Genomic DNA, 61,414 nt, shown 5'->3' with positions numbered 1-61,414 from the left:
AAATAAGTGTTAATGTTATAACTAGTACAAACTTCAACACTGTTATCCGTTAACCAAAAACATCAATTTTTTCAATGATAAGGCATAATGAAAATTCATAATAAAGTGCTTCACCATGTTTAACATCTCCGTTACGCTCCCCATTTCAATTTTCTTTATCCTGCTAAAGGGCATAACAATCTTGCAATTCTTGCATATGATATGGGTTTGATCCGAACCCAACCAGTTCTTCACCTGTGTAAATATAAATAGGTTAGGCTACAACCCATTTTTTAGTCAACTCGTATTTAACCCGCCCAAATTTTACCAAATTCACCTATTTGCCGCCACTACTTAAGATATGTATTGATATTTTGTTAGGGGATTAAATAGGGACATGACATGGTGATCAATTTTACTGTGTCAACTTTATTTGATCTTTTACATAAATTAATAGCTCCACTCTAGTTGTTAAAATTATTGGAAGAATCAAAATAAAACTGTTTCCCTTCTAAGCATAAACTACTTGTCCCTCTTTAATGTTGTGTCGATCATATATTATTTCTTCTTGTACTTGAAAAATCTTCAAATATATTTTAGGTACAATTATGAATCTGAAAAAGAACAGAAGAAGATTGATCTTGTCCCCCTCTCCTGCCACAATTATAATTAAATCATTCAGCTTCATTAGTTACTGAATATCCTCCCTCACAAGGAGTCATATCCTCCCTCCACAAGGAGTCAAGCCCTTTCTCGTTCCCCTTTACCCATGTCAATTCACATTGTTTCATGCTTGTAGCTCATCAAAATATGACTTCATCAAACACACTTTGGAAAATAAAATCTTACAGGAAAATGCTAATCTATAATTGCTACACTTTATGCAATCAATGATTGCAACAGAGAATTTATCCATAAAACGCGATGCTTTCTGAAACTGTCAGTTGACCTTTACACAAACACAGATGAACCTGATTCAAGGATACTAGCATTCATGCCCACTATTTCCAACATGCCAAGGCACATTGTAGTTGAAACTTTTCTGTTGGATCACATTCCATTTCCAGCTTTGGTAGAAACTGGGAATTTGCAACATTACTACAAGATGCATGTACAGTTAACTACAAATTCTATAACCTTGCGTCAGGTTGTCAAACCATGCATCTAAATATGTTACATGCATGAAATTGAGCTGGACGGGAATCAGGAATTCATAATATTATTCTATTAATCATGGGGAGCAACATTTCAGACTGAATGATGCAGGATTGATTACTGATAGAGCTTCTTCTTTTCCAATACTCAAAATGCTCTCAGATTTCCGTCAATCATGCTATCAGGGTCAAGTGCTCCACTCCTACCTGAAGCTCGGCTGCACGCATGGAAACAATATCTCATACACAAAAAGGAATACATATAGAAAGCTTGACAAAAGGAATACTACTGTAACCATGTCAGAGAAATGCCTTCATAATTTAACATCTTTAAACTTCATGCAATCTTTCACCATTAACAGTTTCAGCAAGCCTCTAACACTATCATGTCTTAACAATCATTTGATCTCTTTGATTTTCCCAATTCCTATCCAGGAAAAGAAAAGGTGACAATGTACGGTGATAAAACCAATATGGGATAACCAATGTCTGTAATGGCCAGACTTACAATGACGTAGGAGCACAAGAGCACTTTCTTACACAACCATTTTTCAATTTTCTTCAAGGTCCAACGGACTGCCTGCTGCTTCATCTGAGAAACTTCTAACCTTTGTTCCTATAATATCATGATTATTCTTTTACATATGGGGAAGATAGAATACAGCTGACAGAGGACATGACCCTTGATAGGAAAGTGTGGAGGATACGGATTAGGGTAGAGGGCTAGGGGGTGGGAGCGTTTCTTTATTTGTGTTTGAAGTTTCTTGTTCGTGGGTGTTGAGTGATGTTTATGTTTCCGGTTAGATAGTCTTTTAGTAGTATCTGGTGGCTGTTGTATTACCTTGTGGATACCGGTGTTAGTTTATTTTGCATACTGTACTAGTCTATACGCATTTATGTTTTGTGATTTGCTATACTGTTATCGGTCCTAAGCCGGGGGTCTATCGGAAACAGCCTCTCTACTTCTTCGAAGTAGTGGTATGGTCTGCGTACACTCTACCCTCCCCAGACCCCACTATGTGGGAATACACTGGGTATGTTGTTGTTGTATCCATTTACAATCTTCTCCTTTTGTTTCAGATGTTATGACAGATCAGCATTTTTGTTTCTAATACTTGCAAAATTTCTTCCCAAGCTGCACAGAATTCTTGCCTATAATAGTCATCCTCTCTAATATTGCTATTTGAGAACTCTAAATATGAAAAGCAACTACATTCCAAAATAGATATTAGAAGCCTCCTTTATTTGTAATCTAATATTACTGCCTTTTCTTGAATAGCTTCAATATAAACATGTCTTTGGAAGTGATAGAGAACTCAACAAACACTTCAGTAGCTGAGGCTTTAGATGGTATACAGACAAGATTAAGTCATAGATGTTATGCGCTCAATATAAACAGAGCAAGAATTTTTGAAAATTAAAAGCGAACAGCAGAAAGTGATATCAGCAAAGATTACTTCAATAATGTCTTTACTTTGTCCTACCAAGACCATTTCTGCACATTTCCATGAAACTATTAACCATCCAAGTCAAACCACCAGAATTTTAGCATCCTAATCTCTAACTCTTTAGATTGCTTAATGAAAAGGATCATAACTGACATAACATAGACGGTACACACCAAGTAGTTTCCAGGTAAACGAACTCTCATGTTGTCCCTATGCACAATCCTAGCTACGCATATAATAGTAAATGATTGCATTTATCAAAAGTTACTTCCATTCAATGTCTGTGCACAATCCTAGCTAAGCATAATAATAGTAAATGATTGAATTTATCAAAAGTTACTTCCATTCAAATAAAGCTGAATCTTTCGTGGATAATGATGATAGGGTTAAAAATGTCCAAGTCTTTAGTAGAACCAACTCAAGAGATAACTGAAATACATTATCTACTTACTGTCAGCAACACAAGCTGCTCAACCAATGACTAGCATATTGGAAGCTGAGCAAGCTACTATGTGTCATTACCTGTGTTGCGTAGGATGAGCTTTGAGCAAGAAACTTCAAATACTCTTGCTTCTTTATATCAAAGTTGAACCTTGCATGGTCTAGCAAAGCCTGTTCCCGCTGCATATCTTCTACAGCTCTTTCTTTTTTCCACTTCATTTCCTTTATCTGTCTTTCCATTTCAAAGTAGTTCTGCGGCAGACTTGACCTTCCAGAGCTCTTTGGGAATTTCACATCTATTTCCCTTCACCAAAGATACACACACACATAAAAGGAACAGATCACCAACTTAAATTCAGAATATATAAATTTCATGGCAACTTAGTTATGCTATATCTGGTATATAAACCTAGGAGGAGAAGAAACATTCTGCCTAATGGAGCAGGAGAAGAAAATTGACAGAAGTTTGTGAATTTAACATTGGGTCCGTGAACTTTTCTCTCTTTCACAGAACGGAAGAATCTAGAGCTGTAATGGAATTGAATTACTCAAATTCAGATATTTTATGATAGGGTTAACTTTCTTGATTATATGATATAGTGTGATCTCTTGCTGATCTTTGGATGAAGAAACTCACTGATAAACTGTGTGTCAATCATTCTTGATAAAGTATGATAAACACATTGATAAAGACGGTTGTAGCATACTTGCTGTGTATGCATAAGTGACAGAAGGCTGAAGGCTGTACAATAAACGCATTGTTGGAGACCATTGGAGATGGATTTTATGAGCAAGTTCATGAAGGCTGTACTACTAAACTCACAAAGTTGAAGCTCATCACATAAGTATAAACAATATATCCAACTTCAGAACTAATGCACAAAGTTAGACGAGAAATTATAATGGTATAACACTCAAAAAGAATCAAGTTATTTGGAGATCAATAAATTTATACCAGCCATATGACTTAAAAAAGTACCGCACTTCCATGTCATACATGATTGAGTTCTAAACAGATGAAAATAGAAAAGAATTGTTTTCTGTAGTAGTATAGGTTCCGAGTACAGAGAAATAACTTTTTAAGACAAGCTTCTTTACCTCTTGCCCAGGGAAAACACACCGTTATGCTTTATCATCCCACCATCCAAGGATATGGCGCCATGTCTAATACAAGGAAGAGCCTGTAGCATATCTTCTCTTGTTTTGTATACGTGCAAGCGGGAAAACAGGCTATAGAAGAGAGTCTCTCTTAGACCATAACCAGTGCTTGTAGCACAATATAAGTTCACACTGTCTATGTTGACCATATTCACAGCAAAACCAAGAAAACCGGGTGGAGACTCCCCATTGGGTAATCTTGGCTTGGGAATATCAAGCCTCCTTTGAGGGTCATCAGCTATGAAATCATCAGGATATGGTCTAAAATGAAGCGAAAGGAGGAAAGGGATCAAAAGTGTATAAAAGAGATGCATCAGTTTTTTCAAGAAACATAACTTTGACCTCAAACCTTAATTTTTCAAGACAGATAACAAGAAAGTGGCCATCCAAAGGTCTTTGAATAGAAGCTCCAAGTCCATGAAGACCCAAAGTTTTGTTTACGTGACCTTCCTTGTCGTATGCCTCCAGTGATTTAATACTATCATAAGTCTTGCAAACAATTGCTAGCATTGTCTCAAGTCCCAAATAATCCGAGAGGAGCCTGGATTTAAGAGATAAAATATACATGTCAACCATAATACAGAAAAAACTGTCATTATTTCCCTTACTTGAAATAGCATGCTTCACAAGTTCCCATATTGTCATAACTAATTAAAACAGCGAGAGAACATAGTGGAACGGGGGCAGAACCCAGGAGGAGATCCTCTCCTTTTACAAGAAGCTCTACACAGAGACAGAAGACTGGAGACCTTCTTGAAACATATTCAATTGTCCATCTATTACAGAAGTAGAGAAGGACCTACAAGCCAATTTTAATGAACAGGAAGTGCCCAACTTCTTGAAAAAATGTGCTACTCACAAAGCCCTGGTCCTGATGGTTACATTATGAGTTTCTTCATCAAATGCTGGGAAGTTCTGAAGCTAGATATCGTCGAAGGTTTTCACAATGTCGATGAACAGGAAATGTTTGAGAAAAGCTTCAATGCACCACTTATATAGCTTTGATTTCAAAAAAAGATGGGGGCAAGTTGCTTTAGACCAATAAGCTTGATAGGAAGATTCTATAAGCTGTTATCTAAGGTCTTTGACTGAAAGGCTGAAAAGGGTGATGGACTAAACGGTGGATTCTCAGCAGATGGCTTTCAACAAAGGAAGACAAATTTTGGGGGTTGTAGCTCATATGCTTCACATTCTTTTATACTATTACTTCACTAATGGCTAGTTTCTATTTCTTACTTTTACTTCTAATTTTTCGATTAATGATATGGACTTAGAATGACGAAATGATTCGTCAATGGGGTTCAGGTAGGTGCCATAGCGGCTGAGGGTTTTGGTTCATGAATTAATCCTTAACTCTCATGGGATGCAAGCTTCAATATTGAAGAAATCAAACTAACATTAATACCAAAATATATTTACTTGTTGAAGTGAAAACCTTTCGACAAACCACCCCACTTTTGCACAATTATTTTAAGCACATCTCTAATCAATTAGAATATCATTATATTACCAAATCTTTATTTCTTAATCTTCAGCTGGTCACAGGTCATCATCTTGATTGAGACAGAAAGAACAGGTTCTATAATTTAAGAACATGGCTGAAGAAAACTGGGAAGAACTGTAATGTAGCCAAGCAAAAACTGTAATGTAGCTATATTATGGCTAAAAAGGCAAGGATATACAGAAATTGACATAAATTAACCTGTTAAGATTGTCATCATCAACATTCCCAAGCATAGCAACAACTCCCAGAATATCCTTCAGCATAGGAAGATGAGAAGCTTGAGTTCCATGATGAGTTTTTAGCTGGCACCAGATGCCAGCTGCAGATTTCTCATGTTTTAAGATGTGTTCAATTGTCTCTTCCTCACTCCGTACATGGGAAAGTTCCTCATTTTCAGAACCAGATTTTCCTGCTGTATGATACTTCCCAAAAGCGACTACAGTACCCAGAAACACGAAATGTGAAACAGAGATCTTGATATTGTAGTTTCCCATGTTCATACTTAACTTGCATAATATAAAGAATAAATTCATTGATTATAGGAAACCCATTGATTTAGCAAAAATAGCTAGAATGACCCTTTTAGACCAACACATGCACTTCACACTACTGATTAAACTTGAGGAAAAGGAAGGTACCTTGCATATCTAAGATTGAATTATCCAATCCATTCTTCTGAGCTTTTAGGAATATGATATTCTCTTCATGATGTTTAAGTTTTAGACCCGTCTCATGCATAGCATCCTCGAGTTTCTGCAGTATACATCTGGTACTTTTGACTGATTGATTTTGCAAAATATTAAAAATATGGTAAATCTCAAGAAACAATTGTAAATGGATACCCATTAATCACAAGAAAAAACTGATTTTACAAATTACATTTCCAGCAAGATGAAATGACACTACGGGTGCAAACTTCTTGCATAATGTTAACAACCTTCGAATTGTAGACAGCTGCTTCAGCATTTCCGTTTTGCATTATGTCCCTTGCAAAAGAATAGGAATCAGCCTGACCGCCTTGATTGAACACCTCAACGGCTCATGCGCAACTACTGGATTAGCATTAATTGGCAACTGGAGCAAAATAAAAACAAAAAACTGCGATCAAATTGCTTATCTAGTAGCTCACAGAGTTTCCCATTACACCAAGTGTTGAAGTAACTATAAAGCGTGAATCACAGCAAACATTCATACTTATTTTATTCTTTCCTCCATTTAGAATTGAAGACCACTAGAGTTACCTTCTGGTTAGAGGTCTATATGCAGATCAGCCTATATGCTATAGAAAAGAGAAAATCTTATCTGAGGCTGCAGATGTAAAAATTCCACATTTTTAGGAATTTCACAGCACTTGTTTAGATGTTAGGCAGCTGAAAATTATTTCATTTTAGTTTGCTGACTAGTTTAGATAGTTGATGTCAAGCATGCATTAGTTAAAGTCTTGAAAGCTAAGTCCTGTTGTAGATATGAAATTTTAACAAGGAGGCTCAAAGACACTGTCATTTTTAGAAAATGGCTACTCATCATTGTGGTCTCAACTGTTTCAAACAGTACAGCGAAAATAAAAGAAAAAGAAAGAAGTGCCAGGACCCTGAGGTTTTACTGAGTCATCTGCCAAGTGACTATAGATAACTTTATAATGACAGACCAACATTCGACCAGCAAGTCCTTCCTTATAACATCCACAGCAGCAAATCGACTAAAGCCAACCGCCACCATTGAATCTGCTAATTTAGAAGTCAAGTGACTAGTAACACCCCCCCACCCACCCACCCCCAAAAAAAAAAAAAGAAATAATTTGTAATGTAAACTACTAGACCAAGTTAAACCAGTATAATTGAAAAAATAAAACACTAAGAAGGAAATAATCGAGGTAGGAATAAATAGTAATTTGAAGGATCCAAACTCAAGTATAAATTGGCCAAAACTTTTAGCACTAACCCATTTCACACCAAGCCATCTTATGCCGGCACTAACTAGCTCAAAAAGAAAATATACGAGGGCCTTAGTTGAATCCTTCACATGCTCAAATCCTATGACTAAGAAAAATCAGGAAAGTAAAGTTGTTCTCCTAAATGCATTTAGCATTATATCTAAGTTTTTCTTATTTATCATAGATATCTTGCTAAATCAGTTTTCTTATTTATCATAGATATCTTGCTAAATCAGTTTTTCTTATTTATCATAGATATCTTGCTCTCTATCTGCGATTCATATAGCTAATACCACCTAGCTTGGAATTGAAGGTAGTTAATTTTTTCAACTGTTGAAAATAATGACTAATTGTATTTTCACGCCTAGTTTCTGAAAAATAAATTCTATTTCAATTTTCTTGAAAATTAAAATCTGAATTTACACAGGAATTTTGATTTGTTGAGCAGCTTCCTCTGCCATTCTTGTTAGAAGTAAGGGGATAGCTTGCACCTTTGTGAAAAAGTGGTTGTGGAATGTTATGTGCCCATTGTCCCTCATTGGATAAAAAGAGAAATTCTAATGGGTTTATAGGCTAAATGGGTTCTCCCACCAATCAGACTAATGACAGGTGGGGGAACTCATGTAGCCTATAAACCCGTTAGCATATCTCTCTTCCTCCAATGAGGGACAATTGGCACATAACATGGAAACAATCAAACACAGAACTATGCGATTTTACACCGTGTTCGTGTCAAAAGAGGTCATTCTTTTTTATGCGGAGGAAGTCTGGGTGCCGTATTTATGTTATGTAATCTGCTTCTGTGCTTTACTATGTGTTTGTGTGGTATCTCGTGCCTTGAGCCGGGGGTCTATCGGAAACAGCCTTTCTACTTCTTTAGAGGTAGAGGTATGGACTGCGCACATCTTACCCCCAGACCCCACTAGGTGGGAATACACTGGGTTTGTTGTTGTTGTTGAAGTATTAAAAATCTGAAAACGCACTACTAGAGTCTTAAATTTTCTTAAATATATACTTCCTCCATCTCAATTTATGTGGCACCTTTAAGATTTCGAGATTCAAACACATCTTTCTTTGACCATAATTTTTTCATATATCTTTAAATATTTTGCATTGTGATTATTGTGATTTAGAGTACTTTTGAAATAAGTGACTTTTATTCCAAAAAATTTAAAGATTCTATGCCAAAATTTATGGTTAAAATTAAACTATTTGACTATCAAATTTCTTACTGTGTCACATAGATTGAGACACCGGGAGTAACATTTATGTAATGACTCAAGAAAGAAGTAAAAAAACATCCAAATTCAAAGGAGAAATATCTCAGAATACATGCATGACATCATTTCCAGTGTCTATTAGTAAAATTAAGTGTTTCTCGGAGTTTCATAGCCGAAAACTAGCCCCACACCACCGTTATAAAAAAAAAAAGACATTTCAGAGGATGAAACAGGGCGACATGAGAAGAAAAGCTAAAGAACCTTCACTCAGTCCTCGTTCATCGGCATTCGCCGTTGGTCTCTGTTGGTGGCCGGCTGTGGACTGAGAACGATGAACTCTACGCAGAGTAAACAGGCGCGTCTCCTGAAAGCAAAATGAACTATAGGGCTTTACTGAGTTCGATGTCCTTTGTATAGTTACACAAAATATAGTAAAATAGGAAATTGTTCTATTCATTTAATTCTAATTATATTAATTAATAATAAAAGGTTTATAAAATAACTTTGTAGTACATGTTATCATTAGTTTAATGTAAACACTAAGTTATTTTTATTTAAGTTATTTTTATTTTGGCGTGCAAATGGAATTAGGTTCTTTATTTAATTTTTGAACAACTTTTATTGGAATAATTTGATTTATTGATAGATTTACATATTTAACAGAGAAGGGTCAAAATTACTCTTTATATTAATGAAGTTACTTTGTTGGCAAATAAAATATATTTTTATTGTCAATTTGCTAATCAGTACATAGACTGAGAACTGGGGCGTAACGGTCACACAATTTGCGAATTAGACATTATTACATCAAAACAAAAACAAGAAAAACTCAACATTAAACTTCTGAAAAGCCAAGAAACTACGGATAGAAACTTGGCTCAAAGATTCTTCTGGCCAAGCGAGGAACTAGTGATCCTCTAAACACTACTTCTTTTACAATTTATCGTGTGAGAACTTGTGCAGGAGTCTTTTTATTTGGAAAGATCTTGTGATTTTTCTCAATTCAGGTCATATACACTGTTGCTGTCAAACACATCTTATATATTGTTGCATTAGATCTTCTTCCTTTCGCATTAGTACATGTCCAAAACAACTTCTCATACCAAGGGAGTGGTTATCTTGATATTCCTTGCCATAGAAGTTGCTTGGACCAAATGAACTTGGTTTAAGTGCAATTAAAAATAGGTGGTTCATTGACTTATTGTTCTCATCACATAGCACACAACGATGCTCATTTACTATACCCCACTTCATGAGTCTGTCCTTGGTATGAAGCCTTCTAGTTACTGTCATTCTTAATATGAAAATCCATTTGAAAACACCAAGATTATTGCATATAACCCTGCTCCACTAAAATTTTTGAAAGGTACCATTCATAACCATATATATCTTTTTGATAGCAAACAGTTGCATTCTAATAGGCTAATTCTTTATTATTCCAACTACATATAAATGGTTTTTTCATTTCAGGATATTTTGTACCATCACGAAGCTTGATTTAGTGAACAACTCTAAGCATTCAAAGATATAATAACAATGTATCCATCTGACCCACAAGCTATCTTTCTTCCTCCAAAAATTCCATAACAATTTGCCAACAACTGTTATATTCCATATAGTGACATTCTGAATATTTAGACCTTCTGCACTTCTAGACGGACAAACTTTATCCCATGCTAGCAGGACTTTTTTTGTTAACTTAACACCATCAATCCATAGAAATCTCATGCATGTAGTTTAAACTAACTAGATCATCGTCCTTGGTAGCATAAAATTTGTGACCGGTAGACTTAAACAGAAAACAACACTCACTTGATCAATAGCTCTCTCCCTATATAAAATAGGAATTTAGTAGTCTAACAAGAGATCCTTCCTAGCATTTTTGTAAGGAGTGATTGACACTAGATGATTAAAAGCCTTCAGTACTCAATAATACACCTATGTACCTAAAAAGCATCTCCCCCTTCACAAAACCAAGCATCCTCAGTATAGCATCCTGAGTATAGTTATTCACCCCCTTCCCCCTTCCCCCCCCTCCCCATTTCTAAAGTATATTGAACTTTTATTAGGATTAGCAACAAGTCCAAACACCTATGAAAACTCTTGAAAATAAGTGAATAATAGTTGAATAAATCTTATCTCCCTTTTACGAAAGAGAAGTAGTCATTAGAAAATTTAAGTTGAATGGCATTCACCTTAGCACATCTTGAATGAAACTTGAATTATGGTGGTACATGAGTTGCTTCAACAATCTAGACAAGTACTTTATAGCAATCACAAAGAAAAATTGTGGCATAGTATCACCCTTTCACAATCATCTTTTGGCCTCAAAAGGTTCAAGGGGTCTTTCATTGATACAAAAAGAGTAAAAAAATTAATTCGAGGCAGATCATCACCAACTAATAAACTAAGCAGAGAAGTTCAAGTTTCTCATCATTTTCTCCATAAATACTTATTCTACTAAATCCTGTTCCTCTTTGCTAGCTCATAACTCGGGATAACTTTATCACTACTCAACCTTCTTGGCATGAAGGTTGATTGACTTTTGTCTACCACAAAGTTCATTACTTTTTGCATTCTACTAGTAACTATTTTTTATATGAGCTTATACACTATAAAGAAATATGATATAAGTCTAAATTCCTTCATAAATAAGAAATTCTTGACCTTGGGGATCAAAGTTAACAATATACAATTAATAGGATTATAGAGGATACATGACTCAAAAAATGAATAACAACATTTGAAATATGATTTTCCACTATTGGCCAGGTTTTTTCAAAACAATAATACATTGAATCCATCAATTTCTAATGCTTTGAAATCATCAATACCTTTTTAGAGTAGAAAACACATCTTCATGATTAACAGTTGGATCAATTGTAGTTGTTGGTTTTTAGTCAAACATTACCTAAGACACATACTTTTAGTTTCACCATGGATAATTGACTGTCTTTGGTACCAAGGAGCCTTTTATAGATTGGATGATATAATCTTTGACCTCTTTTCATTGATGGTCCATTTCCCATTTGCGAGTTACAATTTTATAACATGATTATTTGTAATATTGTTCTTCACATTTACAAAGAAGCAAGTTGAATTGGAATCCCTTAGTTTTAGCGAAGTCAATCTAGATTTCTATTGGTATATACTCTCTTGCACCATGCTCCATTACTCTAGTGTTTTTTTTGTTTTTTTATTCTCTTCAAACAATTATGTATCATGTTTAGTTCCTTATTTGGGTTGTAAAATAGACAGTTTCTGTGTATTCTCTTTAATTCTATGCTTCACAACTAAAAACTCATTGGTCTGTAATGATTTCAATTTAGGTTTTATATTTTTTAGTTTGGAAAAAACTTTCTTTAAGTACTTACCTATTATTTTCTTCTTCCACCCTTTATGGATATATGTCATGAATATTTGGTGTTGAGCCAAATGATTGATGAATTTAAGTGGCCTTGGCTTGTTGGGTACAAGTTCTGTAAACTCTATATGAAGGAAGAATAGTCTGAGCATCCAGGGTCTTGAACTTCAACCTTAAGTAGTTCATTGATATCATCCATGCTGAGTTGCCTAAGACTACACTGATTCTACTGGAGACATGTCCATTTGTCCATGTATATTTCGTCCCTACTATTTTCAGCTTAAATAATCCAGTTATTTTAAAGTACTCCTTAAAATCTCTTATTTCACTCTCTTGAACCTCTATGTATTTAGCCCTATCCTCAGGATATAATATAGCATTAAAATCATCCGTAATGATCCAGGGATCAATTGTAGCAGTAGCATCCATAAGCTCTTTCTGGTTTCATCAGCCATACACAACAGTAAGGTAAAACTTCAATTGGAGTGTATTGCTTCTGAGATGACCAGGATGGTTTTATCTGTCATGGATATCATCGTAGTTCTACCTTATTTTAACTCGCAACACCCAAATTCTTCTTTTTTTATCATTGTAGGTGTAATTGGCCCATAGTTTCAATGCTTAGCCACCTTATCAATTATATTTTGAGTTTTCCCTTTCTTCACTCTATCTTCAGTAGATTAATATTATTTCAAGCTATAAAATCTTTGAACTCTCTATACTTATAAACTTTATCGATTCCCCTTATATTCTAAATAATAACTTTCATTTATTATGGTTAGGAGCAGGTAGTACTATAACACCCTAATTTGCTGAACCAGAATGCTACACGGTGCTCATAACCCCGAGGGACCACAAGTTAACCCATGACTGATATTTGTACCTGTATACTGCAAATCATGATATAATAATGCGGAATACATAGAACTGTAAGGACATAAGGTTCAACTGAATACAATCATGTGGGTGAAAATACCCAAAACAACTTAATCTGAACGTAAATCTGAACATAAATCTGAAAGCCTCTAAACTATCTGAATAAGGAGTTAAAGGAACATGTCTCCAACTAACTCCGTAAAACTGAACTGAAGAAATAAATAAATGGATCAAATCATATTGTCCTCGAATCAATGAGGACTCACTGTGTCTCTGCGACTAGAATGCTACCGCTACTGTTGGGCTGGAGCTTGTGTCTCAGAACCTATGGTGTAACATGAAAAGAAAGCACCATAGCACAAATACGTCAGTATAACTGGAGTACTGAGTATACGAGGAAGGTAGAATGAACATAAAGGGTTTCATGCATGAACAACACTAACTGACTAATATGGACGTGGAAGTGCAAACACACATATATAGAAACTGGGACCGTGAAAACGTGATAGCATGACCTGTAAACTAATACATGATTTACTGATAACTGTCATGACTGATACTGAAACTAATAACATGGACGACTGTATTTGACAGTCCTTGTATATGCTGAAATCTGAAGAACGCCCTGAGTTCTTTTACTGAGACTAATACTGAAACTGATAACATGGACGACTGTATCTGATAGTCATTGTATATGCTGAAATCTGAAGAACGCCCTGAGTTCTTTTATTGAGACTGATACTGAAACTGTGGGAAGTAGTGTTTAACCGACATGTCCCCTGTATGCCGTTATGGCTAAGCTGGGGTCCAATCTCTGCCCTGACTAGAGGGGTGTTAATACCGTGGCACGGGTAAGGACAACATGTGAGTGACCCTTATCTGGCGGGTACTCAATGAGAAAGGTGGGAACCCTAAACTGACGGGTTAAGCCACCTCGTCAACCCTAATCTGACGGGTTAAGATATCCCAACCTACGCTGGCTATGTAGTTCTGGAACACAAGGATTGCTACTAAGAATCATACCCTGAACTGGCGGGTGAGTCCATCCTTGGGTTCACTTGGTGCTACCTCTACTCCCATCTGGAGGGACTGGATATGAATAACTGGCTGTGTATAACTTAATCTTACTAAATTCCGTTGACTGGCGAAATGTTACTGATATCTGACAACTGACTAAGATCATGAGGTTTTCCCGAGTCACATGACTGACTGCAGTCTATGGAATCATAGCTTGAGTTCGGATATCGTAAAACATGACATGGATCTAGGCACACAGCTATAGTTTTCATGTACAAGTACCCCCAGGACTCGATGGAAGGAAACTGACACACATGACTGACTTGATCCTAAGAGTAGAGTCCATAATTTATAATATCATAAGTAGGGATCTCATACTAAGCATGGTTGTCAACAATGTATTGCATGGAAAGGATTTCATATCACATGGAAGTACTTGCACAATCTTAATATCATGTTCATTGCATAATCATATTGGCAACACATACCAATAGCATGGAAGTTCATGTGGATTTCATGGTTATCCTATATCTTGTTCATAAGTAGGATTTGCAAGTAAACATAGCATAATCTCATAAGAATAGTTCATGAGTATTCCAACAACATTTACAAGGCACATTAACAACATAGAAGTCATTGGAACGTAAGGGCATATCATGAATTCTTCACTTAGTCACAATTTAGCTATATTGCATGATTTCTAGCTTCTTAGGCATTTTATCAAACACCTTACATGCACATCTTAAGCATAAGTGAAATCATGAAATTATACATCATGAACAACCAAATTTACCTGTTTCCAACTCATATGATATCATGAATTCACAAAAACATATAAAGATTTAATCTTGGGAATCACCCAATATCAACAACATGATCATCAACACCCAACAATATAGAAATCATACTTTATAATGAAAAAGAGGGGTTTTGAGCTTTATGGATAAAAGGGATTCATAAATCAACTCACGCATACTATTATATAGCAAAACAAACAAGCATCAACATGGGTATGATCATATCACCACAATCAACCAAGCTTTTGTATTTTAAAGATTGATTCTTGAACTCCATGGACGAAAGGAATCCGTGGATGAACACTACGCTTATCTTAGAAGGAAGATTCTTGATGATTGACGGATGAATTTCCTTGAAATCGGATCTTCAAGCTTAATTATGCAACCCTAGTTGTTTTTCTCCTTTAGTGCTCTTGGATGATGAGCTTTGAGATGAAAATAGGGTTGTAATATATTTAGAAGCTATATATTTCGTAGGGTTAAGTTTAGGGACGTGTAAGGAGTATTTAAAGACTTAATTACCTTTAAAATAACTCAAAACGGAGTGTTTTTGACACCTGGAAATGACTTAGGCGGCGCCCAAGTGATCGCCTATGCTTGGGTTGGGCGGCGCCTAACCAATCCCCTATGCTTGTGTTGGGCGACGCCTAACCAATGCCTATGCTTACTATCTCCCACGAAAATGGGCATAACTTTTTGCTTGGGTATTAGATTAAGGCGAAATTGGTATCGTTAGAAAGCTAATTTGATTCTCTACAATTTGGTAGGTCTAAATCAAACAAAATACCATATTAACATTGAGTTATACTCATTCAAAGATGACCCTTGCAAAATCAAATACTAAAACTTGATGGATTCAAAAACTCTTAGCTTGTATTACCTTAAGTGACTCATATGAACATGCTTAATGCATCATAAGCTATCCTATCACTAGGATATTCATTGTAAGTCATGTACTCAAGTATGAATCACAGGATAGGAGATTTCATACGTAGGAATACTTATTCACTTCCTAGCTTAGAAACATGCGGGGTATTACAGGTACTTTCTCAACCATCACTATGCTACATTTACCCACTTCTTGACTTGTTAAAGAAACCCATGCTCCTAGTGGACTAAACACATTCCCAGTCCCAAGTGTAATGTCTTTGAAATTATGTCACAATCTAACTCACTGGGTCATACAAGGCACCTACCTATACCTTTCCCGGATAGGAGAACCCTAAAGAACTCACAATTCAATCAATTGTGAAGTTACCACAATATTTAGCTAGTTAATTTATGTCTGCCATATGAATAACTAAACAACAATTCAAACATAATTACTCATTTAACTTCTTTCAAAACTTAGTTTAACACATCAAATAAGAAAAGTAGATACAGAAAACAACTACAAGTGATTCCCTATAACCTTGCCTAAACTATTACAAGAGCACTAGACAAGGAGCAGGGACATCCATGGCACAACATCCATGAAGAACAGAGAGGGCAGGAGTTGCTGCTGAATGATTAGCATCACTGTTATAGAAACTCCAACTAATATGCACCATGACTATATGTCATGACCCAAACTAGGGCCTGGCAGTGACGGGTATCTCAAGTCCACCAAGTACCGAAGACCACCCCCTTGCCTAGCCAAACAGGACTTAACACTTAGCAGCAACTGAAATCCAAACATATAACAAGATAGAAAGATAATAAACTAAGCTGAAAGAAAGCTAAAAGTATCAACATCAACTCAACCCAATCCACAATAATATCCACAAAGCCTCTAACAAAACTAAATATCAATCTTTGTTGGGACATGCCCCCGACTCTAACAATAACAATGACCATGATAATGTTATTGATAATATATAATCTTTAATTCTAGTCTACGATAGAAAGATGATGAAATGACCAAGTCTTCCAGAAAATGAAAGCTCACCACTTCACCACAACGACGGCAAACCGAGCCGATCCACCTAACACTACGCTAGAAAAGTAGAAGTATCTTCAATGCCTGCATCACGTGGGGATATAATATCCAGAGATGGTTAGTGGGTTAAGCACTAGCATGTAACTCAGGGATAGAGGATAATATAATGCCATAATCCACATTTCAAAATCAGTCAAAACCATTTACACAAGCGGTTTGAGGGAACACAATTATTCAAAACCAATTCCAAATTTCAAAACATCAATTTGGTGAAAACTATGGCCCCTTAGTTAATTCACCATTCCCATGCACCTCATAAGTTCGAAACCGTTAATAAAGTGTAAACAATGCATAATAAATCATGGGAAAATAATTTAAGGATCCACCATGTCAAAACCCTCAACCATATCAAAACCCACATTCAAAATTATCTAATTAAATCATTTAAATACATTATTTTCATAAAGTGATAACTATGGAAGGGTATCATGCCTGTAATACCAAAATTATTGGAGAGAAATCAACCCTTGAACCCTTAGATGACCAACTTCATGAAAACCCTAAGTATCTGGACCTTGGAGAGTTTAGATAAAAAATAATGTGTTTTGATTGTGTTATGAATGAGAAATAATCCTCTTGAGTGCTCTATGGATGTGGGGTTTGAGTAAAAGAAAAGGGGAATTGACCAGAACCCCCTTAATGAAAAGACTGAAAATTGATCGTGCAGTCACTACGGGTGACCTTACGACTCGTAAGCTCACCGTACAACTCGTAAGGTCCCACTCGTAGTTTGGACCTTGTCCATGATCACCAACACTGACTTGGCTACGAGTCATACCAATGACTCGTACTCAGTCATTACGACTCGCATGGTCCAGTCATTGTCAAAGCAAAAACAATTGGACATCACAATGGTTAGGCTACAAAAAATAGTATATGACTTATTTTGAGTCTTTATGACTCGTTAGGAGCCACTTGTACTCAGAATAGGAAACTTAGCCACACACACTGGTAAGGCTACGATTAGGGTTCTACAGCCCGTAATGACTCATTACGACTCGTAAGAAGGGTCATGGTCTTGGCAATGAGGATAAAATTTTAGAAATTTTCAAGGACCAAAAATTTGAGGTGTTGTATTCTCCCATCTTTAGGATCATTCATCCTCGGATGAAAGGACAAGGCATTTATTCACATGATTTGACTCCAAACACAACCACACTTTCCTTTAACAAAGATAGAAAACAAAGATGTTAAGGAATACAGATACCTCATGCATGATTATTCGAAGTGGGAAACAAGAATGGGTAATTGGACTTTATATCCTCTTCGGCTTCCCAACTAGCTTCATCACGCTTTTGGTTCCTCCATAGAACCTTTAACGATGCCACATCCCTTGCTCGCAACTAGCAAAATGATTGATCTAAGATCTCAATTGGGACCCCTCATATGATAAGGAATCTGAAATATCAACTCTTTCCAAAGGAACAACCAAGAAAGGATCACCTATGCCTATCTTCAATATCGAAACATGAAAGACCGAATGGTTGGAACCCAAACTCGAAGGAAATTCAAAATCATAAGCCATATTGCCTACTCGCTTCAAAATATGATATGGACCAATATAAAAAGGACTGAGCTTTCCTTCTTTCCAATCCGCATAACTCCTTTCATAGGGGACACCTTCAAGAACACCAACTCATAAACATCAAACCCCAAATCTCTTCGTCTTACATCCACATAGGACTTTTGGTGACTTTAGGTGGTTTTAAGCCTATCTAGTATTACCTTCACCTTCTCAATAGCTTGGTGAACCAAGTCAAGACCATACAACCTATTCTCTCCAACCTCAAACCACCCAAATGGAGACCTATATTTCCTACCATACAAAGCTTCAAATAGAACCATCCCAATACTAGAATGATAGTTATTATTAAAAGAAAATTCTATAAGAGGCAGATGGTCAACCCAACTACCACCGAAATTGATCACACAAGACCTTAGCATATCCTCCAAAGTTTATATTGTCTTTTCTGTTTGTCCATCCGTTTAAGGGTGAAAAGCAGTGCTAATGTTCAACTTAGTCCCCAAACATCTCTAAAAAAAATGCCAAAAGTGGGATGAGAACTAAGTACCTCGATCAGATATAATGAAAATTGGAGCACCATGCAACTTCACAATCTCCTCAATGAAGAGCTTAGCATAATTCTCCGCCGAATAAATAGTCTTCACTGGTAGGAAATGAGTGGACTGAGTAATCCTATCCACGATGACCCAAATAGAATCAAACTAATGGAGAGATCATGGAAGACCAGTAACGAAATCCATATTAATCACTTCCCATTTCCACAGGGGCAACTCAATCTCTCAAGAAAACCCACCAGGCCTCAAGTGATCCACATTCACTTGCTGACAAACCAAGCACTTAGCCACAAAGTTGGCCACATCCCTCTTTAAGTTATTCCACCAATAAATTTCTTTCAAATTACGGTACATCTTCGTCGAACTTGAATGAATAGTGTACCTCAATTCATAAGCCTTTGCCAAGATCCTCTCTCGTATCCCATCAATATCAGAAATACATATTCTACCTTCATACCTCAAGATACCATAACCGCCAATCTCAAAAGCCATCATCTTATGGTGATCCACATCATCCTTGATTTGCATCAAGATAGGATACAAGACTTATTTCTCTTTTACCTCAGCACCAAGAGATGACTTTACCACCTTTTTTACAATCACACCACCATCCTCAGAGTCCAAGAGACGAACTCCAAGTTTAGCAAAATGGTGAATATCCTTCACCAACCCTTGCTTCTCCTCATCAACACGGGATAAGCTTCCCATAGATAATCTACTAAGAGCATCAGCAACCACATTAGCTTTACCTGGAAGATAGTGAAGACTTATGTTGTTGTCCTTGAGCAACTCAAGCCATCTCCTTTGCCTGAGGTTCAACTCCTTCTGGGTGAACACATACTACAAACCTTATGGTTTGAATAAATATCAATATGAACTCCATACAAATAATGTTGCCATATTTTTAGAGCAAAAACCATAGCTAACAATTCCAAATCATATATCAGATAGTACTTCTCATACACCTTCAACTGCCTAGAAGCATAAGCAACCACCTTACCATGCTACATCAATACATAACCCAGTCCCATATAAGATGCATCACAATAAACAACAAAGCCATCGGTGCTCTCGAGTAGAGTCAAAACTAGAGCCAAAGTTAACTTATCTCTCAACTTCTCAAAACTACCTTCACAAAAATTGGACCATATTAACTTTACCTTTTTCTGAGTCATCTTGGTCAATAGGACACAATGGAAGAGAAACTTTTCAAAAACCTCTTATAATAACTGGGTAAACCCAAAAAGCTTTGAATATCGGTTGGAGTCATGGGTCTAGGTCACTTTTTAACCACAACAACTTTTTGTGGATCCACCATGATCCCCTTACTAGAAATAATATGACCCAGATAGGTCACACTATTTAACCAGAACTCATATTTAGAGAACTTCACATACAACCACTGACCTTTCAAGGTTTGCAACATAGGTGGAGGTGATAAACATAATCCGTCTTACTCTTGAAATACACCAAAATATCATCAATAAACACAATTATGAAAAAATCTAAAAATTAATGAAAAACCCAATTCATAAGATCCGTAAATGCCACCAGAGCGTTAGTCAAATCAAAGGACATCACCAAAAACTCAAAATGAGCATATCTAGTTTGGAAGGCAGTCTTAGGGATATCCACCTCCCTAATCTTCAACTGATGGTAACCCAACCGAAGATTAATATTGGAAAAGTACTTATCACCCTAAATTTGATCAAAGAGATCATCAATCCTAGGAAGCAGATATTTATTCTTCATGATCACCATATTCAATTGGCGGTAATCTATACACATTCGAAGGGACCCATACTTCTTACGTATGAAGAGAATCGGAGCACCTCAGGGAGAAACACTGGGGTGGACAAAACCCTTATCTAGAATATCTTTCAATTACTCCTTAAGTTCTTTCAACTCAGTCGGAGCCATTCTGTATGGAGGGATGGAGATAGGATGAGTGTTCGATATAAGATCAATCCCAAAATCAATTTTCCTATCGGGAAGAACACTGGGAAGATCATTAAGAAATACCTTAGGAAACTCACAGACCACAAGGACTGATTGCAAAGAAGGACGTTCGGATCTAGAATCCTTAACATACACTAAATGGTAGAGACACCCCTTGAAAACTAATTTTCAGGCTCGAAGATAAGAAATAATTGTTCCTTTAGGCACTAGGGAACTACTTTCCCACTCAACCACCAGCTTATTTGGGAATTAGAATCTGACCTTTGTGTCTGACAATTAAGTGATACATAGCACGAGTGTAACTAATCTATCCCCAAAATCATATCAGTCTAACATATCTAATTCAGTCAGGTCCACTAATGTCTTCCTACCACAAATGGATACCACACAACCCCTATAGACTCTTCAAACCACAATGGACCATCTACCACGGTAGATACAGAAAATGGATCGAGAATACACTCAGGATCAAAACCAAAATGAATAGCCACATAAGGGGTCATATAAAACAGAGTAGATCCGGAATCAAGCAAATAATATTCATCACAAGAGAAAAGTTTTAGCATACTAGTAACAACATCAAGAGACGCCTTAGAATCCTAAATGGTGGCATGAGCATATAGACAATTCTGACCAGTGCCGTAGCCAGAAGTAACACCCTTTTGTACGAAAGCTGAAGAAGTAGTAACAGGAACCTTATTTTCCCTTATAGAAACATCACCTAAAGGACAATTCCATTAAATGTGGCCAGACTAAACATATTTAAATCACTTATTCCTCCCCTCATCATAAAAGACACGATGCACCCATCCATAGAAACGACAAGAGGTTTAAGATGGAGCTGACTGAGCCCTACTGGCCTAATATTAGGTACCCTATGCCATAAATCCACTATTTCTCTAAATATTACAATTACCAGACAACTTAGGATATAGAGCACTAGCTACAGAATATGAACCAGGAGTCCCCCACTTCTTCTTAGACCACTGCCTGCTATCCCTACTACTATTTTGCTAGACACCACCCTACTCAAAAAACCATAATATCTTACTTTGCCTCTCCCTTATTTCAACTTATTTCTTTTTTTCATCTTCCACCTGCTGCATATACACTACAAGCCTAGAGATATCCGTGTCACTGTTTAATAAGGTATCCTTACACTCCAACACTAAGTATCGAGACAAACCCAAAGCAAACTTCCTCATCTTAGCCCTCATATTAAATACTAGCTTAGAAGCATAACTGGATAACTAGTGAAACTTCAAGGCATACTCCTTCAAAGATATCTTGCCTTGCTTTAAATTCATAAACTCCTCAGCCTTCACCTCTTTCAACTCCTAGGGAAATAAATAATCTAGAAAAGCACTCGAGAAATCCTCTCATAATACCAACTTTGTATCATCACCCTTAGACAGATCCCACTGCTCATACCACTGATACGCCACATCCTTCAACCGGTATACAATAAATTCCACACCCTTATAGTTGGAATCATGCATCATATGAAAAATCTTCTCTATCTCATCTATGAAACCTTAAAGATCTTCCTTAACATTAGAGCTAGTAAAGGTCAGAGGATTCAGCTTCATAAACTGGCCAACCCTGGTGGCCTCAGAAAAAATCACAATAGCACTAATAAACCTTGACTGACGTGATTGAGATATCACCAACTGGGTCAATAGATGAATAGAATAGTTGAACTTAACATTGGTAATATCTCTTAGAGATGATCGAGCAGAAGTATTACCAGTGAGAGAAGGATTAGTGGGGACTGGTGAACCTCTACCAGGGCAATCAAAAGCAGCAACCCTAGACCGATTCTGAACTCCTTGAGTAGGATGATCCCCATCCATATTATACTTAAGTGGGATAGAGATGTTTTCACCAATATCAGATCTTCTGGGAGGCATAATATGAAGAGCAAACAAGAAAAATTAGAGGATATTTCAAGATCTTAGACTCTACAGCCCCAAATTAGATCACAAGGAAAACATTCCTAAATGCCTCGTAGCCTCTCCCTTATAAGAGTGATGCGCTATACACTCATAAAAGAGACTCCATTTAACATGCCTTAGTGGACACTCGATGACCCCAAACCTAGGCTATGAAACCATCTTTGTCATGACCAAAACTAGGCACTAGCCATGACGGGTATCTAAGTCTACCAAGGACCAGAGACCACCCTCTTTGCCTAGCCAAACAAGACATAAAACTTAGCAGCGACTAAAATCTGAATATATAACAAGATAGAAAGATAATAAACTAATCTCAAAGAAAGCTAAATGTTTCAACATCAATGCAACCCAATCTATAGTAATATCCACAAAGCCTCTAACAAAACCGAAAACCAATCTTTATCGAGACATGACCTCAACTCTGACAATAATAATGACCATGATAATGCTAATGATAATGTGAACTCTTCAATTTTAGTCTATGATAGGAAGCTGATGAAATGACCAAGTCCTCCAGAGAATGAAAGCTCACCACTTCACCACAACTATTGACAAATCAAGTCGATCCACCTAACATTGTGCAGAAAAAGTAAAAGTATCTTTGGTGTCTGCATTACATGGGGATACAACATTTGAAGATAATTAATGGGTTAGCATATAACTCAGGGATATAAGATAATATAATGCCATGATCCACATTTCAAAATCATACAAAACCATTCACACAAGTGGGTTAAGAGAACACAATTATTCAAAACCAATTTCAAATTTCAAAACACCAATTTAGGAAAAACCATGGACCCTTTGTTAATTCACAATTCCCATGCACCACCCAGGTTAAAAACCATTAATAAAGCATAAACAATGCATAATAAATCATAAAAAAATAATTTAAGGATCAACCATGGCAAAACCCTCAACCATATCAAAACCCACATTCAAAACCATCCAATTAAACTATTTAAATATATTTATTCATAAAGTAATAATTAGGGAAGAGTAACATGCCTGAAATACCAAAGTTTATGAATAAAAATCAACCCTTGAGCCCTTATATGATCAACTTCTTGAAAACCCTAAGTATCTTAACCTTGGAGAGTTTAGATAGAAGAGAGTGTGTTTTGATTATGTTATGAATGAGAAATAACCCCCTTGAGTGCTTTATGGATATGGGGTCTGAGTAAGGGTAATGGGGCATTGACCAGAATGCCCTTTATGAAAGACTAAAAATTAATCCCCCAGTCACTACGGGTGACCTTATGACTTGTAGGGTCACCTTACAACTCGTAAGGTCCCACTCATAGATTGGACAGTATCCACAATCACCAACACTGACTTGGCTATGAGTAGTACCATATGACTCATACTCTGTCATTATGTACCATAAATAAATAAATCTGAACCAAATTAGCGGAAACAATAAAACTTTTCTGAACTTGATCAATACAACATCTGAGTTTACAAGATTACAACTCCACTTTTACGAATAAAATGGAAATATAATACATCGACACTACTGACTGTCTATGAAGCCTCTACTAGTACTGACTATAGATAGCTGGGTCATGATACCCAACTAACCTAACTTAATACGACTGAATAAAGAAAATGTAATACTTTTCAAACTGTAAAACTGACTCGATCCCTTGAAACAAAAGGACCCATCATTTGCTGATTGGAAGCTGCGAACTTGATGCTGAAGCAAGATGTGCCCAAGATACTGGAGCATTTCAAAGGCATCTCAAAACAATTTGGACAGAAAATACTCCACTTTGCAAAGTCATAACTTTTAGCTCGGGTATTGGATTTAGGCGAAATTGGTATCGTTGGAAAGATAATTCAATTATCTACAATTTTGTGGGTCTTGAGATGAAAAATTCCATGTATATAAAGAGTTATACACGTTTGAAGTAGACCCTTGTAGAATCAAATTTCAAATTTTGGATGAATCAAATGATCTTGGCTTTAATGATTTCAATGAACATATTTAACTTCAAAAGCAAATCAATCATGAGGATAAAGATCATAAACTTGTATTCACATAAGAATATCTTTGATTAGAGCTTAGATGTGTAGGAACGACGGTTAGAATTCTAGCATGAAAATACGGGGTATTATATTATATCCCCCTTGGGAACATTCGTCCTTGAATGTTGATAGGAACTTGTTGAAGCCTTAAAGGTATGGAATAACATGAGCATGATATGTCTTCTAAGAAAGGATATAACCAAGATGAAACATTTAAAATTCCATCATGAAACTGAATTCTGTGCTGACTTGACTTAACTTACTTTAAGGAGCTGATTCATGCTGAGAGTTTAGGATTCACTTGCAGTGTTCATGATCCAATCATACATACTGAATTGAGAGGTGATAACTGATGAAAGTACTAATCATGAGATAACAAGACTTAGATCGTACAAGGGTCTTACACTGTCTGAGCTAAAATACCTGGAAAAAATCGAGATTATGCACTGAACACTTATGAACTGAGTCATGACTAAATAGCTGAAATTAAAACTGATGTACGAACTAAACTGAATTCGCAATTTACATGGATGCAAAATCATCACCTCTTGGAATGGACATACACAGGAGACTACGGATAGTAAGACTAGGTGAAAAGTTGGAAATCTATAGGATCTTATCTACTTACTTGCTAAACTGGATTGCAGGCTATATGGACTGAATCATACTGACTGCCCATACTCAAATGGAGTATTTCTCTAGTATTCTTCTACGAAATTCTAATAACATTAGGGAGTAAAGAATTTTGGGCATGATATGAGTGAGATATTTGAAGAAAGAATTCTTAGTATAGCTATAACTTTGTAACATGCAACATAGGCTTCTTAAACATAAACTAGTGTAGAATTTCTAGGCCTTAGGCAATGCAACTGCTAGTTTTTCAAGCTTAGAAACATTTCTCAAATATTCTTTTCAACTTACTTTCTCCCTTTTAATACCATGCTCACACTGGTTCATATAACTTCATATAATGTCTGATCTGAACTAAATTCTCTCACCTTGTTCAAGCCTAACTTGAATTACAGCTTACTACACATAACATTATAACACTAGTATGAACCATGAATTCAATACCGCAAGTATTTTCACAACTTTTCCTCTCTAAGATGATTCTTCTTATCACTTCAATGACTAACTCTATACTCTTTCTATGGATTCACTAGCGCATATTACATTCCTCCACTTACATCCCAACATGACATTCAAGCCTATCATTATAACCACATATGAACTTCAAGGCAAACACTCATAAAGGATTACTTCTCCTAGTCTCTAAACCTCTATCAACAATAACATTCTTGCACTATTCTTAAGACCATACACACAAATTTTCAACTAACCACAACATGTACTGAAGATTTGGCCTTAATCTTACTTCACACTTAGCCTTAGCTAAAACGAACGTATGACGATCTTTTCTTAACAACAAATATTTACTCTCTCCCATCTAAACAACTGTTCATCATCACTATCTTAACGTACGAAGAGGTCATAGAAGGGCTAACACATAAGAACCTGAAGCATGGAAGAATACTATACATAACTTTAACACCTAACTGATGCCTGAGAAATAGAATGTTAAAGGTATAGATTCGTTAAAGAGATCCAAACTGAGGGCATACATGACATAAACAAGATTTCACTAGGATCATAAGTTTCTAAGAACTAATCATACTCTGAAACATGAGTTCATACTTATCATGAGCGGTTCAACATAAAATTGGAGTTCATAGATTTCTGAGGAATGACTTGAATCATAGACTGAAGATGTTACATACTTACTAGAAATCGATAATGGACTTGAGTACACATGAAGTGTATAGGAATTGGCCTTTGGCATGGATCTGTCACACATAACATAAATCTGATGTGATAACGATTGAAATCCAAGGAATACTCTATAGGAAGAAAGGATCACTATCTCATCGCAACTCTTGTTGACATATAACGCAATCTAACTCTCAAAACTTGATTTGGTTCTTCACTCTACCATCTCCCCCTTAGATCAAAGATGACATTCTATATTTATGAAACCCTTTACTAATTCTAATATAAACTGCAATCCGTTTACTCTAGAGTCTAGGGTATAATAATACCCATAAATAATAAACTTACCCTGAAAGACTACACCTTAAAGTGTAAAACCCATTGCTAATACCTTAATCTAAGATTCAACTCTATCTTTCTATGTCCCTAATATTCATTATCTAATAACTTGAACACTTACTAACTTAGAATCTTTAGGCGTATCACCTTACCATGCATTCACACTTACTAGTTCTTCAACTCTACTTTCTATTAGCTTAATCTTCAAAAACTCAACTTAGGTTCCAACACTTAACATGGATATCTTCAACCCTTAATGAACCATACTACATCCATCATAGCCTACCAATATCGCATATCCAAACTTATATCTCTAGAACATGAGAATCAAGATCCTAACAAAAGGCTCAACGCTATCAATAAAAACTCCTTAACTAAGCTATTTAGAACACCATATACCATCTAACTAGTCTTTCTTCACTTAGAAACTCAACGGTACTACTACCCACACACAACATGCCATAATCCTTAAAAATAATACAGCCCCATATTACCTTAGGCATACTTCTACATCATTCATACAACATTATACTTAGTCTCAAATCAATAAACTTACATTCTTGCATTCACTGTTTCAAGCCTATTGGTTCACCTCCATACAGCTAGCATTACTAACCAAGCAATCGCTATTTCTACCTTGATAATCATCTACTATTCAAACTTAGTGTCTAGTGCTAGGCATGATTAACAACAAAACCTCATATACTATTCTCACTTGAAAACAATAAAACAAAGCATCAAGAAACACTAGCCCACTAAAATCTCATAACTATAATAATTGATCAATAATCGCATGGCCTATCTTATTTACAATCCATTATCACATCCTCCTTCTACACATCACTACCAATTAACCATCTATGCACCTAAACTTTTTTCATAGTACTATAAGTTTTAACTAAACTCCTTTTTGTAGTCCCAAGGGATACCTAAATTGGCAATACTAAACCACCCAATACTTTCATCAACAACCCATACTTTCTAACACAACAAATACCATGAATAACTCTTTTCACACTTTAAGCAAACAATAATTCAACTTAACTACTAACTCCTTGTCTACCTTCCACTAAACTAACACACAAGGACATATCACTTTATTACTAACTCAATCTTATGCAAAAAAATTTGGCTATACATTTATTCAATAAATCGCCCTTACCACTTTTTTGGTTACTACACCTCTAAACCCTAGTTCCGACTAACATAAGAACAACAAGATGAACAACAAGTTGCTCGTGAATCAAAATAGGCCCCACACAACTTCGCTAGACTTTGATTTTTGTATTTTGAACAAGAAATGAGATGAATAGCAAGGCAACTATGCTAGTGAATCAGAAGATCCTCACACAACTTCACTAGATTTTTATTTTCAACAACACAATGATAACAAGATTACAAGAGATAGAAACTTGACATACAATATTCAATGATCTAAGAATACACATCTTACTCTGTCTTAACTGAACAACTCATAAGAATGAGGGCATAACTTTAAACTTAAGGGGCTTATAACACACTAGAAGGCTTCTCTCAAGACATTTTGTGAGTCTTTTGAAAATTCTTGCTAACAAGTTTGAGAGCATTATCTGGGAAGGAACTGGAACTTGCTAATCATGTTATCTCAAGAATAATACATGGATAGGGATGTATAGATTTACATTATGGATTCTTAGGAGGAATCTGAAAGCACATCTAACTTGGGCTTAGTGCATAATTTTTATAAACATGAATAAAGCACTTCAATCTTCAAAACTCAAAAAAAATGATGGGATACTTTCTAGATCGCCTACAATCCCATAACTATCTATAAAGACAATCTGAGAAAGTACTATCTGTAAAGATTTAAGCTTGACTGTTTCTGATATCCTGAAAATATTGCGGAGATGGCCTGAATAGAGCAGGATGAGATTCTATATAAGTTTCTTAGAGAGCTTTTTTATAGCATGATCTGAGACATGAAAGAAGGGGAACATTTCCAAAATGCCCTGTAGCCTCTCAAAGAAAAGTATAGACGTTTTCGTAGCATTCCTCAAGACTCTACTAGACATGGCTTCACAGACACCCTAGGACACTTGAACTCTATGCTTTGATACCAAGTTTGTAACGCCCCAAAAATAGGTCCTGAGATGTCATATGGAGTGACCCTAAGCTAACCCTTCTACTGCCATACTTACAAGTAACTAAATTAAATATATAAATCTGAACAAAATCAGTGGAAATAATAAAACTTCTCTGAACTTGATCAATACAACATCTGAGTTTACAACATTACAACTCTTCTTTTATGAATAAAATGGAAGTAAAATACATCGACACTACTAACTGTCTATGAAGCCTCTACTAGTACTAACTATAGATAGCCGGGTCATGATTCCCAACTATCCTAACTCAATACGACTGAATAAAGAAAATGCAGTACTTCTTAAACTGTAAAACTGACTTGAGCCTTCGAAACAAAAGGACCCATCACTTGCTGACTGGAAACTGCGAACCTAACTGAATATGGTATATGCACTACAACTTGTACCGATATTATGAGACAATATAGCACACAGGCATATATGTGGATCAGTACTTTGATGATGTACTTAGTATATGGGGGTGTGTACAACTAAATAATCAATATCATCAAACCTTAAGGAAAACATGCATGTAATTGTAGATGACTCACATAGCTGGAATAAAACTGAAATTTGAATCTCATAAATCATGAATAAAGAAGCATGTAATATAAATCCCGTGAGTCATTACACTTTATTCTAAAATATGTATTCTCCTCTTATTCTCAAAACTTTTAGGCTAAAGGAAACTTTAAACACTAACTTTCAAAACATATATTTTAATCTTAAGGAGGATAGGACTTTTGGGACTTAGAGAACTTGGACTTGGGGGACTTTGAAAATCTTAAAATCAAACTTTCAACATATATATACTTTTATCTTAATTAGAGTAGGGGACTGCTTTGGGAGTTTCTTCTAACTGACATAAAACATGTGAGCCACATGGAGTCCAACGTCTTGCCAATGTTGGGAAGAGCTGCTCTACCCTTTCCATTGGAATAGAACCATAACTTTAGTAATCACTATCTCGGCCTCAGGACCACAAATCTCAATCTTATAGTGGCACGTAGTTCTGGGGTATGAGACCTTGGAATCATACCCAACTCGGTCCTAAATACTACTCCCATACTTAGGCTCATAAATTTTAGGAAATTCACCTTAAAATAACTCAAGTGTCTATAATGAAGACCAAATTATGCTTCTCTTTGTTTTAATCATAAATAGTGTGGATTCTTATCTTATCTTAGGATCAAAATCAATATTTGCTTTTGAAAGAACTTATCAAAACTTGTCAACAAAACTTGAGATCATAATATTCTTAAAAACTCATCATTTGTACTTAGGACTCAAAATATAAAGTTTTAATACATCAAGATCATATTTAAACTTTATGCTTAACAATCATGTTAAAAAACTTACAATCATCTCAATCAAGATATTGGAAAATAACTCTTAATATGAATCTCATGATTTCAACATCTCAAAATTCATGCCTGAAAACAAAACATTCATAATTATCTTAAAATATGAAAATTTTAGCTATATATACCAAAATATAAACATACTCATGTAATTCAACTTCTAAAACAATGAAAATCTAATAATCTTATGAATAGCAACATAAGGTATAAACCTAACTTTAATTTCGTAGGAAAATAGGTAAAATCAACTAACTCTTGTAATAAAATCAAGTTTTGGACATAAGGACAAAAGATTTGTCCTTGTTCATACCCCACATACCTCAAATTATGAATTTGGATGAACACTTGCTTTTGGAACTCTATTCATAAAATTGATGGGTGATTCTTATAGTTCTCGCAAAGGGGATTCTGAATCTTGAATCAATTTCAAAAAATGACGATTGAATTTTGAGGGATCTTGATTTTTAGTTTGAGACTAAGGGGATTGGTTCTTGAGGCAATTGGAGAAAATGACCATATTTTGGTCAATTGGGAGCTTAATCTCGTGTTTATGGTTGAATAAGGGTAGGACAAAAGACTAAAATGCCCTTAAAGAAACAAGCAAAGTTGCAATTGTCCCTCAGTTGATAGGCTGATAGGCTGAAGTAAATTGGGAATAACTCTTAACTCCGATGTTGGATTTGGATTAAATTTGTTGCATTAGAAAGAAAACTCAAAGAGATTTCATTTGATATATAGCAGCCCTCCCAGTTAATTATATATAGAAAGTTATGATTGTTGGAAGTTGACCCTAAGATTGTGGCCTGAAATGCGCCCAAGATGCTGGAGCATTTTAAAAGCATCTCAAACCAGTGTGTTATGCCCCTGAAATTCGCCCAAGATGCTGGAGAATTTCAAAGGCATCTCAAACCAATTTGGACGGAAAATACTTCACGTTGCCAAGTCATAACTTTTAGCTCGGGTATCGGATTTAGGCAAAATTGGTAGCATTGGAAAGATAATTCAATCATCTACAATTTGGTGGGTTTTGAGAAGAAAAATTCCATGTATATAAAGAGTTATACACGTTTGAAGTAGACCCTTGTAGAATTGAATATCGAATTTTGGACGAATCAAATGATCTTAGTTCAACTTGGATCTAAATGATTTCTATGAACATTTTTAACCTCAAAGGCAAATCAAACATGAGGATAAAGATCATAAACTTGTATTCACATGAGATTCTCTTGGATTAGAGCTTAGACGCGTAGGAACGATGGTTAGAATTCTAGCATGAAAATATGGGGTATTACACAACCTTCTTCAACACCAAGTATGGACCGACATAATAGGGACTGGGCCTCCCCTTCTTACTAAACCGTATAGACATACCTAATCACTAACACAGAACTCCAACTTGTTTTGCCTCACATCTGCATAAGACTTTTGACATATTTGGGAGGACTTAAGTCTATCCCAAATCACCTTTACCTTCTCCATGGCTTGGTGAACTAAATAAGGACCAAGTAACTTATTTTCACCAACCTCAATCCACCCAATATAAGATCTACACCTCCTACCATATAAGGCCTCAAACAGATCTATACCAATGCTAGAGTGATAACTGTTGTTGTAGGCAAATTCTATGAGAGGTAAGTGGTCAATCCAACTACCACCAAAATCAAACACATAAGCCCAAAGCATGTCTTCCAAGACGTGAATTGTCCTTTCCTCTTGCCTATATGTTTGAGGGTGGAAAGTGGTACTAATGGTCACCTTAGTCTCCAAACCTTACTGGAACGACCTCCAAAAGTGAGATGAGAACTAAGTACCCCAATTTGATATGATGGAGGTTGGAGTACTATGGAACTTTATGATCTCCTCAATGAACAACTTGGCATAATCCTTGAAAGAGAAATTAGTCCTCACTGGAAAAAAGTGAGCATATCTAGTCATCTTATCCATGTGACCCAAATAGAATCAAATAGCTGGCGAGACCGTAGAAGACCGATAACAAATTTTATATTAATTATCTCGTATTTTCACAATAGCAACTCAATCTCTTAAGTCAACCCACCGGATCTCAAGTGATCTACCTTTACTTGGTGACACACATGCACTTAGCCACAAAATTAGCCACATCTTACTTCATATTATTCCACCAATAAATCTCTTTAAGATCATGATACATCTTTGTCGAACCATGATACATCTCCAGCAAAAATTCTTCCTCACAACCCATCAACATCGGGAGCACACAGTCTACCTTGGTACCTCAAGATACCATCACCACCAATCTCAAAAACCTTCACTTTATGTCTGCCTACATTATTCTTGATTTGCATCAAAATATGATCTAACACTTGCTTCACCTTTACTTCAGCACCAAGAGACGACCTCGCTACCTTCTGAATAATTACACTAACATCCTCAGAATCCAAGAGATGAACTCTGAGATTAGCCAAACGGTAAATATCCTTCACCAAATCCCACATCTCCTCATCCACATGAGATAAGCTTCCCATGGACAATCGTCTAAGAGCATCAACAACCACATTAACTTTACCTAGGTGATAGTAAGGGCTCATGTCATAGTACTTTAGAAACTCAAGCCACCTCCTTTTCCTAAGGTTCAATTCATTACGGTTGAACACGTATTGCATGCTCTTATGATCAAAATAAATATCAACATGAACCTCATACAAATAATGCCACTAGATCTTTAATGTAAGCACCACAACTAATAATTCCAAATTATGGGTCAAATAATTTTTCTCATAATTTCAACTATCTAGAGGCATAAGCAACCACCTTGCTATGCTACATCAATACATAATCTAGTCTTAACCAGAATACATCACAATAGACAAAAAGCCATCAGCGCCTTTAGGTAGAGTCAAGACTAGAGTCGAATTAACTTATTCTTTAGCTTCTTGAAACTACCCTCACAAGCATTAGACCATAAGAATTTCACCTTCTTCTGAGTCAACTTAGTCAATGGGGCAAAGATAGAAGAGAAACTCTCTACAAACCTTCTATAGTAGCCGACAAAACCCAAAAACTCTGTATATTGAATGGAGGCATGAATCTAGGCCACTTGTTAACCACCAAATCCTTCTGTGGATCCACTATAATCCCTTCACTAGAAATAACATGACCTAAATAAATCATAACATTCAATTAGAACTCACACTTAGAGAACTTTGCATACAATCACTGATCCTTTAGGTTTTGCAACACTAGGCGGAGGTGATCGGCATAATCCACCTCACTTTTAGGATATACCAAGATATCATCAATAAAGACAATCATGAACAAATCAAAGAGATGCTATAAAACCCAATTCATAAGATCCATAAATGCAGCTGGGGTATTGGTCAAACCAAAAGACATTACTAAAAACTCAAAATAACCATACCACATTCGAAAAGTAGTCTTAGGGATATTCACCTCCCTAGCCTTCAACTGATGGTACCCATACTGAAGATTAATTTTTGAAAAAATTCGTACCCATCTACAGATCAAAGAGATCATCAATCCTCAGAAGTTGATAATTATTCTTTAAGGTTACTTTATTCTATTGGCAGTAATTAATACATAATTGAAGAAAACCATTCTTCTTATGCACAAAAAAAATAGAAGCACTCCACTGTGACACACTCCGGTGGATAAAACCCTTGTCGAGAAAACCTAAAAAAACTCATAGACCACTGGGATAATCTGTAAAGAAAGAACTTCAAATCTAGAATCCTTAATATGTACTAAGTGATAGAGGCACCCTTTGAAAACCAATTTTTGGGCTCTAAGATTCGAGATGAACCTTTTCTTAGGCACTAGAGAACTACCTTCCCATTTGACTATTAGCTAGATTGGGAAACAAAACTGTCTCTTCGGTTCTGGCAATCAAGAGACGCATAGCACGAATGAAATCAATCCATCCCAAAAATTATAACAAGGTCTAATATGTCTAACTCTATCAGATCCACCAAGGTCTTTCTACCATGAACCAATGATAACACTAAACTTATACTTCAATTTGGTGCAAGGCGGTCGTCCTTAATATATTTACCCAACTTTGGAGTCGGGGTCGAATCCATAGGGAACAATGTGAGTGGCAATTAAACTAGTTTAAAATTATATCTACAAGTTGAATTCAAATAAATGATAAAAAAATATAAAATGGGGTTTTAGTATTAATGTTTGTACTCAATATAAATGTAAAACTAGAGTTATGTTCACTGTGGGTTTTGGGAATTGACAGATACTAGGTACTGCTTAAGATTCTTGAAGTAAGTAGGAACAACAGAATATCCTTGTCGACTATACTATCTGACTTATCTCTCGACCTTACCAGCTAATTTATTATCTAATTCTCTCGAACTTAGATAACTTATCTATTTCCAATAGGATGTTATCTCAGTTAGATTAATCCAGTTACGACATTGATCATTAAACAGAAGGTTGGTAGCTTTCGAGTCCCTATTGATAATTCACGTCCTCTAGTCTATTTCTCTGTTCAAGCAAATAAACCTGAGGCATAACCTATTGTTTACAACCAATAGATTTTAAGTTAAAACAACAGAATTTCAAGACGTCCTACTACTCTTTGAACCCTTTAAGTACCTAGCAACATATCGAACCCTAATCCATGGATCCCATAACTCGGACTAATGGAATTAGCTACTCATGATTCAATGAATGAAATAAAAAGTTGTATTCATGATAGTATGGATAAACTTACGAATGGATGAAAACAAAAATTGTTTCTTCAATAGAATCACAAGAAGAATAACCCATAATAGTTGATAAATGTTGAAGGGAAAACAGGAAAAATACTTGATAAAAAAGATAAGGTAATGTACGTTCCTCCCTAGTTCCAAAAACAAGATTGAGAGATATCCTAAATAAAACCCTAAAAACTTATATTTATAACTAAAATTAATTATGGAAATAAAATAACAAAATAAATAAAATTATCGGATTAGGTGACGCCTTGGCTGACGCCACGTCAAGGGTCTGACGCCTAATCACGGATGGCGTCAGATTAGCTCCAGTTGTCTTCAAGTTTTATCTAAAGCTAATGATATTGCTGACGCCATATCACGGATCTGACGACGTTTCATTATCGTCGTCAGATGTCTTCTCCTTTTGCTAATTCTATGCTTAAGGCTGATGCCCTTATTGATGCCTTATCACAACGTTGATGCCACATCACCAACATCGTCAGAACTGCTTCTCAGACTGGAACTCTCTGGTTAAGGCTGACGCCAATGCTGATAGCCTATCATAAGGCTAACGACTTATAACGGTTGTCGTCAGCCATGTTTTCAACTCTTTTTGGTAAGATTTAAGCTCTTTTGCTCCATTGTAATTTATTTCCATGCATCTTGACTTTCCTACAAAATCTTAAGAAATAACATCAAAAATACCAATAATTACTTAAGAACTTACAATTATTTCAAGTTAAAAAGTCTTAAATGTGCTACAAAAATATAGCACATCAACACCCTCAACTTAAAACAATTGCTTGTCCTCAAGCAACTACATAACACCATACTATGATGCTTAACCAAGAGACACATAAGATACCTATCACAATTGATTATCAAGTTTACCTCAAAACTCATGCCACTCTCCATGTTCAATAACTTATAAATCCAATTTTGTATATCAATGAAGATTAATAATGTGACCCAAAGGAATCAAGATATGGCATCAATTCAGCAATAATAACCATGCATATGTACAAGTTACACTACCCAAACAAGTAAACAGCTAGCAATGCAACTGATATGCCCTGACAACAAAGAAGTCCCTCCTCACTCATATATGAACTCAAGCATGTCAATGCGGGGACGATCAAGAGACACTTACTCTCAAAAAGAAATTCCAATCAATGCATTTCAAATACCATATGCTTGCCCTTATTTTCATTACCAACGTGTCTAGATAGATAAGTTAGGATCTCTATAGGTCTTTTCTTTGGCTTGTAATGTAGGCTAAGGGCTGGTATGATATTCAATGGCATTTAGAGTGACTAAGCCTCCTTGGCACTACCTTAACTTTTGGGGTTCACTTATTAACCTTTTTCTGTTTTTTCTCCTTTTCTTGATCACACATTATTTAGGATGGATGTGGCTTTTCTTTTCATTCTTTTTGTTTTCTTATTCTTCTTCCACACCACCTAACTTTTTATTCTTTTTCACTTATTCTTTTCCTTTTATTCTATATTTCTTCATACTCAGTTTACATCACGCACCCCTATGATAGCTACCCTCAACTTAGGTTGTTTAACTAAGTCAAGGTGCACAGTGTCCAAGGAGGACCAGGGCCAAAACAGGTTCACAATGATCTAAATGGGAAGGTGATAGGTGTCATAGAAAGAAATGGTTAATTCAGGCTTAAAATAGGGATCAAGAGATGTCATGCATACAGAGAAGGTCATTTAGGCAAAAAAAAGTGACTTAAAAATCAAAACGACCTATGATCCTTTCCTAACCCCTATCTTTCAACCAAGGTAAGACTAACCAAGCAAGTTCTAGATTCAACACACACAGGGAATTAAGTAAGACCTCACACACACGGCACAATGGTACATCACAAGTTACTACTCATTCAGTTCATAGAATTATTAGCAGTGATTATCATGTCCCTAATACTAATGCCATAAAAAGATTCACAGTAGCTACATATAAATGCATATCACATAGTTATAAAATAGACCAATAGAGAGGTGTTTATCAGTCTTAAAAATCAACAAAAATATGTCAACTGCTCTAGATACTTATTTTTCTCCAGTTAACCACAACACATCATAAAACAAACACAATACGCCTAAAAACATGCCGACTCTACTAGGAACAAGACTCCGAGGAAAAGAGGCAAGAAAATAAAAACCCAAGGAGGACATCACACGTACAAGTATCCCACCCTCAACTTTATACCATGCAGTGTTTCCAATGCATCAAACGAAAACAAGAGAGTTTGAAACATACCTGTGACACCATGAGTGTAAAGATCTGATGTCAATCACATAATACTAATACAAACAACAAAATACCTTGGGTTGCCTCCCAAGAATCGTCTGATTTAACGTCGTGGTGCGACTCAGTTATCTTGACTACTCAGACTTTGTCAAGAAACCTTGTTGATAATTATTTATGTCTCCATTTGGAGGATTTGAAACGTCGGCCAAACTTTTTATCAATACATCTTCGGGGTGTGTTGGGCAAATGTTAGGGCGTGATGAGGAATGTTCTATCACGCCACTTCAAAGACTTGAACTATTTGCCCAATTTTGCATCAAATTTTTGTGTGGGCTCATTTGGTGATGATAAGAATCTTAAAAACCCACTAATTGGACATCGATCATTAAGCCCCTTGGCCTTCATGATTAGGTTTGTAGTATACCCTTTTGGAAGAACAAACTCCAAAATGTAAGAATCTTCCTCTTCATTATAAAAATTCATCATTTGCTTAGGTGATTCGACTTTCATCACATCCACCAAGCACAATGTTGAAAAATGGTTTGAATGAGGTCTTCTCCTTAATTTCAGAGTTGCATCATTCTGGTAATCCTCACCCCAAATTGGGCTAGAGTCTTCAGAAGAGATTTTCTTGGTTTCTTCTTTTGATTCTAGCACCATTTCCTCGTCTTTGGTATCTTCATTCATAAATGGTTTGGTTAGTTGGGAAATCACCGAGGGTTGCTCAACATCAAGCTCATCATCAACATAGGATTCTTGCTCCTCATCTTCACACTCTTTCATTATTTTAAATGATTCTATAGACAAGATATCATCTAAGTATAATATAGAAGAGTGCTTCAAATGATTCATCTCGATATCCATCTCATCTATCATTATTCTTTCCTTGTTAATTGCCCTTAGGTCTTGATGTATATCATGTATGACATCATTTGTTGTGTCCATACAATCTAATATTAGTTGAAGTATAGCTTTAATGCCATACTTCTTAGTGCTTCGTTCTTCCTTTTCTTGACTATAAGACCTGTCAAACTCATAAGAAGAACTAGAATTTGGGTTAGCACAATAGGGGGAGAAGGAATTTAAGCAATCACTCCAATGTCTATCTTGACCACCACATTAAGAACAATTATACGCCCAGTAGAATGGAGATGGTGCATACATCTCTCTCCCGGGAGCATATCTACAGTCATACTAAAAGTAGGGTCCATCACAATATGGACATGGATCATCCAAATAAGATTTCAAACCATCAAACTCACATTCATTCCATGATGCCATAGTAAGAAATAAGAAAAAATAAAGAAAATATACCTAACACACGAAACAAAGGAAATCACAAACAAATATTTACAAGTTCAAATTCAAGCAAGTAGGGTAAAATTCCAAACCAACTTAATAATCCAAATAATTTCCCGACAACGGCACCATTTTTTATAACGCTCAACTTACACTTCAATTTGGTGCAAGGCGGTCATCGTCAATATATTTACCCAACTTTGGAGTCGGGGTCGAATCCACAGGGAACAATGTGAGTGGCGATTAAACTAGTTTGAAATTATAGCTACAAGTTGAATTCAAACAAATGATATAAAAATATAAAATAGGGTTTTAGTATTAATGTTTGTACTCAATATAAATGGAAAACCAGAGTTATGTTCACTGTGGGTTTCGAGAATTAACAGATACTAGGTACTGCTTAAGACTCTTGAAGTAAGTAGGAACAGCAGAATATCCTTGTCGACTATACTATCTGACTTATCTCTCGACCTTACCAGCTAATTTATTATCTAATTCTCTCGAACTTAGATAACTTATCTATTTCCAATAGGATGTTATCTGAGGTAGATTAATCTAGTTACGACATTGATCATTAAACAGAAGGTTGGTAGCTTCTGAGTCCCTGTTGATAATTTACGTCCTCTAGTCTATTTCTCTGTTCAAGCAAATAAACCTAAGGCATAACCTATGTTTGAAACCAATAGATTTTAAGTTAAAACAACAGAATTTCAAGACGTCCTACTACTCTTTGAACCCTTTAAGTACCTAGCAGCATATCAAATCCTAATCCATGGATCCCATAACTTGGGTTAATGGAATTAACAACTCATAATTCGATGAACGAAATAAAAAGTTGAATTTATGACAGTATGGATAAACTTACGAATGGATGAAAACAACAATTATTTCTTCAGTTGAATTACAAGAGAATAATCCACAATAGTTGATAAGTGTTGAAGGGAAAACAGGAAAAATACTTGATGAAAAAAATAAGGCAATGTACGTTCCTTGCCAGTTGCAAAAAAAAGATTGAGAGATATCCTGAATAAAACCCTTAAAACTTCTATTTATACCTAAACTTAATAATGGAAATAAAATAACAAAATAAATAAAATTATTGGATTAGGTGACGCCTTGGCTGGCGCCACATCAAGGGTCTCACACCTTATCACGGATGGCGTCCTCAAGCAACTACATAACACCATACTACGATGCTTAACCAAGAGACACATAAGATACCTATCATAGTTAATTATCAAGTTTAGCTCAAAACTCATGCCACTCTCCACGCTCAATAACTTATAAATCCAACTGTGCAAATCAATAAAGATTAACAATGTGACCCAGAGGAATCAAGATATGGCATCAATTCAGCAACAATAACCATGCATATGTACAAGTTACACTACCCAAACAAGTAAACATCTAGAAATGCAACCGATGTGCCCTTACAACAAAAAAGTCCCTCCTAACTCATATATGAACTCAAGTATGTCAATGCGGGGACGGTCAAGAGACACTCACTCTCAAAAATAAATTCCAATCAATGCATTTCAAATACCATATGCTTGCCCTTATTTTCATTACCAAGGTATCCAGACAGGTAAGTTAGGATCACTATAGGTCTTTTCTTCAGCTTGTAATGTAGGCTAAGGGCTGGTATGATATTCAATGGCATTTAGAGTGACTAAGCCTCCTTGGCACTACCTTAACTTTTGGGATTCACTGATTAACCTTTTTCTTTTTCTTCTCCTTTTCTTGATCACATATTATTCAGAATGGATGTGTCTTTTCTTTTTCATTCTTTTTCTTTTCTTATTCTTCTTCCATACCACCTAGCTTTTTATTCTTTTTCATTTATTCTTTTCCTTTTATTTTACCTTTCTTCATACCCAATTTACATCATGCACCCCTATTATAGCCACCCTCAACTTAGGTTGTTTACCTAAGTCTGGTAGGACCAGGGCCAAAATAGGTTCATTATGATTTAAATGGGAATGTGATAGGTGTCATAGAAAGAAATGGTCGATTCAGGCCCAAAATAGGGATCAAGAGATATATGCATACAAGGAAGGTCATTTAGGTAAAAAAAAGTGACTTAAAAATCAAAACGGCCTATGATCCTTTCCTAACCTCTATCTTTTAACCAAGGTAAGACTAACTAGTCAAGTTCTAGATTCAACACACATAGGAAATTGAGTAAGACCTCACACACACATGGCACAATGGTACATCATAAGTTACTACCCATTCGGTTCATGAAATTGTTAGCAGTGATTATCATGTCGCTAGTACTAATGCCATAAAAAGATTCACAGTAGCCACATATAAATTCATATCACATAGTTATAAAACTGACCAACAGAGAGGTGTTTATAAGTCTTAAAAATCAACAAAAATATGTCAACTGCTCTAGATACTTATTTTTCTCTAGTTAACCACAATATATCACAAAATAAACACAATATGCCTAAACATGCCGGCTTTACTAGGAATAAGACTCTGGGGAAAAGAGGCACAACAATAAAAACCCCAAGAGGACATCACACCCACAAGTATCCCACCCTCAACCTAATATCATATAGTGTTCCCAATCCGTCAAAACAAAACAAGAGAGTTAGAAACATACCTGTTACACCATGGGTGCGAAGATCTGATATCAATCACATAATACTAATACAAACAACAAAATACCTTGGGTTGCCTCCCAAGAATCATCTGGTTTAACGTCGCAGTGCGACTCAGTTATCTTGACAACTCAGACTTCATCAAGATACCTTGTTGATAATTATTTATGTCTCCACTTGGAGGATTTAAAACATCGTTCCAACTTTTTATCAATACATCTTTGGGGTATGTTGGGCAAATGTGAGGGCGTGATGAAGAATGTTCTATCACGCCACTTCGAAGAATTGAACTATTTACCCAATTTTGCATCAAATTTTCGTATGGGCTCATTTGGAAATGATGAGAATCTTAAACAACCACTAAATAGACATCGATATTTAATCCCCTTGGCCTTCAAGATTGGGGTTGTAGTATACACTTTTGGAAAGACAAACTCCAAAATGTAAGAATCTTTATCCTCATTTTCAAAATTCATCATTTGCTTGGGTGATTCGACTTTCATCATATCCACCAAGTACAAAGTTGAAAAATGGTTTGAATGAGGTCTTCTCCTTAATTTTAGAGTTGCATCCTTTTGGTAATCCTCACCCCAAATTAGGCTAGAGTCTTTAGAAGAGATTTTCTTGGGTTTTTATTTCAATTCTAGAACCATTTCCTCATCTTTGGCATCTTTATTCATAAATGGTTCAGTTAGTTGGGAAATCACTGAGGGTTGCTCAACATCAAGCTCATTACAAACATCGGATTCTTGATCCTCATCTTCACACTCTTCCATTATTTTAAATGATTCTACATACAAGATATCATCTAAGTATAATGTAGAAGAGTGCTTTAAATGATTCACCTTGATATCCATCTTATCTATAATTCTTCTTTCCTCATTAATTGCCCTTATGTCTTGATGTATATCATGTATGATATCATTCATTGTGTCCACACGATCTAACATTAGTTAAAGCATAGCTTCAATGCCACACTTCCGGTGTTTTGTTCTTCCTTTTCTTGACTATAAGACCTATCAAACTCATAAGAAGAACTAGAATTTAGGTTAGCACAATAGGGGGAGAGAGAATTTGAGCAATCACTCCAATGTCCATCTTGATCACCACATTAAGAACAATTATACTCCCAGTGGGATGGTGATGGTGCACACATCTCTCTCCGGGGAACATATCTATAGTCATGCTAAAAGTTGGGTCCTTCACAATATGGACATGGATCATCCAAATAAGATTTCAAACCATCAAACTCACATTCATTCCATGATGCCATAGTAAGAAATAAGAAAAAATAAAGAAAATATACCTAACACATGAAACAAAGGAAATCACAAACAAATATTTACAAGTTCAAATTCAAGCAAGTAGGGTAAAATTCCAAACCAACTCAGTACGCCAAATTGTTCTTTGACAACGGCACCATTTTTGATAACGCTCAACTTACACTTCAATTTGGTGCAAGGCAGTCGTCGTCAATATATTTACCCAACTTTGGAGTCGGGGTCGAATCCACAGGGAACAATGTGAGTGGCGATTAAACTAGTTTGAAATTATAGCTACAAGTTGAATTCAAACAAATGATACAAAAATATAAAATGCGGTTTTAGTATTAATGTTTGTACTCAATATAAATGGAAAACCAAAGTTATGTTCACTGTAGGTTTCAGGAATTGACAGATACTAGGAACTTCTTAAGACTTGAAGTAAGTAGGAACAGCAGAATATCCTAAAGACTATATTATCTAACTTGTCTCTCGACCTCACCAGAAAATTTATTATCTGAATCTCTCAAACTTAGATAGCTTATCTATTTCCAATAGGATATTATCTCAGGTATATTAATCCAGTTACGGCATTAATCATTAAACAGAAGGTTGGTAGCTTCTGAGCCCCTGTTGATAATTTACGTTCTCTAGTCTATTTCTCTGTTCAAGCAAATAAACCTGAGGCATAACCTATTGTTTACAAACAATAGATTTTAAGTTAAAACAACAAAATTTCAAGACGTCCTACTACTCTTTGAACCCTTTAAGTACTTAGTAGCATATCAAACCCTAATCCATGGATCCCATAACTCGGGCTAATGGAATTAGCTGCTCATGATTCGATGAACGAAATAAAAAGTTGAATTCATGATAGTATGGATAAACTTATGAATGGATGAAAACAACAATTGTTTCTTCAATTGAATCATAAGAGAATAATCCACAATAGTTGATAAGTGTTGAAGGCAAAACAGGAAAAATACTTGATGAAAAAGATGAGGCAATGTACATTCCTCCCCAGTTGTAAAAACAAGATTGAGAGATATCCTGATTAAAACCCTCGAAACTTCTATTTATACCTAAACTTAATTATGGAAATAAAATAACAAAATAAATAAAATTATCGGATTAGGTGACGCCCTGGCTTACGCCACGTCAAGGGTCTGATGCCTTATCACAGATGGTGTTAGATTAGCTCCAGTTGTCTTCAAGTTCTATCTAAAACTGACGATGTTGCTGGCGCCGCATCACGAATCTGACGACATTTCACTGTCGTCATCAGATGTCTTCTCCTTTTGCTAATTCTCTACTTAAGGCTGATGCCCTTATTGACGCCTTATCACAACTTTGATGCCACTTCACCAACATCGTCAGAACTATTTCTCAGACTGCAACTCCCTGGTTAAGGATGACGGCAATGCTGATAGCCTATCACAAGGCTGATGACTTATCACGGTTGTCATCAGCTATGTTTTTAGCTCTTTTTGCTCATATTTTAGCTCTTTTTCTCCATTGTTATTTATTTCCATGCATCTTGACTTTCCTATAAAATCTTAAGAAATAACATCAAAAACACCAATAATTACTTAAGAACTTACAATTATTTCAAGTTAACAAGTCTTAAATGTGCTACAAAAATCTAGCACATCAACCAACATCACACAACCTCTATAGATTCTTTTAGCCATAATAAAATAACCCATCGGGGTGGACCTCGAGAAGGGGTCCAAAATGCACTCAGGATCAAAACCAAAATGGATAGCCACATAAGGAGTCACATAAGAGAGAGTAGACTCAAGATTAAGTAGACTATATATATCCTAGGAAAAGAGTTTAAGCGTACTAGTAATAACATCAAGGGATGACTTAGAATCTTGGTGAGTGGAAAGAACATATAGATGGTTCCCGCCAGTGCCAGAGCCAGAAGCAAAAGTAGAACCCATTGGTGTAGGAGTGGATGAAGCATCAACAAGAATCTTATTCACCCCAAAAGCAACCTTAGGAGGACAATCCCTCTGCAAATGACCAGTATCACCATATTTAAAGCATTTATTCCTCCTTTCCTTATAAAAAACATGATGCTTCTGACCACAAAATCTATAAGAAGGATATGACAGAGCTGACTGAGCCGCGCTAGCCTACGATTGGGCCTCTGGAGCTCTAAACCTATCATCATATCGAGAACGATGGTCACCCAACCACTTCAGATCAGGAGCACTAGCCGTAGAGTAGGATCTAGAATTTCCCCACTTCTTTTTAGACCACTTTCCACAGTCTCTACCACTTTGCCACTGACCTTTACCCAGATCCAGAAAATAAAACTTTTTATTCTGCCTTTTACTCATCTCCGCTTGCTTATTCTTTTCCTCTTCCATTTGTTGCATGTATACTACAAGTCTAAAGATATCCATATCCTTGTTCAACAAGGCAGCCTTACTCTTCAAGTTTAACTCACGGTATAACCCCAAAGAAAACTTCCTCATTCTATTCCTCACGCTAGACACTAATTCAAAAGAATAACGCAACAGCTGATGAAACTTCAAGGCATAATCTTTTACGAACATCCTGCCTTGCTTCAGATTTATAATTTCCTTAGCCTTCGCCTCCCTCAACTCCTGAGAATAGTAATGGTCAAGGAAAGAACTAGAAGAATTATCCTATGAAATAGACTCAGCATCATTACCTCTCGACTGGTCCCACTCCTCATACCATTGGTCTGCTATATCCTTCACCTGATAAGTTGCAAACTCTACATCCTCCATATTAGTAGCATGCATCACACAAAATATCTTTTCTATCTCATCAATAAAGTTTTGAGGATCTTTCTCAACTTTAGAACTAATAAATATATGTTACGCCGCGAATCTGGTACCCAAAATATTACATGGTGCTTATGACCCCGAAAGACCACAAGCTAACCCTTTACTGATATTTGTAATTGAGCACTAAATAATATACTGTAAATATGCAGAATATAAGCTGTAAGGCCATAAGGTTCAAAACTGAACTAATACTAAATATAAAATAATATCTGTAACGAGGTATAACAATACCCAAAACTGAAATAAACTATATGATACATGTTGTAGTCTTAAAGCCTCTAAATTATCTTAAATCTGTGGAGTTGATGGGATATGTCCCCAACTAAATCCAAACTATTAAAATAATAAAGTAATAAAATAATCATATTATTCTCGAATAATGAGGACTCACTACTAGTCTAGCTGCTAAACATCTGATCTACTAAGGATGCTCGGAAGCTTGTGCTTCTAAACCTATGGTATAAAATACCATAGCACAAATACGTCAGTACGTTAAATATACTGGTATGCAAGTGAGGTAGGCTAAATGTAAAGGGTTCATATACATAAACAATACTAACTGACTGTATAACATAAATATGAGAATACATATATAAATACGTGACTATGACTGAGATCGTGGTAATATTGACTCTTGAATTCTGATAATGTGGATTTTTTTATATCTGAGTACTAATGCTGGAATACTGAATGACTAAGTCTATTGAGTGCTGAGGAACTGATGTCATATTTCTTATAAAGGGATAACTATTTCTAATAGTTCTAATTATAACTGATGTCATATTTCTTATAAAGGGATAACTATTTCTAATAGTTCTAATTATAAAGAACTGGTCTAATTGATTGTATCTAACAGTCCTAAAATCTGAATATTGGTAACATGAATTTTGTATAATTAATATACTATTAACTGGGTGACTGTGTCGGATAGTCCTGAAATTTGATGGAACTAGCTGAGTTCCGTACTGTATTGAGTGATTATATCTGATAGTCCTAATATCTAAAGAACTATCTGAGTTCTATTACTGAGACTGAGTGACTGTATCTGACAGTCTTGATTCTGTAACTAAAACTATGGGAGATAATCATCTAACCGACATGCCCCAAATCTAAACTGGTGGGGTCCAACCTATAAACCCAGCTGAAAGAGTGTCAGTACCGTGCCACGAGTAAAGACAAGCTATAAGTAAACCCTCCCTGACAGGAAGCTCTTTCATCAACCCCTCCTATAAGGAAAACTCGAATGAGATGTATAGTCCCTAGACATGTAGGGGTACATCTCAACCTACGCTGGCTACGTAGTTTTGGCACGTAGGTATTGCTACTAAGGATCACACCCTCTACTGGCTGACAATGTGTGTCCTCATCCCTGGGTTCACTCGGTGTGAAACCCTACTCCCAACTGAATGGACACAGAACTAATTTCCTAGTTCATAGTAAGCTGGACTGATCTGTTACTGATTTGACTAATTAACTAGATTGAACTGAGTTCACTGGATTTTCGTTGATCGATGGAATACTACTGAATTCTAATCACTGACAGAATGCTACTAAGTTCTACGAGCTAACTGAGTTTACTAAAGTCCGAAATAAATACTACTGAGACATAAAAACTGACTGAGATCACTGAGATTCCTGAGATTATTGAATGGGATTGGACTCATACTGAGTTTACTGAGTTTTCCTGAGTCCCATGACTGACTGAATTCTACTGATCATGGCTTGACTGAGAGTATCGTGAAAACTGACACTGACTCTAGGCACACAACTAAATTATCGGGTACAAGTAGTACCCCCAGGACTTGATAGCATGAAACTGACAAGACTTGACACTTCTTGAACATATGACCAATATCAACAATTCATAATACAATAAGTTGGGGATTTCATGAAATACATGGTTATCATAATCCTGTACATGGAAGGACTGCATAAAATCAATTTTATAATTCCATATTCTAGCATCATGAGCATTTCAACAAACATCTACATTACACATCAATAGCATTGGAGTAATTTGAAAATAAGGGTAAAACATGAATCCATCACTTAAGTCACAATTGAGCTATATTACATAATTTCTAGTATTCTAGGAATTTTATCAAACACCTTACATGCACCACTTAGGGCATAGGTATAATCATCAATTAACACCTCATAAACCACTCAATTTATGGATTTAAGCTCATCTACTAATGTAATTCCATAAAAACATATTGAGATTCCAACTTGGAAACCATACAACAATAATTACCTAAACATAATTAACCCACAACATAATATTCATAATACATGATTTAAAACTTGATTATTGGGCTTCATGGACGAAAAAAATCCATGAGTAAACACTATGCATACCTGAGTTAATGAATTTGGAAGGATTGATGGAGAGTTCTTGTGATTTGGCCCTTGAATTTGAGAGCTAGGGCTCTTATTCTTGAGTAGAGTTGGTTTAAATTTGAGAGACTACTACAAAAGTGAGAAAATAATACACTCTTAGGGTTAAATCCCATGATTGGGCGGAATTCAAGTCATGGGAAAAAACCAAACAGCCCCTGGGATTTAATATCGCAAAAACTGGAAAATTCCTGATTTTCATCCTTATCGCACCACTATCGCGCCAAGCCACTGGAACTGGATAATTGGGAATCTGCATGGTGGCGCGACACAGAGCTATCGCATTGCCACTCTATTTGTAACCTGAAAGTTTGGCGCGACGTGGAGACATCATGGAGATTCACTGGAAAAAGAATAATTCTGAATTTGAGCCTTGGCCCGATGCACCATAATAGCAGAGGCTCACTGGATTTTGATGATTGTTATTTTGGCATGCTCCGCAATGCGTTGATGGCTCAGGTGATACACTGTCTCACTATAAAGGCTCTAACTCATCACTCGGATGTCGGATTTGGGCGAATTTGGTATTGATCAAAAGCTTATTGAATTTCCCACACAACAAAAAGTGAAAATCTTGAAAATTCCATATATATAAAAGTGGATTCATCTCTTAAAGCAAGACTTTAACATTTTTGGATGAATTTAAGCTAGGTAGAAGTACAGGGTATTACAATAAGAGAGGGCTCAACCTCATGAAATCGCCAACCTTTAGTGGCCTCAGATGGTGGAGCAATAGAAGCAACACGCTCAGTTGGGAGGCCATTATCTGGGAAAGCAAATGAATCTACTAGCGAAACTCAGCATTTGACACATGAGCTCGAGGTACCTGAGGTGGGATAGGGGGAATCGATGGAGCTCCCTCAGGGCAATCAAAGGCAACGACCCTCAACCAAGTCTGAACTCCTAGAGTTGGAAGATCTTCATCCACATTTTCCTCAGATCGGACAAAAGAGTTGCCACAGACATTGGATCTTCATGGAGGCATGATCTAAAAAGTGAACACATGGGAATTAGAGGAGATGCATTATTAGACTTTATAGCTCAAAATAAAATAACAAGAAAGGAAAACATTCCTAAATGTCTCGTATCCTCTCCCTTAAAAGTGTGGTGCACTACACACTCATAACTAAGACTCTACTTGGCACGGCTTTATTGGACACTAAATGAAACCAAACCTAGTCTCTGATACCATCTTTGTTATGAACTAAACCAGGGCCTAGCTATGATGGGTATATCAAGTCCCACATAGACTGGAGATCATCCCTACACCTAACCAGACCAAACACAACCCACCACGATGATGGATGAATTTTTAACATATAACAAGATAGCATGCAATAACTTAAGAAAATATTAATGCATGTCTATAATTGATGATCGGTGACTGGCCAACTGACTGACTAACTCGGACTAATAACCATAATAGTCCAAAAAAAACCTTCTAAAAAAAGAAACAAAATTGAACATCAATAAAGTATTGGGATATGCCACCGACTATAGCTAAAATAAGTCTAAACAGTGTAAGACATAAGAGACCAAAACATGAAATGTAGTCTTCCAATATATGGAAACTCACCACTTTAATGTCAACTCACAAGCTGATCATAAATCCTAATCACTGAATAGAAGGAGAAGAAGTATGACCAATTCCTGCATCACGTAGGGATAGAACGTCCAAAGATAGTTAGTAGGGTGAACGCTAGCATGTAACTCAGGGATAAGAATAACATAATGACATGATCAATAGTTTCAAATCATTCACAATCAATGAACACAATCAAATGTATTAAGCAAATATATATATCACATGCCGGGGTAGGGAACAAGACTTAACATGAACTTTAAAACTTTAGTCTAAATTGTGTAGCTCAACCATTATAATATGTACCCATGGACTATATGTCCCTATCTCTCACCCCTAGTCAGGCCTCAGTGCATGTAGTTACACGAATTGGAGAATAATCTCATATATATACACGAGGGACTCGAACCTCCCAATCGTATACTAAGGTGACTTAAGCACCCAATCATGTTATGATTTAAGGGGGACTCAAAACTCCATAATTATGAAATAATAATGAGGGGTACTTAATCACCCTAGTCAATTTGACCCCTACATCGGCAAATGTGGTTTCTAATATCGGTCACTCGAACCTTCACATTTATGACAGCTACACAATCCTTATTAAAGCCCAATTAAAATAAATATCACACATTCTCATTCATTGATCCATATTTACATTAAGGAATACATCGTTGATATCTTTATACCAATTATACTTGCAAGGTAATAACAACATGCCAAAAAATTTCCATTAGCTTGGAGAAAACAACTCCCTTTGTTCATTAATACAAGGTGGGGGAACACCGACTCCCTTTGTTCATTAAATTAGATCATTGTATTTCGAATACCTTTTTGTATCATGCAATAGTTCAAGACTAATTCAATTTTACAAATTCCTATATTTCCTATAGTGAAAATCAATTTCACATCATGGGGTTGGGGTCATAACTACTTCCAAAAGTCACAAGTTTGGGAAAATCACAATTTTCTAGTTCATTCACCATACCCATGCACCCACAAGTCCAAAACCATAATTTAAAGAATAAAGTATAATATATAAACCATGAGAAACATTATTTAATTCATAAACATTCAAAAACCACCAACCCTTGTTTCAATACCAACACAACCATCTCATGAACAATACTTTAAACACATGCTTTTAATAAATTAACAATGAGGGAAGAGTAACACGCCTTAAACTCTATGAAATTTGGAAAGGAATCGACCCTTGAGCCCTTAGATGACCAACTTGATGAAACCCTAACTTGACTTGCTTGAGGGAATTTAAAAAAATATTTGGAGTGTTTGAAAAGTTACTTATATTATTTCTAATTTCTAATGGCACCCTAAAGGGGTTATAAGACATGGGTTTTAATTTGGGTAAAAAGAAAAGTGTCCAAAATACCCTTAACTTAAAAGATGAAAAAGTTTCATCATAGACTCTGGGTTAACCTGTGACTCATAGCCACTACTTACGACTCTTCACCATGATTCGTAACTAAGGAAGTCTCTAGACCCCACACACTATTGACCCTATGACTCACTGATACTACTCATAATAGGACCCTACGACTTATAGAGACTAGTCGTAGTCAACATAGAACCAAATTGGGTAGACACCGGACATCCTATGTTTTGTACCCAATTACTCATAACAAGTCCTTATGGCTCATAGTGAGACACTCATACTCAGAGCAGAACTTAGCCACTTATTTTATATTTTTGTTAGGATTCTATCCCGATGATTCGTCATGAGTCTTTACGACTCGTACCTTCAAGTCGTACCCAAGAAAAACTCAAACACCATTTACTAGAAAACTTATGACTAAGGTCACCTGACCCATCAAAACACCTTATGACTCATTACCAAAGCAGAAAGCTCACCTTATGACTCATTAGGTGAACCATTACCAAGGCAGAAAGCTCAGTATTGAAAAAAATTTCAAGGGTGGGGCATTACAGTTTACCACTTATGGTAGCTTTCAGTGTCATGGTGTTAAGTATCACAGGTTGTGCAACAATGGGTTTCAAAACCACCGTTGGTGCTAGTATCTCCAAACAACCTTCATAATCTTTACCTATAAGAGTTGTGTTTTTTCTTTTCCTTTTTTGCACTTTCATTGGTCATGCCGGTGTGGGCACACATTAGTAAGCACCACCATCATGTGCTTTTTCTATTTATTAATCCTTTCGGTTGCTTGAAAACTTGAAAATACTTTTGTAATTAACTGTTAACTCATTGATTTGATGGGACTTTATCAAAGTATATGTGGCACTTTTGTATGATAGCTAGTTAGAATCAAACGAATATTGCCATTGAACTATACGATGCCACCACTAAAAACTTTAATGAAAAAATATATAAAAAGTTAAAAGTAAATTAATTATCCTATTTTGTCCCCCACCCCCCCGCTCCCCTCTTTTACTAATTATACACATACTCACTCAACTAAAGAATTTACCAGAGTATTCTAGCAAGCTCTTTCATTATATTGAAACCAGAATTTCTAACGAATCTAATGCTTTAAATTTTTTCCTTTAGACCTTTATTTCTTTCATTTGTTTGGTTAGTTTCGTTTTCTTGTCTCTTTTATTTGAAAGTGTTGTACGTGGATTGTGTTTTTATTCTTTTCATTTCAATTTTTATCTTTTTTTTTCTTTTGAAGGATAAAATAAAGTTTTTAGATAAATGTATTAAATGTAAAAAAATTAAATAATTAGACTAAAATAATAAATATTTTATAAAGTAAAGTAATTAGTTTATTTATTAAAATCCAAATTGATAAAAAATATTTTTTTCATATAAATTTTCTTCTTTTAGAAACAGAAACAAATTTATATTTAAAATATAACTTGATTTTTTATGCTTTTTTTAAAAAAAATTAATGTTCCGTCAGAGTAGTAGCAATTACTGTACATTGCAGTACTATTTTGGATCCTTTCTGCCTATCGACTAATGGTATTGTTCATGTTATTCTATCTTAGACATACCTCTAAGTCCATCATCAGTTGAAATCTTATGCTAAGAAAATCCAATTTCTTTGTCAAGTAATGTATTGACAAAGGATGTCATTCTCCAACACTACTAAAAGAGACAAAAATGATGGCCAAATACGATGAATAGGGTCATTTTTTTAGTCAAAGAAGATGAAAACATGGTGCAGTCATTTGCATCATAAAATAGCTCATATTTTTTCAAAAGCAATTAATAGAGTTGCTCATTTATGATAGACAACATCGCCCATTGAAAAAAATTAAAGTTATCAAACAAAAGTGATATATGACATCACTTTTCTATTTTTTTTAAAATTCAAAAAACTGATAAACTCAAACATCATCACTTTTCTGAGAAAATAGAAAAAAATTTAGAAAAATAGCGGACTAAAGCCGCTCTTCTGTCATTTTTTGTATTTTCTTGAATGTAGAAATCTGCAATTATGTATTCCATCTGTCAATTAAAAATGCAATTTAATTTACAACCCCAAGCAACAGGAATTGTAGCTAAAACAATTATATTACTCCATATAATACAATACATATCATCCAAATCATCAAAATATATAAGCAATTAAGAAAAAGGCTTAAACGTGTTTCTCCAATTCAAGAAATATCTCTAAAGTATCAACAAAGCATCAAATATTTCATAAATACAACATTGCTAAGGTGTAGGCTCTACAAACTCCCTAGCACTCTCAGTACAATCTTTGCTACTTGATTCGGGAGATGAAGAACAACCATAATGATATGACACGATAATCATATATTCGTTAAGTTTCTCGATAGTTTTGCACATGCTATCATTTGAGTAATTTATTTTGCCTCGAACTGTGTCAAGACAGTGTAAACTGTATAATTTATTGTGACGTAGTAATGAGTTAAACACTATTAACTACCTCGACCTGGTGTGAGGATTCAATACCTTATAATTCTGATTGGTTGTAGAATAATTTGTTATGAGAGCCCATCTTATAGATTTCCGCTTTTGTCTCTATCCATCCCCTCCTCCCGCTACTTATTTCAATCCAAATTTATGTAGTTTACTCCTATCTAGGCTGGATATAATAATGTACTCTGTAGTTACTCAAAATACCTACGGTAAAGACATAAGAACCTCATCCATCATAAGTTATAGGACTAATTCTTTTGTATGGGAGTACATCAGATATGAACTAAGGTCATACCCCTAGCACAAAGTTAAGTTGGAAATATTCTTATCTATTAAGTTCTGAGCTAAGTGTTTACTAAGTTCAAATTTAAATGAGCATATCTCTTAGAGTATTAAGTATTTATGAGTTCTAATACCAACTAAATGAAAGATATTTGAGTCTAATTTCTAACTCATTCAACCATTCGTTAATCTACTTTTGACGCAAAATATAGACTATTTTACTGAATATTGTCCAGGCTAAAAGTTAACTACCACAACTGTACCTTTACAGCAATAATAAAAATGCTATAATGGTAACTGGGCACTAAATAACTCTATTTTTGATTATTTTGTTTATTGATTGGAGGGTAACTAAAACCTTCATTCCAAAGCCTTAGGGGACGATTTTCCAAGTTCTTGGGTGAGTTCTTCATTGAAGTAACTTCTTTTATTATCTTCTACATCTTTTAGTTCAATAACATCTTAAAATCATTTGAATAATCTTTAATGGTGAAATTCTTGGGGATTCAAACCCCAAGTTCATGAGATTTTCGAAAAAACCTATAGGTTGGGTTAATATCACCTAAAATGACTTTTAGATTTTTAGATAACGATTCCTAAAATGAATTAGTGATTTTAAAATATGAAATTGATGATTGGGGACCTTTAATTCTTTAAAAATTGTATCTCTAGCTTTGAAGCTCCATTAATGGAGTTTGATTGAATATGATAAAGCTAGTTAATAAATAATGGGTAATTGGTTCTTGGGTTATGTTTTAGACCACAAATAAGGATAGAATTAGGGAGTTAAATTCTCAAAGTAGTTATTCAAAGAGTAATTAATTAATTACTCCAATAATTGTTTGATTTCTAGATGATTAAGATAATGTAAGTATGAATGAAAGGAAGGAGAGCTTGATATGGCTTGCTTATACCAAGATCTTTGATCAAGGTAGGTTATGGTTTAATTTATACTAGATTTGGATTAGTTGCATGTAATAAGTATAGTTGATGGGAGATTTCATGTCTCAGCCTACGAACAAGGAGTTTAGATGGATAAAATATGGAATTAATATAATATGATATAATTATGTATTATTGTGTTTTTTGTGAATCCCTTGATGGGTGTTTCTATTTTTTATGACTTACTTGATGATTTACAAGGCTTAATATAAAATGTGGGTAACAATAAAAGAAGTAGAGGAACTTGAATCTGTAGAATTAGTCTTTAATTGTTGTGCTCCAATGGTACCCCCTGGACGCCGCACGGTGCTTAATACTAAGAATAGCCCAAGCTAACCCTTGTTATCTGCTCAACGCTGGACTCTCATAGATGTAAACTTTAAACATGAGCAAAATTAAAGAAAATTTAAAACGGAATTCAAACAGATGAATAATATTGGTTAAAACTTTGAAACTTAATAACCTTTAAATATCTATGGAAATCTTAAAGAAATATAATCTGACTAGTCTGGACAAGTATCTAATAACTGACTGAAGAGCCACTGACTCAGACCCCAGCTGACCCAAACTGAAATCTAAATAGCTGTAATAACAACACTAAACATCTAAAATCATCATGGAATGGGCCCTCAAACTAAGAGGACTTCCTATATCTTATTTTAATGATGATCAGGTAACAATAAGGGACCAGGTCCCGGGATCATCAGGGAAATATACAACTGTCACATAACCTGCATAATTCTGTCGTCTAGTGTAACAAACTACGCAGGTGAGATATGTACCAGTTAGGACACCTGTCCCAATTAGATTTATGCCCTAATCATTATTCCACTATAAATAAAAATAATATTTCTAAATTGGTGAGTTTTTGCAACCAGAATATAGAAGAGGGTAATAGGCAAAAACTTAACTTTGCAACATTACTCAAGTTCATAGTTTCTATGTGTGCTGAAATAGTAAGTGTTCTTAAGTCATGTTTGAGTCTGTAATCAAATTAATCATGTTATAAGAGTAATGCTCTTTTCTTGTTTTTTGAGAGTGCTTAGGTAGAGTTACCTAAGTGTGATATTGATTAGAGTTAATCAATATTAAAGTGAGTTATTGGCAGAATTATCAAGGTAGGTTTATAATAGAGTTATTGCAAATTGGTAGAGCTTAGAGTTAAGTTTTCATTGCGACTATAATCAAGAGTTTGATTATAGTGGATTTTTGATTGCTTGTGAGGTCAAGTCATGGTTTTTCCTTCCTTGAGCAAGAAGGTTTCCACATTAAATATTTGTGTAGTTTAACTTCTTGCTAAGTTTTGTTTCCTTACTGCTTTACTATTTGTTTGCCTGTGTTTGACTCTAAGGGACCTGGCCCCTCATACTGTGGTACAACGCCCCATGTTTCAATAATTGGTATCAGAGCGAGAACACTCTAAAAAGTTTACACCTATAGTGATTTGGTTATCATGATTTCTCCACCTAACCTGGAAGAAGGCCAATCTGCCACTAGACCATCCCACTTTAATTGAAAGTTCTATGGGTGATGGAAAATAAGATTGTATGAATTTATTATGGCCGAGGACAGTGAGCTGATGGATAAAATACTTGATGGTTCTTATGTGCCAATAAGAGAAGTCAAAGAAGGAGACATAACTAGAATGGTTGTTAAAAGCAGGAGAGAGTATGATGATGAAGGTAGAAAGAAAGTTGAGAAGAATTATAAGGCAAAGAAATTGCTTATTTGTGGTATAGTACCTAATGAGTATTACAAGATTTCTTCTTGTGAAAATATTAAGAAAATTTGGGATTTCCTGAAGACACTCATGAAGGAACCACTAATGTGAAGGATTCAAAAGTTGATATGCAGACTACTCAGTATGAAGCCTTCACCATGAAAAAAGAAGAAACTATCTAAGAGTTGCATACTAGATTCACTTCAACCACTAATGAGTTGCACTACTTAAAAGAAGTAATTCCTTTGTACAAATAAGTGAGAAAAATTCTTGGTGTTCTACCTAAATCCTGGGAAAGCAAAGTGGATGCTATCACTAAGGCAAGGAACCTAAAAAATCTCACTATGGATGAAGTTATTGGTAATCTGAAGACATATAACCCAAGAATTAACAAGGGCAAGAGAAAAAGGAAAAGGGAAAATCTCTAGTATTGAAGACTTTTAAGTTAGATTCAAGTAAAGAAGACACTGATGTTGCCTATTTGGCAAAATTAATTTTTAGAGCAATAAAGAAAAGTGGTCAGTTTCAAAGAAGAGTAAGTAGTAGCAAAAGAAGGGGGACTGTTGAGGTTTATCACAAATGTGGAAGTCCTAAATATTTCATTAAAGACTATCCAATGCACTAAAAATATTATCAAGAATATCTCAAGACTAGAGGTAAGAATGGAAAGAACAAGGACCAGGTCCCTATAAAATCAAGAAGAAAGGTTAGAGCTGATTATGCAGTGAAGTAGGCCGTAGCAGTGTAGGGAGATTCCTCAGTGAATTTGATGAAGTTGAAAAGGCTGAAGATGTGTCTATGTTAGTTGTGAAGGATTGTGAAGTTACCCATTATTCCTTATTTCTCTTAAGGCTAACACAGAAGATGAAGGAAAAAAATGAGGTAACTCTTTCTGACATCAAGGAAAATCTAGATAATTACTCTGCTAGGAAGATAAAGAAGCTTGCAAATATGTTGATTGATTCTATGTGTGAACTGACTGATGAGATAAATTCTCTAGAAGAGAAAGTATAAAAACAAGATCTTGAATTAACTACCTTAACTCTCCAGATATCTAAAACAAAAGAACTGTTCATAAAATTCAAATCTGAAAACATGAGTTTATTAAGTCATCTAGAGAACGTAAATATTTTGATGGTAAAGGGAAGAAAGAAGCCTCAAGGCTTTAAGTTGAACTTGAATAAAAATTGAGAGATTCTCAAAAGCACCTCATGACTACACCCCATAGGAATGAAGAATTAGAAAGAGACCTGGTACATTTGAGAGAAGATCTTAACAAATCCCTAAAATAGACCACATCATCTCAAATCCTTTCTAATTTAACTGATCGAAGAGTCAATAATGGTAAGGGCCTTAGGTATATGTATAAAACCAATCAATCAGGTCTCAAATGAAGGATGCTAATGATGTTAGAAACAAGGTCCACAAACCTCTATGCACTCATTGTGGAAAAGATGGGCATTTAAAGAAAAATTGTCAAAGTGGGCTTAGAGCTAAAATGAGTAGTGCTAGATATATTAATGAGGAGAATTCTTATCCTAAGGGTTTCATACCCTTAAAAATATAAATAATAACTCTCAACCTAGCTGGGCCAAGAAAGATTTGATCACACCCTTGTCTTTCTTCTGAGAACTCAAACTCAAGTGGGTTCCTAAATCTAGAAAATGACTATAGATGTAGGTGGGTGGTGGAGAATACAGTTAAAACTAGTTCATGGATAGTGGATGTTTAAAGCATATGAGAGGGAGGGCTGACAGCTTTTTTTCTCTCAAGACACTTCCAGGTAGAGGTGTCTGTTTTGGAAATGGTAAAAAAAGGTTGTATTCATGGTGTGGGAAAGATTGGAAAATCATCCAATCAAGAAATAGAAGATGTGTACTATGTAAATGGTTTTAAGTACATTCTTCTAAGTGTTTCTCAAATTTGTGACAAAGGAAATGAGGTTAAATTCTTAGCTGATGGACGTATTATGTCAAGCTTCAATTCTGGAAGAGTTATTCTCAAATCCAAGAGGATCAAGAATATGTATGTGGCTGATTTGGTGTCTGTGGCTGATGGGGAATTGAATTATTTAAGTTCTCAAAGTGAAGATGTTGATTTATGGCACAAAAGGCTAGGACATGTAAGTTCCTCTCTGCTAAACAATTTAATTTCCAAGGACCTAGTCTGTGGCATACCAAAGATGATATTTACAAACAATAAGGTTTGTGATGCTTGTGCTAAGGGCAAATAAATTAGGTCATCAAGTAAGATAAAAAAGTAGGCGAGTACCTCTAGGCCTCTTGAGCTACTGCACATGAATCTATGTGGACTTGTTAAAGTCCAAAGTAGATATGGAAAGAAGTATGTGTTTGTTATTATGGATGACTGCTCCAGGTTCACTATGACAATGTTCTTAAGAACCAAGGATGAAACCTATGAGGTTTATGGTTACATATGCTAAGCAAGTTCATAGGAAGCTAAATTGTAAGATTTTTTAAATTAGATCTGATCATGGAACAGAATTTAAGAACTGTGTGTGGAAGAGAATGTACATAAGGTCCTTGATGAGTCAAGAAAGATGGTGAATCCAAGTGACGAAGAAGAATCAGAATTTGAAGAACTCAGTCCTGTTTAAAGGGGTGATGGATTTGAAGAATGATAGTAAAAGACAAGATGATGGAGATGAGAATAATGAAGGTGATGGTGATCTAGGATCTTAATTATAGACCCCATCTCAGTAGAAGAACTACAAGAAGGGTCTTGTAAAAATATTTACGGACTTGGTCCTAGTGAAACTCATCTCAGAAGGTCAAACTAGAGGCTCAAATCTTCTCACTCCCTTGATAATGAAACTTCACCTCTGGAGACTAGAATTCAAACAAGAGATCAAACTAGAAATTTCATAACATTCTCAGCCTTCTTGTTTTAAATTAAGCCCAAAAATATAAAAGAAGCTCAAATGTTGACCTAATTAAAGCAATGAAGTAGGAGCTTTACCAATTTGAAAGAAAGTTTGGGACCTGGTCCCTAGACCTATTGACAGAACAACAGCAACAACAACAAACCCAGTGTATTCCTATATAGTGAGGTCTGGGGAGGGTAAGATGTACACATTCCATACCTCTACCTCTAAAGAAGTAGAAAGGTTGTTTCCGATAGACCCCCGGCTCAAGACACGGAATACTACACAAATACATAGTAAAGCATGGAACAAAATGGCATAACATAAATACGACACCCACAAGTAATAGAAAATAGAGAAAAGTAAACAGATTCGTAATAAAGCATAAAACAAGGTATCATAACAAGAATAATACCCCCACCAAGTAATTCCCTACACTGGCGAACCAAACTGACCCTAGCCTTCTGCCCTAATTCGCATCCTCCAGATCTTCCTATCTAGGGTTATGTCGTCAGTGAGCTGTAACTGCTCCATGTCCCGCCTAACCACTTTCCTCAGTACTTATTCGGCCTACCCCTACCCCTCCTAAAACCATCCAAAGCTAGCCTCTCACACCTACGAATCGGGGCATCCATGCCCCTCCTTATTACATGTCTGAACCATCTCAATCGGACTTCCCGTATCATATTCTCCACTGGAGTCACACCAACCTTCTCCCTGATAGTCTCATTCTGAACTCTATCCCCCTAGTTAGCCCACACATCCAACGCAACATCCATATTTCTGCCACCTTCATTTTTTAAATGTGGGAGTTCTTAACTGGCCAACACTCCGCTTCATACAATATAGCCGGATGGACTGCCACCCTATAGAATTTGCCTTTAAGCTTGGACGACCCCTTCTTATCACACAACACCCCCAAAGTAAGCTTCCACTTCATCCATCCCGCCCCAATATGGTGTGAGACATCCTCATCAATCTCACTGTTACCCCTGAATCACGACCCCGAGATACTTAAAACTATCCCTCTTACATACTACCTGTTATTCCAACTTCACTACCACCTTATTCTCCAGCCTCACGTCATTAAACTTGCATTCAAAATACTCTGTCTTGCTCCTACTCAACCTGAACCCTTTAGACTCAAGAGTTTGTCTCCACACCTCTAATTTATCATTCATGCCCCTCCATGTCTCATCAATCAAAACTACATCATCTGCAAAAAGCATACACCAAGTCACCTCTCCTTGAATACGCCGCGTCAACACATCTATTACCAAAGCAAATGAAAAGGGACTACGAGTAGATCCCTGATGCAATCCTGTCAAGACAGTGAAATGCTCTGAGTCTCCTCCCGCCGTCCTCACCTGAGTTTTAGCTCAATCATACATGTCCTTAATTGCTCTGATATATGCAATCGAGACTCCACACACCTCCAAGTATCTCCAAAGCACCTTCCTGGGGACTTTGTCGTATGACTTCTCCAAGTCGATAAACACCATGTGCAGGTCCTTCTTCCTTTTCCCATACTGTTCCACTAGCCTCTGTACCAGGTGAATTGCCTCCATCGTCGAGCGGTCAGGCATAAATCCAAACTAGTTCTTCAAAATAGACACTATCCGTCTCAGCCTCACCTCGACCACTCTCTCCTAAATCTTCATAGAGTGACTCAATAACTTAATACCCCTATAGTTATTGCAACTCTAAATGTCACCCTTGTTCTTATAAAGAGAGATCATAGTACTCCACCTCCAAGGCTCGGGCATTTTTGCCGTCTTGAAAATTTTGTTAAACAATCCAGTCAACCACCTTAAACCAGCCTCGCTAGAAAACTTCCAAAAATCCATCGGTATCTCATCAGGCCCCGTCGCCCTACCCCTTCGCATCCTGTGAACAACCTTTCTAACCTTCTCTACCTTAAAACGTCTACAATACATAAATCCCGACACTCCTCTGAGTGCTCCAGCTCCCCTAACACAATAGCTCTATCCCCTTTGTCATTCAAGAGCCTATGAAAATATAATTGCCATCTATTCTTAATATGGCCGTCCTCCACCAACACTGTACCGTCCTCCCCCTTAATGCACTTCACCTGGTCGAGGTCACGACCCTTCCTCTCCCTAGCCTTAGCGAGTCTAAACAACTTTTTATCCCCTCCTTTCTCCTATAACCCCACATACAAGCTCTTAAAAGCTTCCATCTTAGCCACCGTAACTGCTAACTTAGCCTCCTTCCTAGCTAACTTGTACTCTTTCCTATTTACCCGCTTCTCTTCTTCATCCTTCAACTTAGAATA

General features: G+C 35.9%; 1 protein-coding gene across 1 annotated transcript; it reads right to left on the bottom strand.

Annotated features, from left to right (window-relative positions):
• Window positions 1-808: 808 nt before the first annotated feature.
• On the bottom strand, window positions 809-45,380 carry LOC107873110 (protein DEFECTIVE IN MERISTEM SILENCING 3). The gene is made up of 13 exons (XM_047414432.1): window positions 45,351-45,380; window positions 44,915-45,233; window positions 44,708-44,784; window positions 44,511-44,633; window positions 9,099-9,201; window positions 7,337-7,408; window positions 6,622-6,722; window positions 6,323-6,437; window positions 5,883-6,120; window positions 4,530-4,721; window positions 4,121-4,441; window positions 3,104-3,326; window positions 809-1,351 (listed from the first exon to the last, which is right to left on the bottom strand). Exons 1-13 carry the CDS (start codon window positions 45,378-45,380, stop codon window positions 1,337-1,339), a joined length of 1,929 nt encoding a protein of 642 aa, XP_047270388.1. The 3' UTR covers window positions 809-1,336.
• Window positions 45,381-61,414: the final 16,034 nt, after the last annotated feature.

Source organism: Capsicum annuum, chromosome 6 (genome assembly GCF_002878395.1).
Source record: "Capsicum annuum cultivar UCD-10X-F1 chromosome 6, UCD10Xv1.1, whole genome shotgun sequence".
NCBI lineage: Eukaryota > Viridiplantae > Streptophyta > Magnoliopsida > Solanales > Solanaceae > Capsicum > Capsicum annuum.
This window is presented reverse-complemented; position numbering and strand designations above follow the sequence as displayed.

Bases quoted from the DNA above. Each gene is read 5' to 3' on its own strand.
- LOC107873110 (XM_047414432.1), bottom strand. From the start codon at position 45,380: ATGGAGGATGTAGAGTTTGCAACTTATCAG. The intron at 4,722-5,882 runs GTTAATTTATGT...TCTTAAATCCAG, and splicing joins GATGATGACAATCTTAACAG to GCTCCTCTCGGATTATTTGG. The intron at 3,327-4,120 runs GTAAAGAAGCTT...TCTTTGGTGAAG, and splicing joins GTGTTTTCCCTGGGCAAGAG to GGAAATAGATGTGAAATTCC.